Genomic DNA, 58,040 nt, shown 5'->3' on the forward strand with positions numbered 1-58,040 from the left:
CTGTGTGTCTGTCTGTGTGTGTGTCTGTGTCTGTGTGTCTGTGTGTGTCTGTGTCTGTGTGTGTGTCTGTGTGTCTGTGCGTGTGTGTCTGTGTGTCTGTCTGTGTGTGTGTCTGTGTCTGTGTCTGTGTGTGTCTGTCTGTGTGTGTGTGTCTGTGTGTCTGTGCGTGTGTGTCTGTGTGTCTGTGTGTCTGTGTGTCTGTGTGTCTGTGTGTGTGTGTCTGTGTCTGTGTGTGTCTGTGTGTGTGTCTGTGTGTGTGTGTCTGTGTGTGACTGTGTGTGTGTGTCTGTGTGTGTGTCTGTGTGTGTGTGTGTCTGTGTGTGTGTCTGTGTGTGTGTGTCTGTGTGTGTGTCTGTGTGTGTGTGTGTGTGTGTGTGTGTGTGTGTGTGTGTGTATCTGTGTGTGTGGACTAGCATATTAAGAATTCATTTGGAGGTTTAGAGGAGAACTTTTGGAGTTGGTTTTCACCTTCTCCCTTGTGGGTTCTGGGGTCAAACTCATGTCACCAGTCCTAGCAACAAGCGCCTGCACATACTGAGATATTTACACACTTCCTCTTCCCCCATTTTGATTGTGTTGTTGTTGTTGAGTTTTGTTATTTAGTAGTTGTATGTGTTTGATACAGGATCTCACCATGTAGCTCATGGTGGTCTTGAACCCACAGAGACCCACCCTGCCTCTGCCTCCTTGAAAGACCCCCGGAGTGGGGAGACCCTCACTCAAGTCTTGGGATGACGCAACCCCCCAAGAACTCACACAAGACCGTCCTTGTTGTGATCACATGAGGTTTATCGATAGCAACCAGTGCACTGGGGTCGAGACTCGTATCCCACGCAGGGGCAGTGGAGTTCGACCCTGAGAGGCTGGGAGAAGAGGTATTTAAAGGGAGAAACCACAACCCGAGGGGGCAGGGATGGCATCATAGAATAACAGTGAAAAATCACAAGGAAGAACTCTGTCCCCCAAGATTGTTTCCTAGGAGAAGCTGTCTCCTACTTCTCAGATTGTTTAATTCATGGTCCGCTAGTTCCTAGGAGAAGTTGTTTTCTGTTTCTCAAGATTGTTCTATAAGATTTATGGTCAGCTAGTTTCTGGAGAAAGCTGTTGAGCTGGCCAATGTAATTATCCATTCTATAACCCTAGGAGAGGCTTCTTGAAACATACAATTTTGGGGCCTAACCTGTTTTTTTTTTTTTTTTTTTTTTTTTTTTTTTTTTTTTTTCTGCTCTAAACTTTGTGTCTAGGGGGCAACTTTAAAACTTTTATCTTTCATCCTTAATGCTGGAATCAAATGCATGTGTCGGTATGAGAGCTCTTTGTCTGTCTGTCTCTGTCCTATCTCTGTCTCTCTCTCTGTTTTGTCTCTTTCTCCCTCTTTGATTTTTGCTTTTTCAAGACAGGGTTTCTCTGTGTAAGCCTGGCTGTGCTGGTTACTCTGTAGATCAGGCTGGCCTTGAACTCCGAGATCCTGCAGATTCTGCCTGCCTAGTGCTGGGATTAAAGATGTGAGCTGTGCCTGCACAGCATTCCCACCCCTCCCCCTGGTCTTTTTCCCTTAGATAGGGTCTCATGTGCCTCACACTGGCCTCAAACGCACTGTGTGTGTAACTCAGGGTGGCCTTGAACTGCCTTCATTCCCCAAATGCCTGGTACACATGGTTCAGAGAGAGAGAGAGAGAGAGAGAGAGAGAGAGAGAGAGAGAGCCAGAGCCCACACTTTGCACACGCAGATAGGTACTCTACCAACTAAGCCCCAACTGAGCCTTATTTCAAGTATCTTTTTTTTTCTTTTTTTTTCTTTTATTATTTCAAGTATCTTACCTATGTGGTATTCTGATATAATTTGTTGTCAGGGAAACGTCTACACAGTCAAGGCACTGACATACCCACTACCTCAACAAAGATGCCTGCGGCCTTTCTTTTCTCTTTCGCAGCGCTGGGGACTGAACTTGCCCAGTGTGTGCAAACAGCTCTTTACCAATCTTCCACACCTCCATGCCCCTCCCCGGTGATTCCCCTCCCCCATCCAACTACAAATGAGGTTGTATCCTCTCCCATTTTATATAAAAAGACACTTACTTTCTGACACCCCTCCCCCTTGCTCTCCCCCTTTGGGTTGGTATCTTTCCTTGGATATCGATATCCATCATTTGTAGGAAGACTCAGTCAGGGCCAGGCAGGAGGACCATGTGAACTTATAATCCCAGCACTCTGGAGGTGGAGAAAGAAGGACATGCACACACACACACACACACACACACACACACACACACACAGAGAGAGAGAGAGAGAGAGAGAGAGAGAGAGAGAGAGAGAGAGAGAGAGAATGTAGTGAATAAATAATCAGCAAGTTCAAGGTCAGCCTGGGTTACATGAGATAGGGTCTCAAAATACCAAAACCGGGGCTGGAGAGATGGCTCAGTGGTTAAGAGCACCTGACTGCTCTTCCAGAGGTCCTGAGTTCAATTCCCAGCAACCACATGGTGGCTCACGACCATCTGTAAAGGGATCTGATTCCCTCTTCTGGTGTGTCTGAAGACAGCTACAATGTGCTACTCACGTAAATAAATTAAAAAAAATTCATTAAAAATACTAAAATTGGGGTTGGGGATTTAGCTCAGTGGTAGAACGCTTGCCTAGCAAGCACAAGGCCCTGGGTTCAGTCCTCAGCTCCGAAAAAAAAATACTAAAATTGTTTTTCTTTTATAGTTTTATAGATAACTCCCTCAAAGTTTGCACAGAAGAAAACTGAGGCAAAGAGAATCATGACCTGTGGGGCACTGGGGCCAAGGATAGAAGTCACATCCCTAGGGTGACATCTGTTCTAGGTTGATAAACCCTGTTGTGTTCAGTCTCTTTCATTCTCACGAAGCCCAGGCTGGCTTCAAATGCTGTGCACCGCAGAGGAGGAGCCATTGCTCCTCCCTCTGCCCCTGGACTTGGAATGCGAGCACTACTGCACCCGGTTTCTGGGAATAGACATAGGGCCTCATGCACGATAGGCCCTCTACCGACTCAGCTCCATCCCCAGTATGCTCAGTCCTTGAGTCTCCTAGCACTTGGGAGGCTGAAGCAGAAGGCCAGACAAGAGTTGGAGGCCGGGCTAGAGAGATGGCTCGGTGATTAAGAGCACTGACTGCTCTTCCGGAGGTCCTGAGTTCAAATCCCAGCAACCACACGGTGGCTCACAACCATCTGTAATGAGATCCGATGCCCTCTTCTGGTGTGTCTGAAGACAGCTACAGTGTACATATATATAAAATAAATAAATAAATCTTAAAAAAAAAAAAGGTTGGAGACCAGCCTAAGATACATGGAGAGTTCTCTGCCTGGGCTCTCAAATTTTCCTGCAGCTGGGGTCATATTTTCTGGGCGTGACAGGGGCTAGTCGTGACTAAGCAGGGTTTGCACTCCGAATGTACTTTCCTCGGGACACACAGAGCTTGTCTCAAAACATTGGAAAAGGTCCTTCACATGGCTCAGCGGATAAAGGTGCTTGCAATCTGGGAACCTGAGTTGGATCTTTCCAACCTTTGGGATGGAAGATGAGAAGAGACTTCAGCAAGTTACGCGGATTCGAGCTTTGTACCGGCATGACAAACCCCAGGAGTCACACCCAGAACATGGAACTTCCACCGCCGTGGAATTTAAGTGGCACGTCGGGGAAATCATTGCTCTGGAGCGAGAAAAGGTCCAGCGTCCGCAGTTTGAGATGTCATCCAGAACGAGGGTCTGCAAGGCTTTAGAAAGGGGTGGCAATGGGTGTGACTTTTCCGTCTATGACACATTGGTCTCTGATAAGGGATAGAGGGCCTCGCTTGCGCCTGCGCGGTGAGATTAGGAGGGTGCGGCGAGTCCAAGGGAGGCAGACAGCACGGGGGCGTGGCTTGCTCTCTGACCAAGCCCACCGTATCCGGGTGCTTTGGGCCACCAAGATGGCGCTGGCTGTGGTAACCCGGGTACCCGCTGCGGCTAGAGCCGGACCCGGGAGCCCAGCTCTGGGTATAGAGTAGTGCTCTTCTGGCTGCGGGGCTGCCCCTGAGCGTTCGCAGTTCCCCGGACCTCGGGGACACCTGCGTCCTTCCTCCCCGGCGCGTCCATGAACTCCGTGTCGCCGGCTGCGGCGCAGTACCGCAGCGGGAGCCCGGAGGACGCGCGCCGGCCCGATTGTCGCCGGCCGAGGGGACAAACCCGGATCCCGGATCCCAGCAACCTTGGACCTTCGGGGTCTGGCGTGGCAGCTCTCGGCTCAACTGGAACTGACCCCGCCGAGCCTGACGAGGTGGACAAGTTCAAAACCAAGTTCCTGACAGCCTGGAACAACGTCAAGTATGGTGAGGAGGGGGTACACAGGTCAAGGGTGTCAGAGGGGTCAGAGCAAAGGAAACCAAACCTTTACCCTGTCCTGCGGATGATCCCACCCAGGAGGAGTCACCCGCAGGTCCTCCGCCCTTCCCGGTCCTGGACGTGGGGCAAGTTAGATGGGAATGGTTTTCAAGCCCCGCCCATTGCACCTGTTTGACCTTGGCCAAATTCCTTCTTTCCTGTGGTGCAATAGTAGGAACAGAGCTAGCAGACGTTGGTTGACACCTATAATCCCGGTTCTTGGGATGCTGACTCAGGAAGTTTACCAGGAGTTTTAGGATAGCCTGGGCTACAAAATGAGGTCCAGGCTAGCTTGAGCTCCTCATGAGACTCTGTCTCAAAAAATCGGAAAAGGGGGTGCTGGAGAGACTGCTCGGCAACCCTGGCTGTTCCTCCAGAGGACCCAAGTTCAATTCCCAGCACTCACAAGGCAATTCACAACTGTCTGTAACTCCAGTTTCACGAGGTCTAACACCCTCACACAGACATAATGCAGGCAAAACACCAGAGGATATTTTTTAAAACTTTGGGAAAAGGCTAGTGAGATACCTCAGTAGTTAAAGCATTTACCACCAAGCTTGGGGACCTCAGCTCCAGCCTGGACCCAGATGATGGAAGGAGAGAACCAACTCCTGCAAATTTTCTATACTTGAGACCCAAGCTTTGGTGCTTGTCCACATACAAGCTCACATACGCAAAGTAAAAATGTGTTTTATACATTGACAGCAAAACCCCACAGTAAGAATAGGATGGTTCTGACTTGCTGGGTTGATAGTGGACCCTTATGAAGATGTGACTAAGTCCCACCTGTGTTCTCGACAGATGTGGTGTGGCATAGATTTTTGCAGACCCCCGCGTCCCCTGACATCTCTGCTAGGATCAGGCCCATTTCACCACTGGGGAATGGAAGGCCCATTGCTGACACTTGGGGGCTTTAAATTGCTGAGAGCTACCCCATGTCTCCCCAGGTTGGGCAGTTAAAAGCCGGACCAGCTTCAGCAAGATCTCCAGTGTTCATCTCTGCGGGCGATGCTACCATTTCGAGGGAGAGGGTGAGGTGTCAAATCTGGGGCCAGGGGAAGGGAAGTTTCCTAGCATTCTCTATGGTTGCCAGGCTGACTAGTTGGTTCTCATAGGTGACATCCAGCGGTTTCAAAGGGACTTTGTATCTCGACTATGGCTTACATATCGCCGGGACTTCCCACCCCTAGCTGGGAGCCTGACCTCAGACTGTGGCTGGGGATGTATGTTACGAAGTGGTCAGATGATGCTGGCCCAGGGCCTGCTCCTGCATTTTCTGCCTAGAGGTGAGTTATGTATAAGCAGCCTGCAAGTGCCAGGCTTCTGGGTCAGCATAAAGCTGCCGGCGACCTGTGAGTTGAACGGTGCATTGGAATCCCAGAACTTGGGAGGTTGAAGCAGCATTTCGAGATGCAGCATCCAGTGTGGTTTACATAGTGAGTTTTAGGCCTGTCAGAGGTGTGTGTATTTTTGACGTATCAGTAAAACAAGATCTTAAGTAATGCCTGCCTGCAAACCTAGCAAGTGTTTGGGGAAGGTAGGAGAAACAGAAGTTCAAGATTATTTCTGAAAGCTATACAAGAAACTGTCTCAGAAATTAATTAGTGAGGCATTTGCCATCATGCTTTTAATCCTAGTACGTAGGCAGAAGCAGGCAGATCTCTGAGTTTGAGGCCAGCCTTGTCTACAAAGTGGGTTCCACAGAGAAGCCCTGCCTTGACAAACCATAAATACATAGGTAAGTAAATAAACAAGGTCTGCAGAGACGGCTCTGCTGTTAAGGTCACTTGCTACTTTCTCAGAGGACCCAGGTTTGATTTCCAGCTCTCACATGTGAGTTACCTACTCACAACCACAGGTAATGGCCGTTTCTGAGAATCTGACACCCTCTTCTGGAATCTTGAGCACCAGGCTCTCAAAGAGCTCTTAAATGCTTGGAGGCAAAACACTTCTGCACATAGGCTAAAGGTAAACCCTTTTTTTAAAAAAGATTTATTTATTTATTATATATAAGTACACTGTAGATGTCTTCAGACACACCAGAAGAGGGCATCGGATCCTATTACAGATAGTTGTGAGCCACCATGTGGTTGCTGGGATTTGAACTCAGAATCTCTGGAAGAGCAGTCAGTGCTCTTAACCGCTGAGCCATCTCTCCAGCCCCAAACCCTTATTTTTTTAAAAAATGAGTTTGGCAGAGCTTGGTGGGGCAGGCCTTTCATCCCAGCACTTGGGAGGCAGAGGTAGGCGGATCTCCATAAGTTTGAGACTGTCCTGGTCTACAGAATGAGTTGCAGGACTGCCAGGGCTATCGTACAGACCTGGTCTCACAAAAACAAAACAAAACAAAAAAGTAGTCAATTGGGAATTCCCACGGGTATTAGAGTGAGTCAAATATAAGGGAAGTAGGAATGTCGCGCCCAAGTGTAGCTATATACACGTGTACACGTTTAGTTCTAAGTTTCATCTCTTCCTCAGACTGGAGGTGGGTGGAGGGCACAGGATTGGCCTCCTCTGAGATGCCAGGGCCAGCCTCTCCCAGTCGATACCGAGGGCCTGGTCGCCGTGGTCCTCTGCGATGCGCCCAGGGTGCACTGGAGATGGAACCGGATCGCTGGCACCGGCGGATTGTTTCCTGGTTTGCTGATCATCCTCAGGCCCCCTTCGGTCTACATCGCCTAGTGGAACTTGGGCAGAGCTCTGGCAAGAAGGCAGGAGACTGGTATGGACCCTCTGTGGTGGCACACATCCTCAGGTGAGACCCACTGCGGGGAAGGTGGGAGCCACTGATGACCCGCAGGAGCTCACTGTCTGCTTCCCTTCCCCAGGAAAGCAGTGGAGAGCTGCTCAGAAGTCACCCGCCTGGTGGTGTACGTCTCTCAGGACTGCACAGGTAAGGTGGGAGTAAACTGCTGCCTGGAGCCAGGGCTACCCAAAGCCCTGACTTCTCAGGAGCTGTGCAAGCTTTGGGGTGGAGGGACTTGTGCAGGTTCCCTTTCCTGCCTCTCTGCAAGACCTAGAGAAAATCAGAATGAAAGATTGAAGACAGGAGACCTCCTTCACCCTTCTTCATTCCAGTCTCACTTTAAAAAAACAAAACAGGGGGCTGGGGATTTAGCTCAGTGGTAGAGCGCTTACCTAGGAAGCGCAAGGTCCTGGGTTCGGTCCCCAGCTCCGGAAAAAAAAGAACAAAACAAAACAAAACAAAACAAAACAAAGCAAAACACTACATGTGTTTGCGTGTGTGTCGGGGTCGGGGTGGGAGGCCTGTACCCAGGTGTACATGACCTAGTGGGGGAGCGGGCTCTCTCCTGTGGGTTCCAGAGATGGAACGTGGGGCATCGTGCTTGGCAGCAGGTGCCTTCCCTCGCTTGGCTATTCCATCCGTCCCGTTCACTCTAACTCCACCAAACTGTTGTTAGCCAGCCTGGTGTCCTCAGGCTCACCAGCTGGCAGAGGGCTCAATGACTCATTGATCCAGAAAACTGTGGGGTCCACAAGATGGCTCAGCGACTGAAGGGGCTTGCTGCAAAAGCCTGTCAGCTCGGGTCTGTGAACCCTGCCCCTTTCTACAAAATTGTCCTCTGACCTCTGGTTTTGTGCTTTGGCATGTACACCCCCAGACACACAATGAAAATAATTACATTTTTTTACAAAAGGGCCAGATGGCTGAGGGCTCAGCTGGTGAAGGTTCTTGCAGCCAAGCCCGATAACATGGACTGGATCTCCTGAGCCCTCGGGGTTGAAGGAGAAAACTGACTCACACATGACACATACAAAGAAATTAATAAAAACAGTGCTCATAGGTGCCCAAATGTTAGCCATTGCTTTCTTCCGGGTCAGCAAATTATATTTATATAGCTTTGTTTATATTAAGTTAGGGTCTCTTGTAGCCCAGGCTGGCCTCAAAGCTACTATGTAAGACTTACAAGACTGCCGGGCTGGGGATTTAGCTCAGCGGTAGAGCGCTTGCCTTGCAAGCGCAAGGCCCTGGGTTCGGTCCTCAGCTCCGAAAAAAAAAAGAAGACTTATAAGTCTGTCAGGCAGTGGTGGTGCACGCCTTTGACTCCAGCATTTGGGAGGCAGGCGGATCTCTGTGAGTTTGAGGCCAGCCTGGTCTACAGAGTGAGCTCCAGGACAGCCAAGGTTACATAGAGACACCAAGTCTTGAAAAACAAAACAAAACAAAACAAAAAAAAACAAAAAAAAAAAAACCAAGTACGATCTTGAACTTGAGATCCTCCTGCCCGAGCCTCCTGTGGAGGGTCGTAGTTTAAAGAGGCGGGTATGGTGTTGTAGACCTTTGACTCACATTTGAGGCAGACACAGTCTGTTCTAGTCCAGCCTGTTCCATATGATGACTTCCAGGACAGCCAGAGCTGCATAGTGAGACCCTGCCTCAAAAAAGGGGCTGTGTTTATGTGGGCTGAGGAGGTAGCGACGGCGTCTCCATCACCAGAGCGCAGGCGTGGTCGTGGGTGCAGACAGGTGGTCCGTGGGGCTCTATGGCAGCCAGCCTAACCTAGTTACATAAGATGGGGTGTTCCTGGGCTGGAGAGATGGCTCAGTGGTTAAGAGCACTGGCTGCTCTTCTAGAGGTCCTGAGTTCAAATCCCAGCAACCACATGGTGGCTCACAACCATCTGTAATGAGATCTGATGCCCTCTTCTGGTGTGTCTGAAGACAGCGACAGTATACTCACTATAAATAAATAAATCTTAAAAAAAAAAAAAAAAGATGGGGTGTTCCTGAGGGACAATACTGGAGGTTGCCCTCTGACCTCAGGAGTCCACTCACAGGTGTACGTACACACACACACACACACACACACACACACACACACACGTGTGTATATGCATTATCTGGGCTGGGGCTGGGTGGGGCTGAGAAATGTAGTTAAACTGTGAAGGAGTTACATTGATATACAGGCTCTGATATTTATCCCCAGCGCCACATAAATAGCTTAAAGTGGGGCTGCTAATGCCTGCTCAGAGTCCCTGTGCCCCTGAGATTACAGCTCATCTGGTAGAGAGAACAACTCTCTGACGGGCAGAAAGCCTTGGGTTTCCTGCTCAACACTGAGCAAACCCAGTGTGGTGGCACACGCCTGCAATCTCAGCCCGTGAGAGAGGAAGCAGGACAGTCAGGCCTCACATCCATCCTGATACATAGAGTTCTAGGCTATTCTGGGCCCATCAACCCCTCGGGCCCTCATTTACTCTTCCTGCTAGTGGGATAGTCAGCGCTTGCCTGGAGGCCCAGGATTGTCTCGGACTCGATGTACTAGAAAGTCTCTGCAGATGAGGACAGCATTGTCACCAGACTTGCAAGTGTGATGCTGTGTTCCTGGGACTAGAAACCTGAGTAGAAAGGTGACCTGTTGCCCTGTCCCTGCAGTGTACAAGGCAGATGTGGCACGCCTGGTGTCCTGGCCAGATCCCACAGCTGAGTGGAAGTCTGTTGTCATCCTGGTGCCTGTACGACTGGGTGGGGAGACTCTTAACCCTGTGTATGTGCCCTGTGTGAAGGTAAGCACCTTGTGATGGGGCACCTCTGTGTAGCCTCCACACTTACCAGAGCTCAGTCATGGCTGTCATTCTTTAGCACCTGTGCTGTGTGTGTGTGCTCTTCTGTTATGTAAGTGTATGTGGCACATACACGTATACATGTGCACATGTGGAAGTGAGAAGACACCGGGTACCTGCTCTGTCACTCTCTGTGTTATTCTTTTGTGACAGGATCTCTCACTAGCCCTGGAACTGGGGTGGCAGCCAGCAGTCCCTAGTGATACCCCATCTGCCCCCATAGTATTATAGCCATGTGTGACCATGTCCAGGGTTTTACACAGGTGCTTGGTGCGCAAGTGCTCTCATCCTTAGAGCCATCTCCCCAGCCCTCCTGGTTTTATGAGACAATTATAGACATGTACTAGCATGCTTCTGCCATGGGTTCTGGGGATCAAATGCAGGTCCTCACACTCTGGGGACCCACTAGTGACAGCTGCAACGCATGCACTCGCTATCATGGGGGCTGGGATTCAAACCCAGTGAAATGAGCCAGAGTTCTGTGTATGTTGGGTAGAGTGGACCTTCTGAAACAAACCGGAATGTTCTAGAAGGCTGGGGAAGAAGCTAAGGGGAGATCTGTGCCATGCAGCATAGGTCAGTCCCAGCACACAAATGTGATTTTCTTATTAAAAGCAGACCTGTCATCCCATCCAAGCACTTGGGAGGCTGAGGCACATGAGGAGCTAGACAAGTGTCCCAGGGAAAGAGGACAGCATGACAGGCTCAACAGAGACCCTCTGGCAAGTCTGCACTGCAGTGAAACACCAAGTTCTCCCTGTAAGCCTAAAGGACACATGCCATCTGTCACCTTCCCAGTGTTCCCTCCTAACCACGCCCCGTTTCTCCTTAGCCCAGCAGCAAGGCCCAGTTTGGTGTTTGCAGAACATTCCTGCTCAGGGCCCTCACTTCTCTGCCCCACACTCAAACCCATCCCTGCTAGGTGTTTCAGTGAGGCCTTTCTTGACTTATTTAAAACCTGAAGTTCTGGCTGTGAGTGGGTGTGGCGAGCTGTCAGAGCACACACGCAAGATCAGACTTTCATCCCCAGCACCAAATAAAATCAGTAAGGCACACTCCTGTAGTCCTGGAGGTTACGGCAGGAGAATCTGGAGTAGCTTGGGCTACATAGGGACTCTAACTCAAGCATCTGTCTGTCCTCTTGGTACAGTCCTGGTACCATATCTAATATTTGGGAGGTGGTAAAGACAAGGAGGAAGAAGTTTATTTAGGGCAAGCCTTGGCTATATAAGAGTCTGGTTTCTAAAGAAAGGTGCCAGGTGTAGTGGACATGCCTTTTATCCCAGGACTTGGGAGGTAGAGGCAGGTGGGTCTCTGTTAGTTCAAGGCCAGGCTGGTCTACATGGACCTTATTTTGAAAACAAAAACAAGGGGCTGAAGAGATGGCTCAGTGGTTAAGAGCACTGACTGCTCTTCCAGAGGTCCTGATTTCAAATCCCAGAAACCACATGGTGGCTTACAACCATCTGTAATGGGATCTGATGCCCTCTTCTGGTGGGTCTGAAGACAGTGACAGTGTACTTATATATAATAAATCTTTAAAAAAAAAAGCGTTCAGTCCCCAGCTCTGAAAAAAAGGAAGAAAAAAAAGTGGTTAGAATACTAACCTAAGACCATTATAATTCATATTTCCAAAATGAGTTATGAAGTAGCAATTAAATATAACTATGGTTTGGGGTCACCACGATATGAACTGTATTAAAGGGTTACAGCATTAGGAAGGTTGAGAACCATTGGGTTAGAGATGTTTAGTGGTTAGGAGGACACTTTTGGAAAGGACCAGAGTTTCTTCATAGCACACATCAGCTGCTCACACTGCCTCTAACTCCAGGGAGCTGATACCCTCTTCTGGTACTGCATTCAGGTGCACATACCCACTCGCAGAAACATACACTTTGGGCTCACCCTTTAATTCCAGCACTTGGGAGGCAGAGGCAGGTGGACTTCTGAGTTTCAGGCCAGACTGGTCTACATATAGTGAGTTCCAGGATAGCCAGGGCTACAGAAAAACAAATTAAAAAATAAATCTTGTAAGAAGTTAGATGGCCCTCTCTCTAAGGTCTTCCCATCCAACAGCTAAGGCTGTTTCTGCTCTAGAACTCTTAGTGCCATCAGGCTGGGTTGGTCAAGCTGATGGCTGCTCCACTGGATCCCCTGGCTTCATGGGCTCTAGGGACCTGCTCAGTGTGCTGACCTCCTGTCTGATGCCAGCCTCTCTTTTACAGGAGCTTCTGCGCTCAGAACTCTGCCTGGGCATTATGGGGGGCAAACCTCGACATTCACTGTACTTCATTGGCTATCAGGGTAAGGCACAACCCCTTTTCTTCGGTCACAGCCCTCTGCCTTCCTCTTGCCCACCCCAGTTTACATTTGTCCCCCTCCCCCCACCAGATGACTTTCTGCTCTACCTGGATCCCCACTACTGCCAGCCCACAGTGGATGTCAACCAGGCCAACTTCCCACTGGAGGTGAGCTGGTGGCTTTGAATTGGGGCAGCAGGTATGGGCACAAAACTGGGGTCCCTCACACCTCTCTTATCTGCCTAGTCCTTTCACTGCACCTCGCCCCGCAAGATGGCCTTTGCCAAGATGGACCCCAGCTGTACCGTGGGGTTCTATGCTGGGAACAGGAAGGAGTTTGAGACCCTCTGCTCGGAGCTGATGAGGGTGAGCTACCATCATGGGGGTTGTCTTAGAGGTTCTGTCCCTGTCTCCTATGTGCTAGACAGACTGGGTTCCATCAAGTTCTGGGGTAGTGACAGACCACTCATGCTTGACAGCAGAGTACATCAAGGTCTACCACTAGGCAGCTCAGACCAGAATAGACCTGAAGAGCTTGGGCCACTGTTTGGGGGTATTCTGGGGTCAGCCTGGAGCTCATCACAGGTTTTAGGGCAGCTGTTCGAAGGCTGAGCCAGTTATGTCGCAGCTGGTTCCGAAAGACCCTGAACTGAGACCATTCTCCTCCATCCTCCTGCAGATCCTCAGCTCCTCCTCAGTCACGGAACGTTACCCCATGTTCACAGTGGCTGAGGGCCATGCTCAGGACCACAGCCTGGATGCCCTCTGCACCCAGCTCTCCCAGCCCACACTGCGACTACCTTGCACAGGACGCCTACTCAAGGCCAAAAGGCCCAGCTCCGAGGACTTTGTGTTTTTATAATGGGAAGGGATGGGAAAGATGCCAGACTATTTATTTTTTTATTTATGTCATGTCAGGTATGGGATCTGGAACTCCAGAGGTGGTGCTGGACCCCTGTCCTCATGTCCCCGATCCTCCCCAACACAGCTGAGACCTATCTAGGCCCCCAGCTTGGGGTTGTGCCCTTTCGAGTCCTCACCCCCAGCTGCCCCTGACTCCTCAGGAGCCGGGGATGGAGTGGGCTCCGGGGCACTCACTCAGGGCCTGATTCAAGTTCTGTAGCCTGCGCTGGATGACTGGGAGGACTGACTGACTGTCAGTGGAGGCTGATAAACATGCAGACTTGAGTGTGCCTGTGGTTGTGACTTTCAGGTTGTCTGTGGGAAGACAAGGCTCTGGCAGCCTCAGTTCCCCAGCTTAGAAGCAGCGGTGCCCCCGCTGCAGGCAGCTTCCCTAGGCCAACAGGCGGAGTATGGTCAGCAGCTTAGCCCGGGAGGCAGGTTGGCTCCCTGTGGCCCTCAGGCGTGGCTCTGCTGTTTCTTGCGTTGGCGACCCAACTGGCGGAAGTGCAGCCTTTTGGGGTTGAGGCCAAAGGCCTGCAATCTCTGTCGGCTGAACTTGTGACCTCCAAGTGTCACTGTGGGACCCAGCAGCCTGGCCTTCTTACTCTTCTGCTTCTGGGATGCTGGCTTCTCTGGGCAGGGTGTGTGGGCCAACTCTTCTTCCTTGGCTCCTGAGGGCTCAGCCTGGGGCTTCTTCCCCCCAGCTGCACTGGGCATGGGCAGCTGGACTTGTGAGCTGGCCTTGCTGGGTGACTTTCCTGTGGCTTCTGTGGGCATTTCCACCCTACAGGGAGAAAAGTCAAGGGTTAGGTCAGCCTGTTGTTCAGAACATGACCCCGCCCCCTTGCTCTTTTGTTTGAGAAGGGGTTCCCAGGCTAGCCTTAAATTCTGTGTAAGATGACCTTTAACTTTTTTTTTTTTCTTTCTCTAAAGCAGGGTGGGGTGATATGGTCTTACTATGTAGCCCTGGCTGTCCTGGAACTCACTGTAGACCACACTGGCTTTGAACTCAGAGCTCTTCAGGGGCTTTTATAAAATGCTGAGATAGAACCCAGGGCATTCATGGTACACACCAGGGAAGCACTGTGCCCACTCAGCCAAAACCCTGTTTTTGTTGTCTCACTACGGGACCCAGGTGGCCTCAGCTTCCTGAGATAGCGTTCATAAATATGACAACTACAGATTGGCTGTACCAGAGGGAGCTAGGGATGTCAAGTCAACTCCATGTGCCTTTAGTGCAGTTGCCACGTCTGTCCCAACCGAGTCTGGATCCCAGACTCTATGGTGTGACAGTGACAACTGACCTTTAACAGCTAACAAGGTGCTTGTAAGGATTTATTTTGTTCAGGATTGAGATAAAACCCAGTACTTTAATCACACTAAACGGAATCACACTAAGCATGGCGATACACACCCTTAATCCAAGCACCTGAGGCAGAAGGAGATCTCTGAGAGATTGAGACCACCCTGGCCTACCTTAAGAAGCTCCAAGAGGACTATAGAGACCCAAGTCTTAAATAAACACAATCTTCACATCCCCTAAGTCCCCTAAGAGAAGGCTGTTGCTGTGGACCCCAGGCTGGCCTCAAACTCATCAAACTCATGAACCCTGTCCCTAGTGCTGGGATTGCAGATGTGCACCACGGTGTCCAGTCCTTCTGAGTATTCTGGGCATCCTCCATCTCTGAAGTCTGAACCATGAAGTCACCTTACCAAGAGGGTCTGACTGGCCAACAGTTTGCACATCTGGGTGTTAGCTACATGGGTTGCTGCCACTCCTCCCACCCACCACCCACCCCACCCCCGGGTCCAGTGCTCACTCTTCCTGGCACAGAGACTTGAAGATCTGCCTCTTCTTCCACACGCTCTGGGCCTTCTGGCTGTACGCCCGCTGCTCCTGCATCTCTTCCTGCTCTGACCTGTGCATCAGAGGTGTTCTAGAAGCTGTCCAAACTGGCTCCCTCCTCCCCCACCACCCTGCTGTCACCTGTACATGCAGGTCTTCTTCAGGGAACACCAGCGATTCAGTTCCTTGTCATCAGCTGAAAGGATCTGCACGGGGAGAAAGATACTGTGTGGTCCTGGGGTCTACCTCTGAGCCTCCGTCACTCAGCAGGGATGCAAAGAGGTTTGGGGACAACTGAGTTCAGGGTTTTGCTAATGAGGTGGGGTTTGTTTGAATGTTACTGTAGCTCAGGCTGTCCTGGAATCCCCAGCAGTCTCCTGCTACCTCAGCCTCTCCAGTGCTGGCCTCCACAAACACTGCTTCAGCTTTTAGTGACAGAGTCAGCATTGAATTGCAGATCTTTCTGTCAAACCTCTTCAGAGAATGTTCACCTCCTCCAATCCCCTGCCCTTCCCTCAATTTTCCCTGCCTGCCCTGGTCCCAACCTCCTCTGTGCTGAGCCCAAAGTCACAGGGGACGACGGTGCGGTACTTGAAGCGACAAGGCAGGTCGTCAATAATGTCCTCATAGTCCAGCCTGTAGTATTCATCCAGGTACTCCTCAAAGGTCTTGTCCCCTGCACGAGAGATGCACAGCCAGGGTAGTATGTGTTCAAGGCCCCACGAGGCAGGCACACTGCCCCATCATGCCTTGTGCCTCACCAGGGTCAAACATGGGCTTCTCCTGCCCCACTGCAGCTGCAAACGGAGACTTGCGCTTTCTCTTGCCTGAGGTGGGGGCTTCACGAAGCTTCTTCCGAGGTTGGCTGGGATCATAGTCTGCATCCATCTACCAGAGAGAGCTGGTCAGATCAGGCAATTCTAAAGGCTTCAGGAGCATCCAGACCCTACCAGGGACACCCATTGTTCTAAATGTTCGCACAGCCCTTGCTGGCTTGCACGAGCTGTGCGGCCAAGCCTTAGAACATGTTCATGGAAGGCTCCAGCTCTGCCAACTGCCCTACTTCAGACTCAGACCAGCAGCACTCACGTTAAAGTCAGGGTCCTCACAGTGCAGCTCCTGTTGGCTCCAGGCCCCATTCTGCTCAGGTCCACCCCACGTGTCCCAGTTCCAGTCATCTGGTTCCACAGAGGACAGACAGGGAAAGTGAGGACATCACCTGGGCTGCACCCACCCTGTTCCCCAGCTTTCTAAAGACACACACCTTCCAGCCCCTCCTCTTCCTCAAACTGTGGCTTCTCTTCTTCCACAGTCCCGTAGAAGGCATCTCCAAAGCATTTCTGCAAGGGAAGGGCAGGCCTAAGGGCAGCAGCACCCACACACCTACAGGCGCTCAGGTGCCCCACGTCAATACCAACACAACTAACCAGCCTTACCGTTGTACCAGACAGGGTTTGATGTAGGCCAGGCTGGCCTCAAACTACCGGAGGCTAGCCTTGACATTGTGATCCATTTGCTTCCAGCCCTGAGGGTAGTGACTGCAGGTGTGGGAATGGCAGATTTTGCTTTAATTGATAGAACATCGTGTGGCCCAAGCTGGTAGTCCTGCCTCAGATTCCCAAGAGCTAGGATTATAAACCCAGGCTAACACACCCAACTCTGTGTGGCTCCTGAGTCTTCCAAGAGATGGTCTCTGTGCTGAGACCCTCCATGGCACCACCCGTTGTCTAGGCTGCATTGGTTTCTCACAGCAGCTGCAGCTCTGTAGGATTCAGACCCTGACGTCACTTGTACCTATGACGTAATCACTAGTCAGGACTCGACTGGGCTGTCATCATTCCTGATAGGCTGAGAGGCAGTTTCCTCCAAGATCCTACCTACACTAGCCATGGTACACACCTGTACACAGCAGGTAGAGGCTGGGCCCAGGAGATCATGAGTAGCAGGCTAGCCTGGGCTATAAATCGAGGCTGGAACTCTGATGGTAGGGTGCTGTCCCAGTATACATAAAGCCTTGGCACTACCCCCAACACAACAATCCATGGCTGTGATTCTACACGGATGCTGCGGCCACATGTCACCATTGCTACCATGATCCCTGGGTCTATACAGAGATATGTCAGGTATGTAGTAGGCTCTCAATTACAAGGAGATTGGGCAGGGCCTCTGAACTCCAAGACAGAGAAACACTGAGATCTGCTGGGGGCTTTCCAGGGGAAACACTGTCTACTGCACTTATTTTCATTTTTTTCTACCTTCATTTTTACTCAATGTGATGCAATTTTGCCTGCATGTATGTCTATGCCATGTGCATGTCTGATGCTCCTGGAGGCCAGAAGGAGTCAGATCCCCTTGGACTGTACTTATAGAGAGCTATGAGTTGACATAGGGGTGATGGACCTTGGTCTTCTGGAAGAACAGCTGATACTCTCAAAGACTGAGCCATCTCCCTAGCCTATCTGTGCACTTATTAAACACTTTGCATATGCTCAACCTGGAGCAGGTTCCTGACAGAATTCTTACAGCTACCATTCCCAACAGCACCTTGCTCCTCTAGGAGAAACCAAAGCTAAGACCTGAGAAATGCCTTAAATAACAGGAAAGCAGATGACTCCACAGCGCTCCAGGTCTTCTCACTAAGCCTGCCACTCTGCCATCAGCTTCTTCCCATGACTTCCTCCACTTGGCTAGTGGCCCACTTGGGGCTGTCACAGGGCCCAGCCTTTTCTTGCAGATTTCTCAACACCTGGTTCTGAAACATGCCGCTCTGTTCATCTAGTTCAACCAATGAGAATGGGAAGATGAGCTGCAGGACCAGTGCTTAGCCAGTGTGTGCTTGCACATGCAAGGCCGGTTTCTACATTCTATCTCAACACCACCACAAATACAGAACAAACGCAAACCTGGGGACCAATGAGAGGGCTCCCCTGCAGTGCATAGGGCAGCTAGAGAACCAGTCCCACCAAGATATCCTCCACAGACGTGCCATGGGACATGTGACACACATAAATGTCAATAAATAACATTTACAGTAAATAGTCAAGGTCCAAGCCATGGTGTCGCACATCTGTAACTGCAATCCCTGAGAAGCAGACAGGGGGTGGTAAGGAGGAGGCCAACCTAGATATACGGTGAGAGTCCTAAGAGCACGAGGGCTGGAGAGATGGCTCAGCGGTTAACAGCACTGACTGCAGGGTTGGGGATTTAGCTCAGTGGTAGAGCGCTTGCCTAGCAAGCGCAAGGCCCTGGGTTCGGTCCCCAGCTCCGGAAAAAAAAAAAAAAGAGCACTGACTGCTCTTCCAGAGGACCTGTGTTCAATTCCCAGCACCCACATGATGACTCACAACCATCTCTAATGGGATCTGATGCCCTCTTCTGGTGTGTCTGAAGTCAGCTACAGTGTACTCACATATAACAAATAAATTTTAAAAAAAGAAAGAACAGCAGGAAATTAAGACATGCCTGAGTCAGTGACTCAACTTGTTTTTTCAACTTTATGGCATACAAAGACAATATGTACTAAGAGAAACTACTCTTCACACTGCCCCTGTCGCCCAGGCCACATCAGTACTGTGTCGTTGAGGACAGCCCTGACTCCTTATCCTCCTTGCATCCCAAGGCCAGGCTTACAGAACTCTCATCTGACCCAGCTGTCTGTGGAGACATCTGCCTGGAGCACTCTCCTGATGCCAAGCTGAGGCAGAGTAAGTCTCAACCTCAGCCCTGCAGACATCAAGGCAACAACCGGCTCCAACTGGCCCTCCCTGTGTTAGTCTGAGCTATGCATTAGCTTGGGTGGGTTCTTCTCTGTTGTTGGTTTGCTTGGATTTTTTTTTCCTTTTGTTTTGTTTTTGGGTCGCAGAGGCTGTACCCCAAATATAGAAAGGTATTCTACCATAGCCACGGCCCTATCCCCTCATTGGGGGATTGTAGGCAGGGGTTCTACCACTGAGCCACACCCTAGCCCCTCTCCCAGGGGATCTTCTTACAGGGCTGAATGCTGACCTCCACCCCTCTGCCTCCCAGGCAGGCCCTCAAGTCCTCTTTTGGGTCAACTCCTCCCACCCTTCTTTCCTGAGCCAGAGGCAGTGCTCCACTGACCCTCACACTGCAGGCAAAGGGAAAGGTGCCACAGAGGTCAAGTCATTCTCTAAGGGCAACAACTAGGGGACCTTTGGCCTCGCAGACAACTTCCGGTGCGATCATACCTGCATGAGCTGGTCATGCTGGGCAGGGTCAAAGTCATCCTCCAGGTCCTGCTCCTCAAGGCCCAATGTCTCGTTGCCAGTGACCTGGCGCAGCTTCTCCAGCTTGGCTAGAATCTCCTTCCTCTTGAGGTTCTTCAACTGTTTCAGCTCCTCCTGCTTCTTGGCTTTCTCCTGCGGTGAGAGCAGCTTAGTATTCCTAATAGGCAGAGCCTTGCACTGGGGCCTCCCAACATGAGCAGTTTTCTGTCTCCCTTGTAAACAGGCTCCCGGGTAGCTCTGCTGACCGTAACTCCAGATCCTCCGGCCTCCACCTCCTGAACTCTGGGAATGTAGGCTTCGTCGGCTCTGCCTGTTTCCCTTAGTGCTTGGCTGGTAGCCAGCGCTCTGTACACTGGGCAAGTGCTCTACCCACTGAGCTGCAGCCTGGGTTTTGTGTGCTTTTGAGACAGTCTTACTACCTGACTCAAAGTGGCCTAGAACTCTTTATGGAGACCAGGCTGACTTTGAAATTATGGTGACCTATACTGCCAATGCAGGTGCACAACACCATGCCAGCTTGTTTCTACTCTTTATTATTATTATTATTATTATTATTATTATTATTATTTTATCGGAGCTGGGTACCGAACCCAGGGCCTTGCGCGTGCTAGGCAAGCGCTCTACCGCTGAGCTAAATCCCCAACCCTCTTTATTATTTTTTACATAGAGTCTTTGTAGCCCAGGCTGGCCTAGAATCCTCCTGCCTCTGCTTCCCGTAAAGGTATGTGCCGCCAGCTTCAGTTTACTTTTTCTGTGGAGATGGTGTAAGTTTCCTAGCTTGGCCTTGAAATCTCTACCTACCTCAGCAGGTCCAAAATTTTCAGTGTCTATGCCTCAACTCTGGAGGGCTGGGGAAGGATCACTGGCAAACACCACCACACCCAGCCACACTCACCCTCTTCTTCCGCTCCCTGGTCTCCTCCCTCTTCTCCTTCCTGCGGTCGTCCTTGCGACGCACAGACGACGCGATGCTCCGCGGGTATGTCTTGACCTGTGGGCAGGAGAGGAACCCAGTGGACCTCAGAGATGGAATGGGGTTGAAGGGCTGGACCCCGGGCAGCCACGTCCTCCCTGACCCAGGCCTGGGCACGCACTGAGGCTGAGTCAGGCTCCTCAAAGCGGAAGTTGTACTTGTGTTCAAAGTCTTCCTGCTTCTTCAGGAATAGCTCCCCTTCATCTGAGGAGTCGTCCACCGCCAGCTGCACTGGGGGGCCCAGAACCCTGAAGGACAACATGAGGAGTAAGGCCCAGAAGTACTGATGAGCTGGTCAGACATGACCTCATTTTATTCCCACAAAAACTCTACAATAGGCTGGTAAGATGGCTCAGCAGGTGCTTGCTGACAAGTCTCAGAACCCAAGTTCCACCCTAGGGGTCCACATGGTGGACGGAGAGAACTGGCTCCCACAAGTATGCGGCCTCCCTGCCTGAAATAAATAAATGCAGTGAAGAAAATAGATTACCTTTCCTCCTCTGTCTCCTCCTCCTCGTCCTCGTCCTCTTCATAGCGTTTGTTGAGGATATAATCCCTCAGGAACTGCTCCCCCTCGTCCAGTTCTGGGTTGTTCCAGTACTCCTTGAGGTGTGTCTGTGGAAGAGAGGGGCACGGATGTAGCCTTGGATGGACCTAAGGAACTGAAACTTCACAGCCAAGTTCAAGTAGGTAAATTACTACCTCTTTGTGCCTTTTCTTCTTAAGACATCTGATTGTGTAGCCCAGGCTAACTAGGCACTAGCTACCATCTTGTCTCAGCCTCTCGAGTATTGAAATTACAGATCTGAGCAACCACTCCTGGCCTATATTAGTTCATTTTATTCTCTGAGAAACTGTAGTCCAGGAACTGCTCATGTGTATCCTCAAAGAATATGCCGTTGTTTAATTTTTTGGTGCATTCTAGGTAAGCATGATCCCTGAGCCATGGCCAGCTGCTCCCTGGGAGAATCTAGGCAGGCCTTTACCACTGAGCTGCAACCCAACCCCTCACTGGAGGACCCTAGGCAGGGGCTCTGCCACTGAGCCAAATCCCTGTCCCTCAAGAGTCCGTGGGTATCTGGGAGTGTGAGGTGGGATAAAGTAGGGACCGGCCCTGAGGATTACCAGTTCTTTCAGCGACTCAGAGCTGTCGATCTCCTTTTGCCCCTTTAGCCACTCCAGGTAGTCCACATCCTCCTGGGCCTGTGGAAGGCAAGCGCTCAGGCCTCGGGACTTGCTCCAGCCCGAGCCCCAGCCCCAGCAGGACTCTGGCACGCACCTTTTCTTCCCCACTCTTAGTGTGCTTCTGCAGCAGCCCAGAGCCACCTTCCCCGGCACTGTCCTCATCGCTGCTGTCCTCCACAAAGGCACGGAAGCTGCGCACCACAGAACAGACGTCAGCACTGGTGCATGAGCAGCCTGAGCTCTGAGACACGAGTGACCGGACACTGCAGGAGCTCTCCTGCTCCCCCACTCCAGCCCTGGCTTACCTTTCCTTCAGCTGTCTCTGCTCTTCTATGTAACTCTTTGTGGCTGTTTCCTGTGGAGGGATTGGATGTGGGCCCAGGCCAGCTACAAACCCTCACGCCCCCAGTCAGCTGTGGTTCTACCCACCTGGAGCCTGTGATCAACGCTCTCCCCATCAGAGTTGTCCTCGTCCACATATTTGCTGTACAGAAAACCAGCGGAAACTCAGAATGCAGTGCTGCGCACGGTAACTCAACACACAATGCCTTAAGTTTAAAATGGGTTTATTGAGCATTAATGTCTACTTACTATTTTTCCCAAAGAAATCTTTTATAAGTGTGTGTATGAAATGTGTGCAGGTGTTACATGCCAGGCACATATGTGTGTGTGTATGAAATGTGTGTGTGTATGAAATGTGTGCAGGTGTTACATGCTAGGCACATATGTGTGTATGAAATGTGTGCATGTGTCACATGCCAGGCACGTGTGTGTGTGTGTGTGTGTGTGTGTGTGTGTGTGTGTATGAAATGTGTGCAGGTGTTACATGCCAGGCACATATGTGTGTGTGTATGAAATGTGTGTGTATGAAATGTGTGCAGGTGTTACATGCCAGGCACATATGTGTGTGTGTATGAAATGTGTGTGTGTATGAAATGTGTGTGTATGAAATGTGTGCAGGTGTTACATGCTAGGCACATATGTGTGTATGAAATGTGTGCGTGTGTCACATGCCAGGCACGTGTGTGTGTGTGTGTGTGTGTGTGTGTATGAAATGTGTGCAGGTGTTACATGCCAGGCACATATGTGTGTGTGTATGAAATATGTAGGTGTGTCACACGCAGGCACAGATGCCAGGTGCCAAGGAGAATAGAAAAACACTGAGTGCCGTGGGAGGCATGGGTACCCTTGGCTGGCTTGAACTCACTCTGTAGACCAGGGCGGGCTGGAACAGAGATTTGCCTCTCTCTGAACAGGATGGACGACTGTGCCACCATGCCCAGCTCTCCTCTCGTTGGTCACAGTTGCAGCTAGCCATGCTTCCCCAGACGCCTGCAATCTGACTCTCTGCCCCTCAAGGCTGGGGTCACAGGTAAGTGCTTGACCTCGCCCAGCACTTAACATGGGTGCTGGAGACCCGAACTCAAGTTCTCTTGCTTTGATGGCAAGTGTTCTTACCCACTGAGGCATTTGGTATGCCCCACCCCCCACCCTGAAAGACAAGGGTTGTAGGGTGTAGTTCTACTGGCTTGTAACTTGCCACCTGAAGCAGTCTGACCTAAAACTCATGACCACAGCCCTGCTCTTGAGTCTGGAGAGCTGGGTTATAGGTATGTGCTCCTGAGTCTGGCTACAACTCTGTAGTTTTAAATGTATTTTTATTTCACAATATTTTCTCCTTCTTTTTGTCCTTTATTTTTAAACAGGGCTGGGGAGCAAACCAACGGCCTTCCACATGGCTGCCGTCCACTGAGGCCCTGGCCCTTGGTTTTTCATTTGTTCTGTTCCTGTTTTTAAGAACATTATGTGCATGTGTTTACATGCCACATGTGTGTGGATGCCTGTAGTGGCCAGAAGAGTGTACTTCATGATATTATAAGGGGATCTGAGAGCTGGAATTCCAAGCAGATGGTAGCCACCTGATGTGGGTGCTGAGAATTGAACTCATGTCCTTTGGAAGCACACCAAGCATTCTTAACAGCTGTGTTACCTGTAGAGCTCTTAAAAACATTTAAAAAATGTTTTATTTTATATTATATGTGTATGTATGTGTGGGTGGGTTTTTGTAGGTAAGTGCAGTGCCTGTGGAAGACAGAGAGCTCCCTTAGAGTCAGAGAGCCGCGGTCTGCTTGACGCGAGTATAAGAACCAAATTCTAAGCCAGCTCTAAAGCCTGAGGCAAGAAAAGGTTAAATTACATTTATCATGTGCATACATATGGGTGCCACAGTGTGATGCAGAAGTCAGTTCTCTCCTTCTGCTGCCAGAGTGAGGCCCGGGGACTAAAGTCTTTGTGGCAGACTCTGTAAGCACCACTCTCTGCTAACCCTCCCACAGGCCTTTGGGATTTTAAGTATCACCACATAGCAGAGGCTGGCCCAGACTCTCCATCTTCCTACTTTTACCTCCTGCGTTCTTAGATTAGAGCTGAGCACCTCCGCGTTGGTCTCAATCTTCAATAACTTCTTATTCCAGTGGGTTTTTTATCAGGATAGCTCCACATATACTCCCAAGGGCTGAGGGGCTGCTTGCCCACGCCATGCCCTTGGGGTGGAGCCTTGCTTTGAACTCCTAGTGGAAAGGGCCTAAGAATGCAGGCAGGAAGGGGCTGGAGAGATGGCTCAGCGGTTAAGAGCACTGACTGCTCTTCCAGAGATCCTGAGTTCAAATCCCAGCAACCATATGGTGGCTCACAACCATCTGTAATGAGATCTGGTGCGTCTGCAGACAGCTACAGTGTACTTATAATAAATAAATAAATAAATAAATAAATAAATCTTTAAAAAAAAAAAAAAGAATGCAGGCAGGATCACCGAGGCTCTGCTCAGGGATTCCTTCTTTCTGGGTAGGTTTGGGCTGTTCTTCCTTTCCTTTCTTTTCCTTTCTTTTTTTTTTTTTTTTTTTTTTGAGTCAGGTTCTCACTATGTAGCCCTGGCTGTTCTGGAGACCATCCTACCTGGCCACCTTGTGCTTTTCTACCTGTAATACACGAAATTTAGGCCAGCAGCATGGCTCTGCCTAGAGAGGCATGTTCTATGCGAGCCAGAGGACCTGAGTTCAAGAACTGAGCCATGTGGAGACAGAAGACAATGGATACCAAAGCTGTCCTCTGACTTCCAAACACATGCTGTGGTGTGGCCCAGGGCCCACCAACTGTCTAACCACTCTTTCCCCATCCAACAACAACAATGAATGAAGGCTGGACGGTGGCCCAGCAGGTAAAGGCTCTTAATGCCACACAGGGAGAGCTGAGGTTTCATCACTGAATTCAAAGGTGGAAGGAGAGTCCTAGAATTTATCCTCAACTTCCACATGTGCTGTGGCCCTAAATCCCTGATAGTAAATTAAAAAAAAAGAAAAAAAAATAGAAAGAAAGAAAAAAGAAAAAAAGAATGTTAAAAGGGCCAGGCATAGTGGGACACAACTTTAATCTCAGAATTCAGGAGGCAGAAGCAGATGGATTTCTGAATTCTGATCTACAGAGCGAGTTCCAGGACAGCCAGAGCTACACAGAGAGACCCTCTATAGGAAACACCCTGGAACACCCTCATGGTCCTTAGGGAACTGGAAGCTGACAGGGGGATGAGGCCCTCCTTACCCTTCTTTCTCCAAGATGACCTTCCTCTCATAGTCCTTCAGGTACATGGGCTGTACTTTCTTCTGCTTTCCCAAGGCTGCTGACTCCTCCTCACTCTCTGAAGAGGAGGCTTCTGCTGAGGGATAGTGAGAGAACACCTGCTGTTACCCACAGCTTCCCCCTTTCACCAGCAGAGTGCCTCAGAGGGCAGGGCTAGGAGCAGACATAAGTTCTGAATCCTTGCCAGCCATTTCCAATTGTAAAATAGTAAATCACCCTTATTGCCTGGTTACTTTTCCAGGGACAGAGTATGATATAGCCCAGGCTATACTAAAACTTCGTACAAAAGAAACAAAGCAACTAAACAAACAAAAGCTTTAGGTGCAGAGATAGCTAAGTTGATAGTGTCTGTCTAGCAAGCACAGGCTCCATTCAATTTCACTTATGCGGCACATAACTGAACGAAATCCCAGCAGGGGGACCACAAGTTTAGTCACATCCTTGACTACACAGTGAATTAGAGGCCAGGCTGGGTTACATGAGAAGCTACCACAAAGAATATAAAAGCATTTCTGACCTGGCACTTCAGACTCATGGATTCATAGGGAAAGCTTTTCTTTTAGTGTACGTTGATGACAGAGGTCAGCTTGTACACACAACCCCTCAAACGGCATCCATTCATTCTCCCCACACCCGACTCCCTCTCTCTGGTCTTTTCTGGCCTGGAACTCACTCTGTGGACCAGGCTAGCCTCAAGCTCAGAGACCCACCTGCCTCTGCCTCTGGAGTGTTGGGATTAAAGGTGTGCCTCACCACCCCAGAGAGCCTCCAGGGAGCTGCCTGTCTTCCCCAGCACCGGCATTGACAATGTGCGTCCATGCCTGACTCCATCATGTGATTTCTCAGAACGAAGCTCAGGCCTTCCGGCTTTGTGTGGCCACCACTTTACCAACTCACCCCTATTCCCAGCCTCACTTTTTGGTTTTTGACACAGGATCTCATTGTATAGCTCAGGCTGGCCCTGAGCCCTGAGCTATCAGCCTCCTGAGTGCTAAGATTGTGGGTTATACACTGCCACTCTGGGAAGGGAAACAATTCAACAATTCATTCAACAACTCAATTCCATCCACACTAAGGCACTTAGGGAGATGCCCACCCCACCTGTTCTCTGATAGAAGGTAGCATCTTTCTGGTAAATTCGAGGGTCTTTCTTCTTCAACAAGGACAGAGTTCTATAAAAGTCTCTCTCCTGCTGGGGATCAAATTCCTAGAGCAGGAAAAAGAGGTAGGGTCAACTTCAGAAGGAAGTTGGACACCGTGTGAGTAGGGTAGTGAGGACAGGATGCAGCAGAGACCAGCAACCCTGAGGACTGAGTGGAGGGAAGGAAAGAAGAACAGGACACCAGAGGAGGAGAGGCATACGGAGCACTGTGTCTGGGCAGGTGTGGCCAGGAAAACAGTGGAGCCCCGTGTGGGTAGTAGGTACTTCCTCGTCAAACTCCTGGGGTTTAAGGATGGAGAGATGATTCCTAGGTGACCACTAATCAGGATGGTGAGGTATCCAGTGTGGAGGATGAAGTGAAGACAGAGAGGACATGACAATCCCTAGGGATGAGGGCACCACCTGTCACTCAAGGGATAGGGGAGTGTCTTACAATTTCCTTAGGGCTCTACTGGGTTAGTGGGGATTTCTTCTACGAATGGATGGAAGTCTGGAGCCACATCTGGATAGGAGTGAGAACTTGGTGTCTCCTAGACATTGTTACCCAATGGATCAAGGTGGGGACATGGATGTTTTTATAGGTGACTAAGATAAGACGTTCTGTCCTTCTGGGGAAATAGGGAGGATTTAGTAATCCCTAGATACAAGAAAAATGGTGTTTATCACTCAAGGGATTTGGATGCAGGACATAGGGTTAGGGTCAGACTCCCACTGTATCTAAATTGGGGTGCTATTGAAGACTGGAGGCCAAGAAAAGAAAGTAAGTAAATTTAGTGACCGTTTGGAAGGGGCTATCTGACACTTAAGGGGTCAGGAGGTAAATCCAGATCATCTCCATAGAGTAAGGCACCCCTGTGCATCAAGGTGAGAGCTCACTGGTTGGGAGGCTTGGAATCTCTTCCAGATCCCTGAGTTGAGGAGGGTACTGCCTGTCACTCAAAGCATTGGGGGCGGGTCCTGCAGGATCGGGACAGCCCAGCCCTGTTAGGGAAGCCCCTTGCACATCTAGATAGGACGCGAAGTTTGGCTGCGGAAGCTCACCACATGCTCATCGCTGGAGTCAGACTCGGAACTGGAGTCGCTGCCGTCGTCCCGATCTCCGTAGCGATCTTTCACTGTGGAATACACATGCAGTTCCCCATAGCCGTCATCAGACGCATCCCCCCAGTTCCCACACCCCGGCCTGCGCAGGCGCCCCTCACTCACGCCGCTGTAGTTCCTCACGCTCGCGGTAACGGCTGTAGCGTGCAGCAAAAGCTGCGTTCACCTTTAGAGTCGCAGGAGCGCGCGGTTCCGGCATGGCGGCTGTGAGACCTAGTGCGCACGCGTGCAACCGCCCCCTGCAGGGTGTGACTCCCCTAGATACGCCCCCTGAGGGCTTTTAAGGAGCACGTCCATTACAGACGCACTTTGCTCCACCCTCTACTCTTCCGGGATCCCGTTGGCCTTTTGCTCAGCAAGCCACACCCACGCGGACAAGCCTCTGCGGGGAAAGGCCACAAGCCACCGCCCACCCTTCTCCACCCTGACGGCTCCCGGCACCCAGCTGACATCTGGGGGCCCCTTTCTCCACTCGCGGTTTCCTGTCTCTCTTCCGTTCCGACAGCACCCGACCGCTGCCCCACCCAACTCAGTTACCCTGACGCCCTGGGAATGACCGTGTTGCCCCATCACCCCACACCATCCCTAGTCTCATCCTACCCTCCGAATACCCCATCCCAGACTCCTAAATCTGAAGTCATCCTCGCCGTCTTAGTTTAATGAGCCAAAACATAAAATGATCACACAAAACAATTTCTTTCCATAAAGCAATAAATATATATATTTCAAACTGTACAACAAAACTGGAAACCTTCCATGAAAAAAAAAAAAAACAAAAAACTCATGTTATCCTTTTAACTGATTTTAAATGTTTCCCCTCCCCCTCCCATGACCAAAGTAGATGGCTCACACTTCAGGGCTCTCTGAGCACCAAGGTCACCAGCTCCCAGGAGCCCAGGAGGTGATGACCTCACTTGAGGCTAGAGCTTTAAGCCCCTGCCCTGAGGTCTTCTGTGCAGCCCCAGTGCAGAGGAAACTGAACCGTTTAGGTGGCTGGTGCCTGTAGAAGCCCCTTCTTTGTCCAACACACCAAAAAGGGGTGAGAAAAACAAATGAGAAACAACCCCCAAACACACACACTCAAGAAATCAACACCAACAAACCACAAACTGCTCCTCCCACTCCCTTCTTCAATGGACAGGAGTGAAAAGAGAAAGTTTCTTTCCTCCTTTGTTGACAAGTAACCCAGCAAGGTGGGAGACTGTGGCCCGGGTCACATTGGGATCATCATGTGCGACTGCAGAATGTCCATGAGGTTCTGAGCCCCTCTCTGCCGAGCCAACTCCAGGGGAGTGAGGCCTGAGGCGTCCTTGTGATGGAGATCAGATTCAGGAGCTAGGAAGCTGACCACAGAGCTATGGCCCTCTCGGATGGCCAGGTGGATGGGGAGAGACCCGGTGCTGTCCAGGGTGTTGACGTCAGCACCATGCTCCACCAGAACCTTCAGGGTGTCCAGGAACCCAGTGCGCGCGGCATCATGCACTGGACTGGTACCAGAGGCATCTTGGACGTTGGGGCTGGCGCCTTGCTTCAGGAGTTCCAGAGCAACTGCTGGACTTCCAAACATCATGACCTATGGGGAATGAGGGACAGAAAGTCAGGAGGTTCCCACTGGAGAAGGGTCAGGTAGAATAAAGAGGTCTACCAGAAATCCAGAGTGCCAGAGAAGGGATCCTTTAGTGAACAGGGACACTCCAGGAAAGTCAGGCCCCAAGGGATCAGACTGGGACCCCAGAGAACAGGTTCTTTGAAAATAAGGACCCCCGGGGCTGGGGATTTAGCTCAGTGGTAGAGCGCTTACCTAGGAAGCACAAGGCCCTGGGTTCGGTCCCCAGCTCCGAAAAAAAGAACCAAAAAAAAAAAAAAAAAAAAAAAAAAAAAGAAAATAAGGACCCCCATCCACCTCCAAAGCCCCACCCCCACTCCCACCAGAAACAGGGTTTCCTTCTGGCTGTCCTGGAAACTCTCTCTCTAGACCAGGTTGGCCTCAAACTCACAGAGATCCACCTGCATCTGCCTCCTGAATGCTGGGATTAAAGAAGGCCTGTGCCACCTCTGTGCAGCTCAAAGTTCTCTTAAGAACACAAAAATCGCTAACTATAAAAGTGACTCTCATGGCAGGGTTGGGGATATGGCTCAGTGGTAGAGCGCTTGCCTAGGAAGCGCAAGGTCCTGGGTTTGGTCCCCAGCCCCGAAAAAAAAAAAAGTGACTCTCATGAAATCTTTAAAGGGCCAGGTGTAGTGACACATTATCATAATCCCAGAACCTTGGAGGACCAGGCAGGAGGATACAAGTTCAAAGCCAGTCTGAAATGCAGAGTGAGACTTTGTCTCAGGAAAAAAAAAAAAAAAAGGAAAAGAAAGGAAAGAAAAATGAAGAAGCAAAGAGAATGAACGAACGGGAGAGGGAACCGGGAAAGGTCCAAAGCCTCTTTCAGGGACCCAGCACTCCCATATGGGCGATCATTAAGACTATAAGCCCCTTCCACACTACAACCCCATATTCTGGGAACTACATAGAATTTTTGAGAAGCTAGATGCTCTAGCCAATTTGAATCCCCGTTGTCGTGGAATGACTTCCTAAGTCATAGGCATGATCTTCAGAATCTGTGAGTACCCATGAAAAGGTAGGACTCCCCTATAAATGTCATCAGAATTATGGCGCCTTCAAGCAATAAGGAATCATTTTTTGTCACGAGGCACGCAGAAAATACAAAAAGGAAAAAAACAAAACCATATCATCTGCTGAAATGAAGTCTCCCCGAAATAACCAAAGACACTTCAAGAGGACAACTCCAAAAAAAAAAAAAAAAAAAAAAAAAAAAACCCAAAAAATGGCTATCTCCCCTGAAGAAGACATGCATGCCACCTTCCAGAGATCGAATGTCTTAAGAAACCTCGAGAAATATGAGCTGTCCTCAAGGACGCGCACGAAAAGAAGCTGAACCCCAACTCACCCACGGAATAAAGGTCTGCAGAGAAACGGAATCTTCCAGGCTATTAGACAAGGAATTCTTTAGAGCTGAAACGCCATCCCCTCCCCCATCCCGCCCTCACCACCCACCCAACATTGGTTCAAGCAAGGATTAGACCTTAGGGGATCACCAACCCGGGCCAGGAGACTTGGAGGGATGGGGTGTGGAAGTCGGGTGCCAGCCAGGCCTCACCTGCAAGGCCGTCTTGCCAAAGCGGTTCAGGGCGTCAGGATGCACCAGCTCCCGGTGCAGAAGGCGGCGCACCTCTTGCACGTCGCCACGGGCCGCTGCGCCACTCAACCGGTCGCCGACGCTGACTTCTTCCAGAAGCATAGTGGCTACCGGTGGTCTGTGAAACCCACCCAGCCCCAAGCCCAATTCAGGTCAGGGCTGGGGACCAGCAAGGGCTGGATCAGATTTCGGTTCTCAGGGGTTGCGGTGCCACCAAGGCAAACTCTATGGTTATTCCCCGGCCGCAGACCCGGCGCCTTCTGCCTGTACGACCCTCGCTCTGGCAGGCAACTCCTCCCCCTGTCACCCAGAGAGGCTTCAGGGAACCCCGCCCAGCCCTTCGGCGCCCGCCCCTTGGGCCGGGTCTCCCCAGACTCACCCTCCCTCTCCTTGCGCGGGCGGGGTCGGCTCTGAGCCGGCGCTACACACAGCCTGCTAGAGTCAGCCGCTAGTGGGCGAGGCAAGCCCGCCCCAGGCCCCGCCCAGAGCGCCCTTGTTTTCTTACAAACTCGCAACAGAGTAGCGCGAGCCGCTTTGCCCAGCGCCCGACCTCCAGAAGTTCCGCCTACTGGGAATATCAGCCAATCAGCATGCGTTGCCGGGGAGGTTTGCCTCACCCGTAGGGGTGGTGCGGCTCCTGATTGGTCAGCGAGCGGCAACCGGTGGAGCTGCCCGCCACAGCTGGGTTTTTGGTTTTTCAAAACCAACAGGCGGGCAGGCGGGAAAGAGAGGGAGGTTTAACTGACTCCAGCAGAGAGTTTGGAGACAGGCTGGCGCAGGCGGATCCTGGATCTTTAGCGCCTCCGGGAGGGAGGGAGGGAGGGAGGCAAGACTGGAAACTCCTACTACTGGAACATTCTATTCATTCATGTACCACGGAAGTCCTAAAAAGCACTTACTGTGCGACCGGGAGCTTAGTTCATTCATTCGACTGCTGTGTTGAAGGAATGGCTTCTGGGCGGTAAAGTGCGCGCCTTCTAACATTTTTGTTTGTTTATTTTATGTTTCTGTGACAGGTTCTGTCTGTGTAGCCTTGATTGGAGCTCACCGTGTAGCTCTGTCTGGACTATTCACCTGTCTCTGCTATTCGTGATGGAATTAAAGGAATGGGCTACCAAGCTGGTCTCTTCTATTATTTTATTTTAATTTTTTGAGAAAGAATCTTACAGACTGAAAGACGGATCAGTGGCTTCTCTTGTAGAGGATCAAGGATTCAGTTTCAGCACCCATACCACGTGACAGCTTAGCCATCATTAACTCCAGCTCTAGGGATCCAACAACCTCTTCTGACCTATACCAACATGGTGCATATATAGACAAACACCCACATATTCTAATAATTCTCTTTTAAATTTTTTCTCTACGTTTTTTTAAGATTTATTTATTATATATACTCATATATATATATATATATATATATATAAAAGACACTGTGTCTTCAGACACACCAGAAAGGGGCATCAGATCCCATTACAGATGGTTGTGAGCCACCATGTGGTTGTAGGGAATTGAACGCAGGATCTCTGGAAGAGTAGTCACTGCTATTAACCTCTGAGCCATTTCTCGAGCCCTCTAAGTTTTTTCAAGATAGGGTCTTACTATGTAGCTCTGACTGTCCTGGAACTCACTATGTTGGCCAGGCTGTTCATCTGCCTGCCTTTGCCTCCCAAAGCCATGGGATCAAAGGTGTGTACCATTAAATCTGGCAGTTTTCTTTTTTCCTTTTTATCTTGTATGTGCATTGGTATTTTGCCTGCATGCATGTTTGTGTCAGGGTGTCATATCTAAAACCAGTACCTCAGATAGTTGTGAGCTGCCATGTTAGTGCTGGGAATTAAACCCAGGTCCTTTGGAAGAGCAAGCAGCCAGTGCTCTTAACTGTTGAACCACATCATCTTTCCAGCCTGGTAATTTTCTTTTAAAGTCTTTTTTTTTTTAAAAGGGTTTCATGTAGCCCAGGCTGGCCTCCAAATCTGCATGTAGCCAAGCATGACACCTGAGCCTCTTGAATGCCACTTCCAAGTGCTACTATAGCCACAGTCCACGTAGCGCTGGACATGGAACCCAGGGCATCATGGACTTGATGAAATCACTCTCCTAACTGATCTATAACTTTTTTTTATTGAGACAAGGTCTTTTATGGCCTAGGCTGGTATCGAATTCACTAAATCCAGACTAATCTCAAACTCCCGATCATGCTGCCTTTATCTCTTGAGTGCTGGGATTACAGGTCTGTGCCATCAGGTCCACCTTTCTTGGACAGTAAATACCACACACAAAAATAGACTAAAGGGGTTGGGGATTTAGCTCAGTGGTAGAGCGCTTGTCTAGGAAGCGCAAGGCCCTGGGTTCGGTCCCCAGCTCCGAAAAAAAGAACCAATAAATAAATAAATAAATAAATAAATAAATAAATAAATAAATAAGCAAGCTAAAGCTCCCTGGAGTGGGGAGGAGGGGGTTGGTGCATGCTTTAACCCCAGAAGTAAGGAGGCAGAGGCAGACAAATCTTTGAGTTGAATGCAAGCCTGATCTACAGAGTGAGTTCCAGCATGGTCAGGGCTACACAGAGACTTTCTGACTAGAAAACAAAAATGATCCCTTCCTCCAAAAATAGACTAAACCTAGTAATTTTAGTCGCTGAGAAAAGAATCATGGTCTTTCTCAGGTTAAGCAGTTCTTGTTGAACAGAGTTGGCCTGACCAGGTGTGTCATGTGGTTCTGGGAGGTGAGTTTCACTGAGAAGGTCCTGAAATGGCCTTGTTCTTTCAGCCCACACATGCAGCTCCCGAGATGGCTATACACTGAACCCATCAGACACCCACAGTCAGACCAGAAGATGTCAGTGAATTTTTTTCAGAGTAGTTAATGATGTGGAGGTGACAAAGAGGGCCATTAAACCCTGTAATCTTGACACTCAGGAGTCTGAGGCAGGAGAATGAAGTTGTAGGCCAGCCTGGGCTAAATGGCCAGTTTTCAAAACTCTCAAATATAATCCCAAGTGTGGTGGTAGACATCTTTAATCCCAGCATTCAGAGGCAGAGGCAGGTGGAGTTCAAGGCCAGTCTGGTCTACATTGTAAGTTCCAGGACAATCAGGACTACACAGTAAGGATCTGTGTCTTTAAAAAAAAAAAAAAAAAAAAGGGGGGGCTGGGGATTTAGCTCAGTGGTAGAGCGCTTACCTAGGAAGCGCAAGGCCCTGGGTTCGGTCCCCAGCTCCGAAAAAAAAGAACCAAAAAAAAAAAAAAAAAAAAAAAAAAGTAAAAAGGGGTTGGGGATTTAGCTCAGTGGTAGAGCGCTTGCCTAACAAGCGCAAGGCCCTGGGTTCGGTCCCCAGCTCCGAAAAGAAAAAAAAAAAAAAAAAAGAGAGAAAAAAAAGTAAAACTAAAACATGACAGAAGACAAGCCTTATTCATTAAAAGACATATTGCTCTTCCATAGGACTCAAGCTTGGATCCTAGCACCCACACCAGGCAGCATACAGCTGCCTGTGACTGCAGTTCCAGGAGAATCTGAAGCCTCTGGCCTCTGCGGACGCCAACACAGACCTCTGCACACCCACATATAGGTATATACACACACACACACACACACACAGAGGAAAATATTTAAAATATTTTCCTGAAGCCAGACAAAGTTGGAGATGTTGTGCATGTCAGTAATCCCAGCTCTTAGAAGCAGAGGCTTCATTGCTACTGGTGAAGCCTGAAACCAGCCTGGGTTACAAGAGACCTTGTCTCACAACTAAAAGCAAAACTGGAGAACACAGCTGGTCATGGGCCTCATGCCTGCCACCCACCTACGTGTGGAAGGCAGAGGCCAGAGGAAGGCTGAAAGTTAAAGGACAGCCAGGCCCTATCTTAAGAAATAAAAATCAGAACGAAAGAAAGACACTATAAAATAGGCAGTTGCTGCATGTACAAAGGGCCTGAGGCTCGAAAGTATTGAGTGCAGTACAGAACGGGAGCCTGGGAGGGCAGGAAGGTAGGCAGGGGTAGTGCAGTGGAGTAGACAGACCTGGAACTGCATAAATTTTTATGGCCACCAGGATTAAGCAGGGCAATGATGGACTGATAGATTTTATAGCAACTGCCACGGCTGCAAAGAGGATCAGACAGTGACAGGGAACAAGGGAGGGCTGTGGAGGAACCTGAACAGAAAAGATTGACAAGCAACCAATGGATGCTCCCACACGAGCCCTTCCAGTCATTCCCAGTCCCTAGTGAAGAAGCACAGTCACAGTTGTTAGACTCATTTTAATGACACCCTAAAACCCAGGTGGAGGGCCAGCGGCCTCGGCTCAGCAGCTATAAAAGGTGGGCCCTAGATCTGCCCGGCAGTTCACTGCAAGAAGGCACTCGTGGGGGAGGGGTAGCGCGGTCCAGGCCCTCTTATATTTCTTCATATAAAATCAGTGTGGGACAGCTCCAGGGGCGAGGGACACAGAGAAACCACCCCAGACAGTTGAGAGGTGAAGGGGGTTAGGTGCAGGCAGCCAGGATGTGTTAAGTCAGTGCCTAACCCTGAATGTGCAGACACACACACACACACACACACACACACACACACACACACACACACACAGCTCTTTAAAGTCTGCGGCTGGTATCTGGGGTGATGGAAGCCTCACTTCTCCCTTCTAGCTGGTCCGAAGTTGATAATCTGCAGGGAAAAAAAAGAGCAGGGACCATCTGAGAGCTGAGAGGGAAAAGGAGGAGAGAGTTCCAACACCCACAAAAATCTATCCTGGGTCCCGACACAGAATCACCCCTGGAAATACTTCACAATGCTTACTAGGGCTTGTAGGCTTGGGACGTGGCTCAAAAGTAGAACTACTGCCTAGAATTCCAGATGTGGCTGGATGTTAGAGCTCCTACTTAACCGTGCGTAAAGCCCTGGTTTCTAGCCTTACTCTCACATACACAAAAGAAAGTTTTGCTTAGATCAGGATGGGTGCCACACGGACTCCTCCACCTGGTAAGCATGCCCGCACCCAGGCAGCATCTGAACGTGCTAAGTATAACATTTTGCTGCAGCGGGCCGACCACTCCATTTTAAATATGTGGAAGCATGGTGAGGACAGGTTTGGTGCTAGCCATGCTACAATTTAGAACTGCCCCAACACGGCATGAAAGTCCCTACACCCCCTACCTCCTCACCCCCACTGTCCCAGAGAGCCCCAACACCTTACCACCACTCTGGGTGATGTAGCGGACCCAGGGCAGGGCCTGGTACCCGCTTTTCTCGATGATCTTCATGTAACGGACCTGGAAGATCATAAAGAGGATCAGCCAAGGAAGAGGGATGTGTCTTAGCAGGAAACTCCCTTCTAGAGTCCCCTGTGAGTACTTGGGGTAGACTCAGAGGTAGAGCCCCTGCCTAGCATGTGTCAGTCCCTGGGTTCAATCTCCAGTATTTGTGGGGGAAGGTATTGGGAGGATGAGTTGAACAGAGTCAGAAGGAAAAGTGGTGGCTTATGTCAAGAAAAGATAGGGGTTGGGGATTTAGCTCAGTGGTAGAACACTTGCCTAGCAAGCGCAAGGCCCTGGGTTTGGTCCCCAGCTCCGAAAAAAAAGAAAATATATAGGGCATGCTTTAGGATGATGCTAACTGGGAGTCTGAGCTCAATATGGGTGAAGAAGTGATCCAGGCCCATAGGGGAAGGAGCAGACTGGAGAATACAGAAGAGGGTTGGGGAGAAGGTCAAGAAAACAAAGGATACTCTCTCTGAGAGCAGGGAAAGCAGGGGCAGTGGCAGGGACGGTGGCACATGTAGATGTGAGTGGGGAGAGGGCAAAGTGCCAGCCTGAGAACAGAAGAGGCAGCATTCCCAGGCCAACGACAAAGAAGAAATAGAGAACTGAGCATGGGGACACATGACTTCATACCACTGCTTGGAAATCTAGACAAAAGGATGTCATAGCTTCAAGTCCAGTCTGGGTTGGATATTGAGTTGAGTCTAGTCTGGACTTCAGAGTAAGTCCTTGGCTAGCTTGGATTACAAAAAAAAAAAAAAAAAAAAAATGCCTGATGCGGTGGTGCACACCTCAGATCTCAGGACAGGTCTCTATGGCACAATGCCGTCTGGTCTACACAGCAAGTTCCTGGTTAGCCTGGCTACAGTGAGTTCCTGTCTCAAAAACAACACAACTAAAAAGGGGGATTGGACTGGTTGATTTTGTGTGTCAACTTGACACAAGCTAGTCATCGGAGAGGGAGGAGCCTCAGTTGAGGAAATGCCTCCATGAGATCCAGCTGTAAGGCATCTTCTCAATTAGTGATCAATGAAGGAGGGCCCAGGCCGTGGTGGGTGGTGCCATCTGTGGGCTGCTGGTCCTGGGTTCTATAAGAAAGCAGCCTGCGCAAGCCATGAAACACAAGCAGTAAGCAGCACCTCTCCATGGACTCTGCATCAGCTCCTGCCTCCAGGTTCCTGGCCTGCTTTGAGTTCCTGTCCTGACTTCCTCCAATGATGTGTGAGCTAAATAAATCCTTTCCTCCCAACTTGCTTTTTGGTTACAGTGTCTTGTCACGGCAATCCTTAGAAACCCTAACACAGGGCTGGAGAGATGGCTCAGCAGTTAAGAGCTCTGGCTGCTCTTCCAGAGGACCTGGATTAAAGTACCAGCATCCATACAGCAGATGGAAACCTGGAACCACGTGGTACACAGACGTATGCAAAACACTGATACACAAAATAAATAAATGCTGAAATGAATAAATGAGACATGACTTGGGAGGTGACTAAAGCCAGGAGGGAGGAAAGGAGGATACCTCCCCACCCTTGTTCCTCACCTGGATGCCGGAAACAGTAAAGTATGGAATCTCAAACTTGACACCGATGGGTGGCCGGCCCTCTACCTCCTCAGTTTCCACGCTGGGGAGGCCAAAATGGGCACGCATCAAGTACTCCTTGCCCCCCTGTGGACACACAGAGGCATCAGACTCTCTCAGAGTCATTCCATATCTCAGACAACCCTCACAGCAGTTGTACCTGTCCATTGCACAGACTCCAAACACAAGAGTGCTGGCTGAGACCCATAGGAAAAGTCTGTGCTAGTACAAGCAAGGGAAGGGTGCTAACTGTTGTTCCTCAGTCTGGAGGAGAGAGACAGACAGACAGACAGACAGACAGACAGACAGACAAAAACACACATACACACACAGAGTAACTATAAAATAAAGCCACTAGTGTTCCAAGAACGTGGGTCATATTTGTCACACACACACACACACACACACACACACACACACACACACACAATCTTTAATCCCAGTACTTGGGAGGCTGAGGCAAGTAGATTTCTATGAGTTCAAGACCAGCCCAGTCTATATAGCAAGTTCCAGTCCAGCCATGACTGCATAGTGACACCCTGTCTAAAAACCAACACCAACAAAAAATAATGTGGGTCAAATGTCATCCAACCCATTTTACAGATGAGCTGAGTTTATGAAAGAGAAACTAGGCACCAAGGCCATACATATCCCTGAAGGACTTGTGGGGGAAGGGAGGTGCTGTTTCACAAGGCCTCAGTTTCCCCACCTTTGACTGGTTTGGTTTGGATTTTTCTTTTTTTAAATATTTATTTATTATGTGTACAACATACAGCTTTCTGCCTGCATGTATGCCTGCAGGCCAGAAGAGGGCATCGGATCTCAATAGGGATGGTTGTGAGCCACCATGTGGTTGCTGGGAATTGAACTCAGGACCTCTGGAAGAGCAGTCAGTGCTCTTAACCTCTGAGCCATCTCTCCAGCCCAGGTTTGGATTTTTCAAGCAGGGTCTTATGCAGCTAGGTTAGATTAGAAGTAGTCATCAAGGTAAGGGTAAGTCTGAATTCTTTATCCTCCTGCCTCCATCTCCCAAATGGGAGAAAGACAGACATGGGCCACCACATACAGTGTACCAATCTGGAGCCAGATAGCCTGGGTTTCCCCTTCCTCGGCTCTCAAGGACAGCCATGTGCATCCGTGTAATCCTCATGCATCCTCCTCTAAGATGAGGTACTTGGGACGTTCTTCTCCTTCTGTCATGTGGCCTAGGCAAGCCCCACCAGCACCACCGAAATCCTCCCACCCTGGGCCCCACCTCTCCCAGTACTCACAGGGAAAGACTTGATGCTCCAAATGACGACATTCTTCTCAGGCACATACTTGGCACTGCCCACACTGGTCTTGAAGCGTGGAGAATCTGCATCGCTAGGTACAGGCACAGAGATTTCCACGCCGTTGGCCACCGACTGCTTCTTAAACTGACCCTTGGCCTGCCAGGAGAGAGCAGGAGGCAAAAAGAATTCACTCTGAGCAAGAGGTGGATGTTTGTGATCCCAGCTACTCTGGAGGTCGAAGTAGGAGGATCTCAAGTTCAAGGCCAACCTGAACTAGAGAGACTGCGTTCAAGGACACCTAGACAACTAAGTGGGATCCTTTTTGAAAATACGAAAATTAAAAAAAAAAAAATAATGGGAATCAAGCCTGGTGGCAGAAGGTTGGGGATTTAGCTCAGTGGTAGAGCGCTTGCCTAGCAAGCACAAGGCCCTGGGTTCAGTCCCCAGTTCTAAAAAAGAAAAAGAAAAAAACAAAACAAAACAAAAAAACAAAAAAACAAAAAAAACAAAACAAAACAAAAAAAAACACTGACTGCTCTTCCAGAGGTCCTGAGTTCAAATCCCAGCAACCACGTGGTGCCTCATAACCATCTGTAATGGGATCTGAAGACAACTACAGTGTATTTATGTATAACAAATAAATAAAAAATTAAAAAAAAATAAAAGGGCCTGGTGAGATGGCTCAGCAGGTCAAAGTGCTTCTGAGTTTGAGGACCCACACTGTAGAGAGAAGCAACTCCTGTAAGTTGTCCTCTTACCTCCATGCCATGTGCCTCCCCACACACATACACAAAATAAACAAAAATAAAACAGGGCCAGTGTGGTCGCACACACCTTAGTTCCAGCGCATGGGGGGAGGGGGGGGTACAGGCAGGAAGATCTGAGTTTGAGGCCAGCCTGGTCTACATAGCAAGTTTCAGGACAGCCAGGGCTACGCAGAAAAACCCTTGACACACCGCCCCCCATTAACTTAAATTACAATGTAATATAAGTAAGCAGGAGCCTGGTACAGTGGCACATGCCTTCAGCCCCAGCACTTGGGCAGCAGAGGCAGAGGCAGGCCTATCCCATGAGTTTTCAAGGCCAGCCTGGTCTAAATACTAAGTTCCAGGATAGCCAGATTTCATAGTGAGACCCTGTCTAAAATAAATAAATAGCTGGGTGGTGGTGCTGCACGTCTTTAATACCAACACTTGGGAGGCAGAAGCAGGTGAATCTGTGAGTTTTGAGGCCAGCTTACTCTACAGAGAGAGTTCCAGGACGGCCAGAGCCACACGGAAAAAACAAAAATAAAACAAAACAACAGAAAACAAACAATCCCGCAAAATTTTACAAATAACTAAATAAACAGACATATAAGGATCCGGGTGTGACGCCCCACTGTAATGTCAAATGGGGAAAGCAGGAGATCAGGAGTTCCAGGTCGTCCTGGACCCCCTAACCCCAAGAAACTAACTGGGTCACAAAGAAGAAAAAGACATTAAAGTAAAGGGGGGCTGGCTGGGAAGGGAGAAGTCAGCAGACTGAGAAGAAACAAAAGGGTGAGGATGTGCTACAGCATGTAAATTATGAAATGTCATAATGAAACTCATTGTAATATATGATAATATATGCTAATAAAGGGTTAGTGAGATGGTTCAGGGGGGAAAGGCACTTGCCACCGAGCCTGAGGACCTGAACCCCTGGACCCCACATAGTAGAAGTAGAGAACTGACTCCCTCAAATTGTACCCTGACCTCCACACGCATATACATGAATTAATAGTAAATAAACATGTAAACTAAGAAAATGTCAATTGGCCAATAAAACCTTTTCAAAGCCAGGTATCGTGGTGCAAACATGTTCAGAGGATGTCTCTAAGTTCAGAGCCAGCCAGGGCTGTATAACAAGATCAGGCATGATAAAAGCACTAATGGCCCACGCCTTTAATCCCACCCAGCACTAGAAAGGCTGAGGCAGGAGGATCTCCGTAAATTCAAAGCCAGCCTGGTCTACAAGGTGAGCTCCAGGACAGGACAGCCAGGACCACACAAAGGAATCCTTTTTTGAAAAAAAAAGACAAAAAACTGGAAAGATGGCTCATTGGTTAAGAGAACTTGTTACCACTTCAGGGGACTCAGTGTTGGTGCCTCGTACCCTCAGCTCAGTTCACAATAATCTGTAACTCAGTTCTATGGGATAGTACTCTCTTTTCTGGTCTCCAAGGCACACAGGATGCACATACATAAACACAGATAAACATCTATGTATATAAAATAGAGGGGTTGGGGATTTAGCTCAGTGGTAGAGCGCTTGCCTAGCAAGCGCAAGGCCCTGGGTTCGGTCCCCAACTCCGGAAAAAAAACAAAAAACAAAAAAAAAACAAAAACAAAAAATAGAAATACATCTTAAGGAGCAGGAGAAATGGCTCAGCACCTAAGAACACTGGCTTCCCTTCCAGAGGATCCAGGTTCAATTCCCAGCACCACATGGCAGCTCACAACTGTTCATAACTCCAGTTCCAGGGATCCGATGCCCTCACATAGACATTCATGCAGGCAAAACACAAGTGCACGTGAAATAAAAAATAAATAAAATTTTAAAACCTTAAACACATAAATAAGGGCTGAGAACACAGATTCATTTTTAGACCCATCTCTTAGGAGGCAGAGGCAGGCTGATCTCTGAATTTGAGGTTTTCCTGGTCTACAGAGTTCAGCCAGGATTACATAGTGAGATCTTGCTTTTAAAAAACAAAACAGGGGGCTGGAGAGATGGCTCAGTGGTTAAGAGCACCCGACTGCTCTTCCAGAGGTCATGAGTTCAATTCCCAGCAACCACATGGTGGCTCACAACCATCTGCAAAGAGATCCGATTCCCTCTTCTGGTGTATCTGAAGACAGCTACAGTGTACTTATATATAATAAATGAATAAATCTTTAAAAAAAAAACAAAACAAAACAGGACAAAAGACTGACTGGAGAGATGGCTCAGCGGTTAAGAGCACTGACTGCTCTTCCAGAGGTCCTGAGTTCAATTCCCAGCAACCACATGGTGGCTCACAACCATCTGTAATGGGATCCAATGTCCTCTTCTGGTGTGTCTGAAGACAGCTACAGTGTACTCACATATAAAATATATAAATTTTTTTAAAAAAGAAGAAGAAGGAGAAGGAGAAGGAGAAGAGGAGGAGGAAGAAGAAGAAGAAGAAGAAGAAGAAGAAGAAGAAGAAGAAGAAGAAGAAGAAGAAGAAGAAGACGACGACGACGACGACGACGACGACGACGACGACGACGAAGAAGGCTGCTTTTCCAGAGGATTCTAGTTTGATTCTCAGCACCTGAATGGCAACTCAAAACCACCCATAATTCCACTCCCAGGCCCAGGGGATCCAATCCCCTCTTCTAGCCTTTAATCCAGGCAAGTCTTGCATATCAATGTATATGTAAGCAAACCTCTCTCAAGCTTGCGTGCATGTGCACACACACACACACACACACACACAATTAAGGAAAAGAGCAGTTAAAAACAAACACAAATCCTAAATACCCAGTCAGAAATGCCATGGAGCCTGCACTGAGAAAGCCTCCCCTGGGCCTACCTTCACCATGATCTCCACTCGGCTGTGGGAGAATTTCTCAATGACTGACTCGATCCAGATCAGAGGTTTGACCTGCAACAGCAGAGAAAGCAGTTCTCACAGATTCTGACATCCACCCTTGGTCTACTGCCTAGCTTCTCCTGTGCTGGGCTGGGTCATGGCTCACCTGGGTGCTGAGACGGTAGGACATGAGTTCGAAGTCCCCATCCGGGGGTATGAAGGAGATGGTGCGGTCGTTGTCGAAGCGTGAAAGCCTCACACACTGGTGGAATTTCACATCTTCCAGCTCCACAGACTTGTTCTTGCTGCCTGAAACTCGGTGTGGAACAAGAAGGGTGACCCTGGAGCTGAGGAAAGGACCCTGCCCCACCATCTCTACCTTCTCTGGGTTTTCAGAAAAAGCAGCCTAGGGTCTGGGCTGAGCAGGACATGACACACAGCCCAGAGTCTGCACCCGACCCTGAGCTTCTGTTCTCTACGTTCATTGCATTTGGAGTTTATTTTTCTAACCCTTTTAGTAGGGTTTTTGTTTGTCTGCTTTCTGAAACTGTCTCTAACCTAACCTTGGCTGTTCTAGAATTCCATGCATAGACCAGGCTGGTTTCCAGCTCAGAGGCCTATTTGTCTCTGGGAGCCACTACACTCAGCACAAATTTTAGTATCTTAAATTATAAGGTTTGCATGTTTGGGTGATTTTATATGCAGCTGGTGCTGGTGCCCACAGAGGCCAGAAGGTGTTGTCAGATCTCTTGGAGATTGTAAATGGTGGTGAGCCACTTGCTGTAGGTGCTGGGAACCGAACTCAGGTCCTTGGCAGAACCAAGAAATGCCCTGAGCCACAGTGCTGCCTTTCCAGACCCTAGTTTCCCCTTTGTGTGCATGTGTACACTGTGAGTACACCTGTGTGCATGTATGCAATGTATGCATTCATGTGTACATGTGTAAACTCCAGGTTAATCAGTGCCTAACATCTCTAAATTATGCATTAATTTATTTACTTGGTAGGTGGAGCATGCTTGCCACAATGTGTTTGGTCAGAGGACAGTGTAGACATCAGCTCTTTCTGCCATGAGTCTTAGGGATTGAACTTAGATGGTCAGGCTTGCTGGCCAGTGCTTTAAGCTGCTGAGACATGCCCTTTTATTTTGAACACATAGCTGTGGTATGTCTGATCTGCTTCTTCCCTCCCACCGTGCCAAGGCACCAGATCTCGCTTTCTGACCTGCTGTGCCCTCCAATCTAGCTTACCTAGGAGCTTCTGGACGTTTCCCCTGTCTCTGCCTCCACTAAGCATAAGAGTGCCGAGACTTCATGAAAAGATGGCTCAGTGGTTAAGGGCACTGGCTACTCTTCTAGAGGACCTAGGTTCAGTTCCCAGCAACTATATGGGGGCTGGCAACTATCTGTAACTCCGACCCACGGGATCGGACACCTTCTTCTGGCTTCTGTGGGCAGTATGCATACATGGTGCAAGTACACACATATAGGGGAAATGCATGCACATAGTAAGTAATAAACAAGCAGACAGCATTATGAAGGAAATGCTGGGGTCTCAGCCCACACTGGCCATGGTTAGGGACCTCACTCTGTGTTTTCGAGCCAAGTGATTTTCCCTTGATCCATCTCTCTTGCCCTCTGGCTTTGATGCACAGTGTCTCATTCAACCAGAGCTCAGCTGGCTAGGCTGGCTAGACAGAACATTCTGGGGGGCTCCCCCACCTTACTCCCCCACTGCAACAGTTAGATAAACATGGCCATGATTAGCTTTTGTATTTCATTTGTTTTGGGGGACAGAGTTTCACTATGTAACTTTGGCTGTCCTAGAACTTGCTCTGCAGACCAGGCTAGCCTCGATCTCACAGAGATCCACCTGCTCAGCCTCGTATGTGCAGGGATTAAAGGGGTGCAGAGCCACAGTGGACCCCATGTCTGCTTCTCATGTGTTCCACACACATCTGAACTCAGGGCTTCATGTTGGTGTGAGCACACTTTACTGTGTGGGTCATGTCTTCTGTTCCTTTTCATTTCTGCTTGTATGTCCTGCTTTTGTTTCCTGTGTTTTGGTGTGATCTTTTCAGATAGGATCAGATATAGGCCACAGTGGCCCTCCAACTCACTGAGCAGCTGAAGATGACCTTGAACTCCTAATCCTAACTTCCAAGTGATGGGATTACCTATATGCAGCACTGTGTTTGCCCCCACCTGGTTTTTGGTTGGTTGGTTGGTTTAGTTGGGCCTGAGAAAGCATTTCTCCTTTGGCCTGAAACTTGCTGATTAGGCCAGGCTGGCACCCTGGGAATTCCCACTTGTCTCTGCCTCCTCTTAAAGCTCTTACTAATCTAAGGGGAAGATGACCTTGAACTCCTAACCCTTCTGCCTCGGCCTCCAGAGTGCTGAGGCGACAGGCAGGGACCACCATGCCGGCCCCTGTGAGTTGTTTAAATATTATTATTAGCCTGTCTCCCCCAACCAGAATGTCAAGGCCAGAAGTGGGCTTGGTCTGCAGTGCTCATTAACAAAGAAGCATTTGTTGGGTAAACTCGGCTGCCGACATGCAATCATTAGGGAATGTGACACTTATCTCAGCTGGCTGCTGTCTAGGAGGCCTCCGGTTACTTCCTAGCCTATTCCCAGGAAGAGGTTTCCCCTCCCCCCCGGTCCTTACGGCCAGTAAGCTCAAAGAGCACTCGGTCATTGAGGCCCAGCCGCAGCTCTGGCATCCCAGACAGAAACACCTTCAGCTTGATGGTGCCCACAATCTCGCTGAGCAAGACACTCCCATTAGCATTCACCTGCAAAGGGGGTTTCCCAACATGGGGTGTCAACAGGTACAGAGTCCCCCTCTCCTGCCCCCAGGACCTGGGGCACAGAACTCACCAGAAGGTTAACAGACTCGATGACATCAATGAAGACCTCGTTCTTTTTGTACTTGATGCCCTCGGAGCGCCAGGACACAGCATTGGTGACTGTCGGTGGCACTCGAGACTTGCCGGTCTCCAGCTTGTTGCCCTGCTGTGTGATGTACCTGTTGGAAAGAGCGGAGAGGGCGGCAGCTAGCACAGGGACACCTCAGAGGGACTGCCAGCCTCCTGTTCCGGCACCTCCCCTGCACTCACTCCTGCAGGATCTTGCTGTCCGTGGTCTGCGGAAAGCCGAAGTCCATCAGCTCGTCCAGCAGCTCGTACACAATGACAAAGTTGTCTCGGATGCTCTCCTCCTCCAGCTCCTTAAAGTACTCGCAGAAGACCTGGGTGCAGGAGGACAGACACCACGTAAACCGGGAACACACTCAGCCAGACAAATAAGCAATTATGGACTGCCTACTGTGTGTCTGGACGGCAAACAAAGAGACTAGGCCTTTCTCTCACAGAGCGATTTAATGAGGGAAGGGGACAAGTCCTGGATGTTGAGGGGACAAGTCCTGGATGTTGAGTGAGGAGGAGGGAAAAGGCAGTGGAAGCCTACACTGCGAAGCACCTGGAACACAGCTAGAGAGAGTGTCCATCGGCTTCTCTGGGTGTGGGTACGGTAGAGAGGCTGAAGGAAACCATCACCTTCCTTGTAGTAGATCAGGGCTCTACCACTGAGCCGCACCCCAACCCCTCACTGCGGGATTCTAGACAGGGGCTTTGCTGAGGAGCCACACTCCAGGCTGTTTTTTGAGATGGTCTGGCTGAGGAACATAGTTGGCCATAAACTTTCCATCCTCTTCTTGTAGCCCTTGAAGATCTAGAACGAGAGGTCTGGTCTATCTTGCTCCCCCTTCAAAAAAAATGTATGGAGGCCAAAGATGGTGGCTCATGTCTTTAGTTCAAGTACTGGGGAGGCAGATACCTGTGGGTCCTGGTGAGTTCAAGGTCAACCTGGTCTACATAGAGTTCCAAGATAGCCGGGACTAAATAGAGAGACCTTGTGTTAACAAACAAAACAAATGAACAAACAGAACAAGAGTGGGGCTAGAGAGATGGCTCAGTGGTTAAGAGCCGCTCGGCCTATGCATATTCCACACTCAGTTCCCAGCATCAAAATGGCAGCTCGAAACTGTCTGCAATGGTAGTCCCAGGAGGCCCTCTGTGTTCTGGCCTCTGTGGGCACTGCACACATGACATGCACAGACATACACGCAGGCAGAACACCCATATATATAAAGAAAAGTAAATAAAGATTTAATAAAGTGTATTTTGTAAATTTTAAAGGTGTGTGTACTATGCTTGTATCATGAGTCCTTCTGTATCAGACAGGTGACAGACAGGGCAAGTGGCAGAATGGACAGAGCAAGCGCCTGTCAGATGGCGTATGGCACAAGTGGACACAGTAAAACAGAGTTCGCAGATGCAATTCTTCAGCATAGAAAAACCAAAGTCAAAATGAAATAGACCAGGCAGATGGCTCCGCACGTAAAGCAACTTTTTGCCAAACCTGATGATCTAAGTACGACCCCCGGGACTCACGTGCTGGAAGGCGAGCTGACCTCTGGTCTCCACACCCGTGCCTCACACACAGACACACACTCACACAAGTAACTAAGTGCAAAAAATACTTCAATATAAAACACACCAGGTACACCTGTGATCCTGGAGGTTCAAGATCAGCTGGGCTGCATGACAGTCAAAAATAAACAGACACAACAGGCCATGGTGACCCACAGCTTTAATCTCTGCACTCGGGAGGCAGAGGCAGGTGACCTGAGTTCAAGGCTAGCCTGGTCTACAGATTGAGTCCCAGGACAGCCAGGCCTACACAGAGAAACCCAGTTTTAAAAAAACAAACCAATGGGCTGGAGAGATGGCTCAGCGGTTAAGAGCACCCGACTGCTCTTCCAGAGGTCATGAGTTCAATTCCCAGCAACCACATGGTGGCTCACAACCATCTGTAAAGAGATCTTGTGTATCTGAAGACAGCTACAGTGTACTTATATATAATAAATAAATAAATCTTAAAAAAAAAAGAAAACGTTAATGTGACGGTACTTTAAAAAAAAAAAAAAACCAATAATTAAAAGTAAATGAAACCACCTGCAGTCCTCCTGCCTGGAACCCTTTGACCTGTCAGTAACTCAAGGGTCCCCCAGAGTGACCCATGGTGGGATTGCACCTAGATTGGTCACTGGGACCACAGGAGCAATAGACATTGTTTACATGTCCCCAAGGAAGAGCAACAGCGCATGTGTGAATGTGAGTGTATGCCTTTGTGTGTGCATGTTGTGTACATATATGTCTGTATGTGTGTGTAGCATGTGTACATGTTTACGTGTGTGTACCGGCTCATGCATGTCCTGTGCATGTGTGTGGAGGTCAGAGGTCGACTCCCATCTTCCTCTATCATTCAACGCCTTCTTGTTTGTTTTCTTTTTTTTTTTTTTTTTTTTTTTTGGTTCTTTTTTTCGGAGCTGGGGACCGAACCCAGGGCCTTGCGCTTCCTAGGCAAGCACTCTACCACTGAGCTAAATCCCCAACCCCGTTTGTTTTCTTGAGACAGGGCCTCTCACTGTTCCCGGAGCTCATTGGCTAGGCTAGGGTCACTGGCCAGCAAATTCCAGGGAATCCACTGTGTCTGCTTCCCAAGCTGATGCGAGCACTGTGAGGCGGGCACTGTGAGGCGAGCCCTGTGAGGCGAGCCCTATGAGGCGTGCACTGTGCAGCTGTTTATGTAGATGCTGAAGACTGAACTCGGGTCTTCATGCATGACCAACAAGCAGCACCACAAACTATTCCCAATTTTATTTTAATAAATTATCATTATTATCAGCACTTGGGAGGCAGAAGCAAGCAGGTCTCTATTAGTTCCAGGTAAGATAGAGCTGAAATCATGTCTCAAGTTTCTAAAAATATATAAAATAATTAAAAGCCTTTCTGAGGTCTGGAGAGATGGCTCAGTGGTTAGGAGCACTGATTGCTCTTCCAGAGGTCATGAGTTCAATTCCCAGCAACCACATGGTGGCTCACAACCATCTGTAATGAGATCTGATGCCCTCTTCTGGTGTGTCTGAAGACAGCAACAGTGCACTCATATACATGAAATAAATGAATAAAAAAAAAAAAAAAGATGCTTGCTGTTCTTGCAGAGGACCCTGGTTCAGTTCCCAGCACCCACATAGCTGTTCAGAATCTCCTGCAGAAACTCCAGACCCAAGGAATCCAATGCCTTCTCTGGCTTCTGCAGGTACTATACACACACACACACACACACACACACACACAAGAAAAAAATAAATAAAACTTTTGGTTTCGGTTGGGGATTTAGCTCAGCAGTAGAGCGCTTGCCCTGGGTTCGGTCCCCAGCTCCAAAAAAAAGAAAAAAAAAAGAAAAAAGAAAAAGAAAAAAAACAAAACAAAAAAACTTTTGGTTTCCTCTGGCCTCCTTGGGCATGTGGTGCACAAACATACATTCAGGCACATTCATACACATAAATTGCAAAAAATTTTAAAATTATCTTGCTGCTGGGCACTGTGGTACATGTCTTAATTTCAGCACCTGGAAGTGAGTTCAGGGATAGCCTGGTTTCTACACCAAGTTCTAAGCCAGCCAGGACTACAAAGTGAGACACTGCCCACCAAAAAAAGAAAGAAAAATATCATTCATTCATATCTATCTATCTATCTATCTATCTATCTATCTATCTATCCAGTGATTTTTCAACCTTCCTAATGCTACAACCCATTAATAAAGTTTCTCCTGTTGTGGTGACCCCAACCATAAAATTATTTCATCGCTACTTCATAACTGTAATTTTGCTACTGTTATGAATTGAACACAAACATCTGCTATGTGACCTCTGTGGGAGGGCCAGTCGACCCCCAGAGGGGTCGCAGCCCCCGGGTTGAGAAACACTGATTAAAGTGTTTCATGTATACCTGAAACCACAAATACATTTCTTCAAGTCTAGAATACTTCACAACACATTCCCAAAGATTCCGACTTCTGGAGCACTTCAGTGCCAAGCACACGGATGCACACCTGCATCTCCTGGGGAGGAAGACGTCCTCCCTCAGCATCTGAAGCTCGCTCTGCCTGAACCCCTCGGCTTAGCTCTGTTCACACCTCAAAGCCTCTTTGTCCACTATGTTCTATTGGGGACACTTTCTCTACAGTACTTCATTCTTTTCCTTCTCCCCTACTTACAATAGCACCCTGTAACGTTCCAGGCACAGAGGCAAGGGATTAGACCTGTATGTAGCTCAGCTGTGGGTGAGAGGTTGTGAGGAGGCTTTAATGGGCATGGTCAGAAGCCGGCATCTGACAGGGGCGAGCTTAACCAGCAGACAAGCAGACCAGCTAGCCAATGAGAGGCCAAACCAGCTAGCTAATGAGAGGCCAGGACCTACCTCCACAGTCTTGTACAGAAAGGAGTACACCAGAGAGGCGTTGGCGTTCTTCAGTGTGGTGGCCACCACTGGTGCAGTAAGGTTAAGGAAAATGTGCCATTTTTGAGGGAGTGGAGTTACATGTCCCCTGTTATGCCCCCCGCCCCCACCCCATTTCTACTACCCCTTACCCCAGGCACAGCCTGAGTTAAGGCACATGAACCGGGCAAATCCTGCTCTTAGGTCACCGCCCTCTGAATCAGGTTCCTGGCGCTCCTTCCCACAATGAGGATGCAGTAGAGATTGCTGTGTTTGATCCACAAGAAGTGCACTCGGCCGTGGCTCAGCAGCGGGGCCAGCATACCCTCCTCCTCCCGTTGCATAAGCAGAGGCATGAAGTGGTCAATCTCCGTCATGGGCACATCGCCTTTGTAGTTTCGGCTAATCAGAGGCTAAGGGGAGAGAGACAGGACTAAGTCACCACCAGCGCACAGACCTAGGGCCTTAGGATGTCTAATTCTCTTCTAACTTTCTTTTATGCCCCCCACACTGGCCTCTTTTGTTTTATGGAGGGGATGATACCTCAGGTAGCATAGGCTGCCCTTGACCCCAGATGTCACAGAGGATGACCTTGAACTCTTGATCCCCCTGCTTCCATCCTGGCGAGAGCTACCGTTACAAACCCTCTAGGAGTAAATTACCTCCCCGACTGTCTTTCCTTTTCTGATTAATTTAGGCACCTTTTCTACGAAGCCCCAGCTGGTCTCAACTTCTCAATCCTCCTGCCTCGGTTTCTAGAGTGCTGGGGTCACAGTGTTTGTCACCATATCACACTCTGTGTGCAATTCAGTGAGGGGCCTAGCTAGGACTCTACCTCTGTACGCCTCGGTTTTCATGCCTGTTATGTAGGTACCTGACACCCACAGCTAAAAGTGTCCTGGGTGCATACTGAACACCATCAACATTCTGCCAGTACGTGTTATGCTGGGGATGGGCTTGTGGGGTAGAGGCGGAAGTGCAAGGCCATCCTCGGCTACATAGTAAGTGCAAAGCCAACCTAAACTACATGAGGTTCTGACAAAAAAATAAATAAATGAAAAATAAGGAACATGGGCTCAGCAGTAGAGGACCATCCTACTGCGTATGAGGTCCTTCCGACATCAATCAGTGGACGTGCTAGGCCTTGTCTTTCTTACCAAGGGCCTGTCGTCAGAGTTAGCAGGGAAGCTTGAGGCAAAAGGATAGCAGGTCCAAAGCCTAGCAAAGCTCCAGAGTGAATCTGAAGCCAGCCTGGGGAATTCAACCAGATACCATTTCAAATTTAAACCGCACAGGAGGGACCGCAAGAGAACTCAGGGGTTCTCAGTGGTTGAAGGGTCTCGCCGCCGAGCCTGGTGGCCAGAGGTCCAAGCCACACACGTGGGGATAGGACAGAACAGACTCTCACACAGGCAGAGCAAATAAGTGTAATTTTTAAATAGTATGAGGAGGATTAAGATGTAATTTAGTTGGGCTGGAGGGATGGTTCAGTGGTTAAGATCACCAACTGCTCTTCCAGAGGTCCTGAGTTCAAATCCCAGCAACCACATGGTGGCACACAGTCATCTGTATTGGGATCTGGTGTGTCTACAGACAGTTAGGTATACATTAAATAAATAAATAAATAAATAAATAAATAAATAAATAAAATCTTTAAGACGTAATTTAGTGGCAGTATGCTGGCTTAGCTTGGGTTCCGCCCCCACCACTGAGGAGGAAGAGGAGGAAGAACCTTTCCTGAGGAATTCAGTGCCTGCCTCAGCCTTGAGGTAGGTGTCTTTGGGTCCATTTTCCAGACTGAAGAAGCTGAGGTTTAAAACTATGTCCACAAAAAGCTGAGAGGTGGACCTGAACCTCTTCCCCTCCTGGGCCGTTCTTGTTCAAGGTTATTTATTTCTTTGTCTTGCTATTGTAGCCCAGGCTGGCCTTGCCCTCCTGAGCTCAGGTCATCTCTCTGACTCAGCTTCCACAGTAGCTAGAGTGACAGGTGCATGGTAAAACACCTGGCCTCCTTGTCCTTCTTGGATCTTTTTACAGGCACTATTTTTTGTGTGTATGGAGTGTGTGCATGTGCGTGTGTGTCTGTGTGTCTGTGTGTTTGTGTGTGTCTGTGTGTCTGTGTGTTTGTGTGTGTCTGTGTGGGTGTGGTCAGAGGACAACTTTGTAGGTTGTCTCCATTCCCCTTTACTTGGGTTTGGGTCAGGTTACCAGACTTACACAGCCAGTGTCTGGGCTTGTTGAGCCTGTTTTGGTTTTGAGGCAGTGAGTGTCACGTAGCTCAGGCCCGATTCAAACTCCCTTGATTTCCTGATCCCTCTGCCTCCACCTCCCAAGAGCTGGAATTGGGACTGTTTATGCAGTGCACTGGGATCACACCTAGGTCTGTGTGCTAGGCCAGCTGGCTGACAACTGAGGCACACGACCTTGTGTCATTATGTTACAGGGATCTCGTTTTCATCTCTACTGCTGTCATTGTCACAGGAGAAGCGACAGTCGACTTGCAAGGATAGGGGTATGGCCTTCTACTCCAGAGTTACACTTGGCCCATTTATTGAACTCCGGAGTTGCAGAAGGGCTGTGCTCACTGGTTCAGGGCGCTCAGATGGTGGATATCTTTCTTATTCTCATTTTTACAAACAGGAGAAATGACGCTCAGAGAGGTGAAACCCCTTGCCACAGATGCCGGCTGAAGAGGGCGGGTCCCCAGCTCCCGGTCCTGTGCCCTGGGCCCTCGTGCTCGCCCGTCGAACCACGATCCCTTGCCCTCTGCCTCACCTTGCCCTTGACGTCCAAAATGAAGACTGCCGAGGCCGACATGGTGGCGCCCGGTGAAGCTAGGAGGCGAGAGCGAGCTGCAGAGGCGGCAGCGCTGCTGCTTCCTTCTTCCTGCGGAAGCGCCTTCGCCCAGGTGAGCCGCCAGGTGAGCGCGTCTTAAAGGGGAGGCCGCCAGGTGAATGCGTCTTAAAGGGGAGGCCGCCAGGTGAGCGGCACGGTCGGCAGCAAATGCCAAGGCTGCTCCAAGAGCTAGGAAAGGCAGAACAGAGGTGCGACTGCAGCCCTAACCCACGTTTCTTTGGGGATCAGGAATGCCTGGGTGGATGGTGAAACTCCAGGACATTTATCCATTGATCCTTCAACTCACCCACCGCCCCCCTCGCCCACCGTACGTCTATTCATTCATCCTCTTATCCGCCCACCCCGTCTCCACCCACACTCCCATTCCAGTCAGCTATCCATCCCTCACCCCCTCCCACATACATATACACATTCACATCAACATCTACTAACCCACCCACGCATCCACCCACCCACCAGGGCATCCGTCTGTTCATGTGTCTGTATAGCTTGTTCAATCACCTACACCTACAGTATCAACAGGACTTTGCCTGTTTTCTATGTGTGACCCGGTGCCCACCACTAGGTGTTCAGTAATGTAATCCTTCTCACACTATACATTTTACTACTTTCTGTTATAGTTGTTGTTGTTGTTATTGATTGACTGGTTTGGGTTTTTTTTTTTTTTTCTTCAAAACAGGGTTTCCCTGTGTATCCGTAGCTGTCCTGGAACTCACTCTGTAGACCAGGCTGGCTGCCTGTGTCTGCTGGGATTAAAGGCGCCTGTGTAATTTTTTTGTTTGTTTGTTTTTGCTTATCGTTTGTGTTGTGTTGTGTTGTTAATTCTAGAAGAGTTCATTATGTGGTCCAGACCGGCACAGCCTTACAAGTTCTGTGATTACAGTCATGAGCCACCAGGCCTGACTTTGTTTTTTGTTTTCTAATTTCATTCATTTTTTTTTAAAGCCCAAGCTATCCTTAAATTCAAGATCGTTCTGTCTCTACTTTCCCGTTGCTGGGATACCGTTTTGCGGAGGGTAGTGTGTGTGTTGGGGGGAACAACAAAAAAACCAAAACCACTCCAAACCTTAACCAAGCCTAAGCATAGCGCTCCGCTGTGGAAGAAACGTTTCCTGAGAGGCCGCCAGGGGGCGACAAAGCCCGCTTGGGCATCGTGGCTGCCGCCGACCTTTATCAGGCCCAGAGTCCAGATGGAGCTATGAGAATCGCCCACGGGAATTGTCTTAAAGCAGAGATGGGGCCTGTATGAAGAGCTTACGAGCCGAGCACAGTCAGTCTGTCTCAGGACCACACAGCCAGGTTAACAAGCCACTCTTCCATTATTCTGGTTGTTTTTACGGCCCTAGGGGGATTGAATGCCCACCGTTGCCAGTGCCAGGCTAGCACTGTGCCCCTGGTTATACCCCCAGCCCTTAATGTTTTTGACCGGGGCCTCCATGTATAGGACAGACTAACCTTAAATTCCCAACTCTTCCACCTAACCCTTACTAGTAGTTGTGTAATCTTCACGCTTGTCATAAATACCTTCCAAGAAGAAACGCTACAGATAACCACACCTACACCCTTTTTAAAGACCCGTCTAGCCCAAGCCTTCTACAGCACAGGAGCATCTTGAACTCCTGAACGGTGGAACCCAGGACTTTGGGTATGCTAGGCAAACTCTACCCGCTAAACTAAGCCATCATTTTCTGGATAACCGTTTGAGGGAACCAGAGAGCTGCTGATAGCTTCGCTTGGCAAGATAAGGAGCCCGAAGGTTAGCTCCAAGAGGGTACAGTCATCCAACGGTTTTGTTTGTCTGCTTTTGTTATTAGTGTTATTATATAGTTCCAGACAGCCTGGAAACCATTATCTGCCTCGGTGCTGGGGAATCACAGGAATCCACAATTATGCTCCATTTTTGTGGTGCTGGGGCTAGAACCCAAGCAATCTTGCGTGCTAGGCCCATGATCTACCAACTGAGCTCCAGCCCCAAGCTTTTAGCTTGGCTCCACTCACAAGTTCATAGGAGAGGGATCCTTCCTGATTATCTGCAGCCTGGGCTGGGCTCACCCCTGTTGGGGGTGGGGTGGGCAGATCCCTGGGACTTTTAATCCCAGCACTCTCCAGGTAGAAGCAGGCAGATCTCTATAGTCAGTTCCAGGTCAGCCAGGGCTGACTGTCGCCTTGACTAAAAACCAAACACAACTCCAAATAAGGTGGGGGGTAGGGGTGGTCGGTGAAATGGCTCAAAGGTGCTTCCTTCTGCACCTGGGTCTAGTCTCCAGGTGCTCCATGACCAATGGGAGAGACCGACTCCTGGAGGTCATCCTCTGACCTCTACACGTACACACGAAAAATAAATTAAGTATCATTTTAAAGAAAGGTGGCTGGCTCCTGAGGAGGGAGTGTGTCTGGAGTTGTCCTCGGGCCTCTGGACTTGAATGTGCACAGCACAAAACCAGCAAAACTCTCTTGGGACCTGAGATCCATTCACATGGTAAATGGAACCCAGAAGCCTGGGCCCGGCGCCCTGGAATCTGAAACTCAAGGCCTATTTAGCTAAAAAATTCATGAGACCAAGAGCCTTAGTGGGGGCAGAGAACAGACTAGCACTGTCTTGTCCCAGCCAGCCCAGCCCAGTCTGGCCTAGCCCAACCCACTCTGGCTCCATAGCTGCCACCAATCCCCAGAAGTGGTGGCTTTGTCCCAGTTCGTCCTAAATATCTTGTCCTTGCCCTTCCCCTCCCCATGTCCCACCTCAGCTTCTAATTATCAGCCTCCTTCCTTCTCCTCCCTCTAAATCTGTCTAACTCACTGATCACCCATGGCCCACCCTCCCTCTCACACCTATAGCTTCCAAACCATCAGTCAGATTCCTGCTGACCACAAGGGCTCTACACTTAGTGATTTCCCTCCTCTTCCTGGCTCTGACCCCTCATTGCAAAACACTCACCAAATTTGCTCTCTTTGTGTCAGTCTTTCTCTGTGCAGAGGTCCCTCTGACTTCCCATTTTATGTCATGGACACAGACCTTCCCCTGGGTATTCCTGTGCCCTGCAGGCACCTACCACAATTGGCTTGTAACCCTGGTGTGTGTGTGTGTGTGTGTTTGTTTGTTTGTTTGAGGCAGGAATTTTTTTTGTATTGCCTTGGCTACTCATTCAGTAGACCAGGCTGGCCTTGAATTCAGAGATCCACCTGCTTCTGCCTCCCATGTGCTGGGGTTAAAGGTGTGCACCACCACCACCCAGCTTGTTGATGTTTCTAGATGGTCTGGCTTTGAACTGCTTGCTGATCCCCTGTTTCCACTTCCTGAATGTTGGGAAGACCACCTGCCTGCCATACTGTGCTTGTATAGTGTATTTTTTTTTTTTTGGCCTTATGTCATTTTATTGAGAGAGAAAACACCCAGTGCCCAGACCTATGACTTAAAAGACCAGACTAGCACTGTGTTTCTAGGTGGAGGCCTGGTTTCTCAACTCAGAGGCAGGGTCTCCAGCCCCCACAGCCTGGTTTTCAGAGAGGGTCCCACGGGGCAAGTCTGTGTACTTGCAGGCAGAACCTCGAGGCACGTTCCAATATCTAGTTTTTTAAAGATTTATTTATTTATATATGAGTACACTGTAGCTGTCTTCAGACACACCAGAAGAGGGCATCAGACCCCATTACAGATGGTTGTGAGCCACCATGTGGTTGCTGGGCCATCTCTCCAGCCCTAATATCTATTTTAAAACATTACCTTTTCTTTTTTCCATGTGGAAGAGACTTATTGGGACAACAGAGACAAGAGAGGTAAGAGAGAAAGAGGAGAGAAAAAGAGAGCATGTTTACCTTTTCCCATTTCTTTAGTGGGGGTGGGGGGAGAGGAGTGTTTGGGGCGGGGGGGGGGGGGGGGACCTGTGCCAGGGCACACCTGTGAAGGTCAGAGAGCAACTTGAGGGATTTGGTTCTCTCCTTCCAATAAGTGGGTCTCAGGTACCGAACTGACCATCAGGTTTGGCTGCAAGTGCCTTTCATTACTGATTGGGCCCCACCTCACCCCTATTTTAAGACTTTTATGGCAGAGGGGTGGGGAGAACACTTGGTGGATAAAGTGCTGGCTGGCTTTGCAAGCCTAAGATCCTGAGGTTAGATCCTGAGGTTGGATCTCCGGCACCCACAGAAAAAGACAGACAGTAGAGACTTGGTGGATTCCCAGAACTGTCTAGACAGCCAGTATAGCTAAACTGGGGAGGTCAAGGTTCAGGTAGAGACCCTGTCTCAAAAGTCAGTGCAGGAAGCTGTTCTAAATGCTGTCCCCAAAGTATTCTTACCGTTCTAAGGCATGGTCTTTCTTTATAACTCTGGCTGTCCTGAAACTCATTATAGACTAGGGTGGCCTTGAACTTACAGAGATCTGCTCACCTCTCCCTGCTGAGTGCTGGGATTAAAGTTGCACTCAAAAAATGAAATAAATCAGGGTTGGGGATTTAGCTCAGTGGTAGAGCACTTGCCTAGCAAGCGCAAGGCCCTAGGTTCGGTCCCCAGCTCTGTAAAAAAAAGGAAAAAAAAAAAAAAAGAAAGAAATCATTTTACAAAGCCTCCTTTGGGGGTTGGGGATTTAGCTCAGTGGTAGAGGGCTTGCCTAGGAAGCCCAAGGCCCTGGGTTCGGTCCCCAGCTCCGAAAAAAAGAACCAAAAAAAAACAAAAAAACAAAAAAACAAAGCCTCCTTTGTACCTGCACTGCCTGGTTCCTGTCTCTCAGAAAACCATTTATTTGTTTGTGTCTTTTATGCACAAGTGTACGCATGCATGTGATGTCTTCCCAAGCTCCTTTCCTCTTCACCCACCCGCACCCCCAATGCCATATAGGATCAAACTACTAAATGCATTTTGCCCAAAAAAATATTCGCCCAGAGTCTGGCAGTACAACTTTAGAGAGGGTGTGGGCTTCTCAGTCCCACTTCCTGCAGTTCAAGTCTTTGTTCCTCCCCACGCTCACTGTGTGACAGCACGGAAGTTGCTTAACCTCTCTGAGGCTTTCCCCACACTGGAAAGTTGTTATAAAGAGTTCATATAAAAACTTGTAATTTCTCCTGACTCTGAGTCAGCTCTGTAAATGCACAGCTTTTATGACTGGACACATGGCTCGGAAGTCAAGGCTCTTCCAGAGAACCCAGGCTCAATTCCTAGCACCCACAGCACAACCACCCATAATTCTAGTTCCCAGGGACCAATGCCCTCTCTGGCTTCCGCAGGCAGGAGGAATACACGAGATGCACATGTGCAGAGAGATGCTCTCACACACAGGATTAAAAAATAATATTAGGGGGTGGGGACATCCTCTTGGAGACAGGGGAGGAGGAATGGGATGAGGACCAGTGGGAGGGCAGACTGGGAGGGGATACAACAGGACTGTAAACAAAAGATTAAAGAATAATAATAATTTAAGAAATCATTATCCTAGTACCACTTCCAGGCTCTCCAACTCCAAAAAGGCGCTATGTGTTTATTTGTGTGCATTGCCAAGTGTGTGTGGGAGCCTGGGGAGGCCAGGAAAGAACCTTGGATTCAGAGAAGCTAGAGTCACAGGCACTTGTGACCCAACCTACGTGGGTGCTGGGAACCGAACTTGGGTTCTCTGTGGGAGCAATGAGGGAGGC

General features: G+C 49.4%; 4 protein-coding genes and 1 long non-coding RNA gene across 17 annotated transcripts; 2 read left to right on the forward strand and 3 right to left on the reverse strand.

Annotated features, from left to right (window-relative positions):
* The first annotated feature begins 3,913 nt into the window (after positions 1 to 3,913).
* Positions 3,914 to 13,464, forward strand: Atg4d (autophagy related 4D, cysteine peptidase). Of its 3 annotated transcripts, XM_087563745.1 has the most exons (11): positions 3,925 to 4,334; positions 5,334 to 5,417; positions 5,502 to 5,672; positions 6,245 to 6,354; positions 6,865 to 7,141; positions 7,215 to 7,279; positions 9,784 to 9,914; positions 12,197 to 12,275; positions 12,363 to 12,439; positions 12,518 to 12,637; positions 12,951 to 13,459. In XM_087563745.1, exons 5-11 carry the CDS (start codon positions 6,906 to 6,908, stop codon positions 13,131 to 13,133), a joined length of 891 nt encoding a protein of 296 aa, XP_087419871.1. In that variant the 5' UTR covers positions 3,925 to 4,334; positions 5,334 to 5,417; positions 5,502 to 5,672; positions 6,245 to 6,354; positions 6,865 to 6,905; the 3' UTR covers positions 13,134 to 13,459.
* Kri1 (KRI1 homolog) lies at positions 13,148 to 27,544 on the reverse strand. 5 transcript variants are annotated; one of them, NM_001436557.1, is given in 19 exon segments: positions 13,148 to 13,958; positions 14,995 to 15,093; positions 15,162 to 15,226; positions 15,566 to 15,696; positions 15,782 to 15,908; positions 16,110 to 16,198; positions 16,285 to 16,360; positions 19,229 to 19,399; positions 20,163 to 20,258; positions 20,362 to 20,488; positions 20,731 to 20,855; positions 21,366 to 21,443; positions 21,520 to 21,616; positions 21,731 to 21,780; positions 21,855 to 21,909; positions 25,023 to 25,134; positions 26,163 to 26,268; positions 27,265 to 27,338; positions 27,430 to 27,539. In NM_001436557.1, coding segments are annotated over 19 exon segments (2,100 nt in total). In that variant the 5' UTR covers positions 27,524 to 27,539; the 3' UTR covers positions 13,148 to 13,630.
* On the forward strand, positions 21,866 to 23,459 carry LOC148003981 (uncharacterized). Its single transcript, XR_015627546.1, has 3 exons — positions 21,866 to 21,954; positions 22,682 to 22,797; positions 23,132 to 23,459. It is a non-coding gene; the product is annotated as an uncharacterized LOC148003981 (long non-coding RNA).
* Positions 27,545 to 28,017: 473 nt separating the features above from the next.
* Cdkn2d (cyclin dependent kinase inhibitor 2D) lies at positions 28,018 to 30,942 on the reverse strand. Of its 5 annotated transcripts, XM_087563262.1 has the most exons (3): positions 30,910 to 30,942; positions 30,492 to 30,648; positions 28,018 to 28,897 (listed from the first exon to the last, which is right to left on the reverse strand). In XM_087563262.1, exons 2-3 carry the CDS (start codon positions 30,630 to 30,632, stop codon positions 28,538 to 28,540), a joined length of 501 nt encoding a protein of 166 aa, XP_087419388.1. In that variant the 5' UTR covers positions 30,633 to 30,648; positions 30,910 to 30,942; the 3' UTR covers positions 28,018 to 28,537.
* A 3,823-nt stretch (positions 30,943 to 34,765) lies between these two features.
* Ap1m2 (adaptor related protein complex 1 subunit mu 2) lies at positions 34,766 to 55,417 on the reverse strand. 3 transcript variants are annotated; one of them, XM_087563077.1, is made up of 13 exons: positions 55,352 to 55,417; positions 52,336 to 52,584; positions 49,817 to 49,973; positions 49,543 to 49,610; positions 45,334 to 45,464; positions 45,095 to 45,242; positions 44,883 to 45,009; positions 42,384 to 42,526; positions 42,218 to 42,289; positions 38,635 to 38,793; positions 37,325 to 37,450; positions 35,721 to 35,796; positions 34,771 to 35,191 (listed from the first exon to the last, which is right to left on the reverse strand). In XM_087563077.1, the coding sequence occupies exons 2-13, from the start codon at positions 52,375 to 52,377 to the stop codon at positions 35,169 to 35,171; spliced, it is 1,272 nt and encodes a 423-aa protein (XP_087419203.1). In that variant the 5' UTR covers positions 52,378 to 52,584; positions 55,352 to 55,417; the 3' UTR covers positions 34,771 to 35,168.
* Positions 55,418 to 58,040: the final 2,623 nt, after the last annotated feature.

The sequence above is a fragment of the Rattus norvegicus genome, chromosome 8 (assembly GCF_021556685.1).
Source record: "Rattus norvegicus strain SHRSP/BbbUtx chromosome 8, alternate assembly SHRSP_T2T, whole genome shotgun sequence".
Taxonomy (NCBI): Eukaryota; Metazoa; Chordata; class Mammalia; order Rodentia; family Muridae; genus Rattus; species Rattus norvegicus.

What these genes read in the sequence shown, in the direction of transcription:
- Atg4d (XM_087563744.1), top strand. Translation starts at nt 4,100, where the DNA reads ATGAACTCCGTGTCGCCGGCTGCGGCGCAGTACCGCAGCGGGAGCCCG. An exon ending in CTGGAACAACGTCAAGTATG is followed by an intron (nt 4,335 to 5,333) that starts GTGAGGAGGGGG and finishes ATGTCTCCCCAG; the next exon opens with GTTGGGCAGTTAAAAGCCGG. An exon ending in CGTCTCTCAGGACTGCACAG is followed by an intron (nt 7,280 to 9,783) that starts GTAAGGTGGGAG and finishes CTGTCCCTGCAG; the next exon opens with TGTACAAGGCAGATGTGGCA.
- Kri1 (XM_087563764.1), bottom strand. Translation starts at nt 25,069, where the DNA reads ATGTACCTGAAGGACTATGAGAGGAAGGTCATCTTGGAGAAAGAAGG. An exon ending in GTCATCTTGGAGAAAGAAGG is followed by an intron (nt 21,910 to 25,022) that starts GTAAGGAGGGCC and finishes TTTTCTGTACAG; the next exon opens with CAAATATGTGGACGAGGACA. An exon ending in GCGTTGATCACAGGCTCCAG is followed by an intron (nt 21,781 to 21,854) that starts GTGGGTAGAACC and finishes ATCCCTCCACAG; the next exon opens with GAAACAGCCACAAAGAGTTA.
- Cdkn2d (XM_087563262.1), bottom strand. Translation starts at nt 30,632, where the DNA reads ATGCTTCTGGAAGAAGTCAGCGTCGGCGACCGGTTGAGTGGCGCAGCG. An exon ending in TTGGCAAGACGGCCTTGCAG is followed by an intron (nt 28,898 to 30,491) that starts GTGAGGCCTGGC and finishes CATTCCCCATAG; the next exon opens with GTCATGATGTTTGGAAGTCC.
- Ap1m2 (XM_087563076.1), bottom strand. Translation starts at nt 52,377, where the DNA reads ATGTCGGCCTCGGCAGTCTTCATTTTGGACGTCAAGGGCAAG. An exon ending in TTCTGTACAAGACTGTGGAG is followed by an intron (nt 45,465 to 49,542) that starts GTAGGTCCTGGC and finishes TCCTGCACCCAG; the next exon opens with GTCTTCTGCGAGTACTTTAA. An exon ending in GACAGCAAGATCCTGCAGGA is followed by an intron (nt 45,243 to 45,333) that starts GTGAGTGCAGGG and finishes TCTTTCCAACAG; the next exon opens with GTACATCACACAGCAGGGCA.